The sequence below is a fragment of the Juglans microcarpa x Juglans regia genome, chromosome 6D, assembly GCF_004785595.1.
Source record: "Juglans microcarpa x Juglans regia isolate MS1-56 chromosome 6D, Jm3101_v1.0, whole genome shotgun sequence".
In the NCBI taxonomy this organism is placed as follows: Eukaryota; Viridiplantae; Streptophyta; class Magnoliopsida; order Fagales; family Juglandaceae; genus Juglans; species Juglans microcarpa x Juglans regia.
In genome coordinates this window covers 18724429-18796517 of record NC_054604.1, presented here as the reverse complement: position 1 = coordinate 18796517, position 72089 = coordinate 18724429, and the positions used below count along the sequence as shown (strand labels likewise).

The window sequence follows — 72089 nt, the reverse complement described above, 5'->3', positions numbered from 1 at the left end:
CTCCTCATTCGAGAGAGTCCCAACATCCACCCTTCCAAACCCTACAACTCCTTAAGAAGGGTTTTGACTTGCAATATTATTGAAAACTTTCTTATTCCATTTCTTCAAATCATTCTTTAAAGTTTTAAAGCTTATTTGACAATATAAAACTTGGGGAATGGAAAATTTGATAAGATGACTACCATTGTCACACCAAGTCCACAAATCCATCAACTTGCGATCACATTTTTTCAAACTTAAAGTATATGTGACTCTCATAGATTTCCCCTCAATCCATCAAAATGGAGAAGTGGTCCGAACATACTCTAGGGAGTCTCTTTGACAAAGATCAAGAAATTGCACCGCCCAAGAAGGAGGTACTGCAAATATGTCTAATCAAGGTCAGACCTAGTAGTTGGACCATGTGAATGTGCTCCCAACGAGGGGCAAATCCACAAGATCTATGTAAAAAATAAAGGTTGAAAACTCACCTTTGTCAAACTAAGGCAAAAATCGCCTAATCTCTTGCCTGGATATTGAGAGATGTTGAAATTCCCTTCAATACACCAAATGACATCCTACAAACTACAAACACTAGCAATCTAGTACCATAGAAATCTCCCACATGTGAACGTCCTCGCAAGCTTTTGATAGTACATTTGTCAATAAATCTCAATATGGTTTCTTGCAAACATCTGTCAACCTTCCAAAGTCATAGCATATTTTTAAACGGGCGCACTTGTCAATATCATCCAATCCCCGAAATCCCAAGAGAGGATCCATGGCTTCATAAAGAAAAGTTTGACACCCCCTTGGTCCTATGTCGACTTGCACTCCCATCCTTAACATTATAATTTATTAAGCAAATGAGCCCCTATAATTTCCTTTCTCTTTTGGCAATTGATTTAGATATGTACGGATCGTCCGTAACAATAGCAATGAGTGAAGCCCTAAAGTAATCTTAAAAGCCCTCACACAAGACCCTGACACTCTTTTGGATCTCTTTGACTTTTTCAAGCGCCTGCTCTAGAGTAAAACCAGAAGAGTTCAAACCAGGTGACATAGTACAAAGAGGGATGGGGTCATCCCTAACCTCAACCCTTTCATGCAAACTAGGTGCATTCACTATCCTGAGGGACCAACTACAAACCAATTCCATGTGTGCCTCCACTTCCATAGACATTTGACAGCCCCAACAAGAAGACAACTTTTGAGGTATGCCGTTTGACTCCAAGAGGCCATCAATCGAAAGTTCAGCCAAGGAAGTAGGAGGAGATTCAGTCCCAAACACACGACGTTGAGACACTATAGGAGGGGAAAAGGAGCATATTTTTATTCCGGTAGCTGCAGAATGGTGAGAACCAACATCGACCTCAATAGATCCTCTATAGAAGCACTCTCCCTCTATAGCACCGATGAGGGCACACCAAATTGAGGTTCAAAAAGAGTCAATGAACCTTTAGATGGCAACTTGGGTGGTGACGAAGTTGTCGTCTGCAGGGTAGGAGACACCTCGACCTCGTCAACCTCATGGAGATCCCGACCTTTTTCATTTCCAATTGAATTCATTGGCAAGGGAGCTGTGAGGGAGTAAAAATAAAGATACTGGCCTTGGGCCCAATAGGAGACAAGGGGCAGGGAGGCACGCGGAGAGTTCTAAAAGCAAGGGCTAGGTAACAATAAGGGACAGGAAGGGCATGTCAAGGGGCAAGCGATCAGAAGGGTCATGAGGGACAGCACGCCAAGGGGGTCAGAAGGGTCATGGGGGACAAGGGTGCATGGGATGTCAGGGAGGGGGATGCGCACGGGAAAAGGGATTCAGATAAATAGAGGGAAAGGTTCTCCTTCTCCCAGGGTGTGGTCGCCTTCTTCTTCGTCTTCAGTTCTCCTTCTTCTTCATCGACCTCTCCTTCAACCAGAGAACAGAGAAAGCTCCAGCGAATGCCTTTCTCTAGTAAATTTACATTCAACATCACCATTGTACAGAGAGATATGAGATCATGAGAGACTGTAAACAAGAATATTATAGTAGATTTCTCCTCCTCAAACGCCCGTGGATGTAGGCATTATGCCGAACCACATAAATCTATGTGTTTATCTCTTTATTTCTCTGCACTTATGTTTTTCATTCACCGCCATAGACATACGCATCTCCGCCGTACAGTCGCACCGGAACACTGCCAGGGGCTCCAAACAACACCAAACGAGGTCCAAGTTGTCCAGTGGGCCGGGAATTACTCTTTCTCCCCTTCCGGCTGTTGAGTGATTTTTACAGCATCAATAGTGGCACCATCTGTGGGATCTGATTTCCTCTCTTCGTTGGAGGTGGGAGAATGATGATTTTTTGGCACACTGAATAAATCACCGGACGGACGAATAACACCCACCCAGATGAGTATTCTCAATTTTCTTAACTTTTATATTTATGAAAAATGGAAGTAGAGTGAATAGCACACTGTCCGGGTCGCCCTTCTTCCAACTCTGGGAGTTTAATTTATGCACAGCACCTGAGACACTATACTCGGAGTGGGGCACCCAAAGACAGGAACAATACACGGTGGCACTGCACACTTAAAAGCCCGTCTACTGTGCATGCATGCACAGTAGACCCTCACATCCCCATGCATGGCACTGTTATGCACGGGGTACGTACTGGCTGGGTGCACGTCGTGCACCCAGTGATGCTGTGGCCCACCATGGCACAGCGGGAGGTGGCATCGGCGGCCACCAAAAGGACCGTCGGCCCCGTCTGAGCCGTCCGGGGTGGTCGCCGACCACCCCAGTCCCATTGCATGATTCCACGCGAACCATGCCCCTCGTGCCCTCGATGGTGCCACGGCCCAACTGTGGCACAACCTAGACGCAGCGTCGGCAGCCACCATGATGACCGCCTATGCCGTTTGATTCTTCTGGGCTGGTCTCCGACCGCCTGCTCCCCCACGGCATGGTCCCGCAAGGACTGTGTCCCCCCCCCCCGCTCGCGCGCTGGACCAGAGCACGACCCAACTATGTCACAGACTGAGGGGAGCCGACAAAGACCCCCGTGGTCCGCCGGCGTCCTCTGGCCACCCCAGTGGTGTCCCTGACACCCGCTACTGGCACGCGGTGACCAATGGCCGTGGACCCAAGCGCACGTCGCCATGCATACGACAAAGAGCTCACGGCCTCCAACCGCGAGCACGGGGCCAGGGGCTGCGCCAGCCGTGTCCATGTGAATTGTTGGCATCGTCTGTCCCCTTGGAGATGACCCATGGCCGCCTGTCCAAGGCGGAGGCTTTGCAGAGCCACCGGCAAACGCACCACGACTCAGACACACATCCTCCACCTCGGCTCAGCAGCCATCCCACACAGGCCCCTCACCTGCTCCTTGTCCACGAAAGCCCCTCGGCTCGGCATATACCCCACAGGGTCCTCCTCGGCTAGGCAAATACCCCACTGGGTCCTTCTCCTCCTCGGCTCGGCAAATACCCCATGGGGTCCTCCACTTCCTTGGCTCGGCATATACCCCACAGGGTCCTCCTCCTCTTTGGCTCGACAAACACCCTACCTCCTCTACCTCATTCAGCTCAGGAGCGTAGCTTGTGCTTGGGAGCATTGCACAACATCTCCCTAACCCGGAAGCCATTCAACTCACACTACCGCTTGGCCACTACACGGACACCCAGCTCGGACACAAAGCCCAGACACCATCACCACTCAGACGCCACGGCTCGGACTCCCAACTTGGGGCCATTGGACAGCTCACCGACGACAAGGGACTCGACAGCTCGCCACCACGGAAGCTCTCCTCGGCTTGGGCAGTCCCCCATTGCATGAGACGTGAACATCACTACATGGGACTCGGACACCATGCCCAGCTCGGGAACTCAGACACTGAGCCCTCCTTCACGGTCCACCATCGGAGCCTCAGCTCGGCAGCTCACTTGCGCGGGCCTGGAAGTCACCAACTCCGAAGACACAACTTGAGAAACCAACATGCGTGGACTCCTCGCATGCACGCCTCAAGAAGACTTTGCATGAACGGCTCGGAATTGTCCGCAGCATGCAGGGCTCGGAGACCAGTACATAGCTCGAGAAACCAACATGCATGGACTCCTCAAATGCACTCGGAAGACACAGATCGGGAAACCAACAACAGCATGCACAACTTGGAAAACATTCAACTTGGGAAACAACCGCATGCACAGCTCAGGAAACCAACACCATGCACTACTCAGTTACATGGGACTCGGCAATTCGTCACTTGCACAACTTGGACAACGCCCAGTCTACACAGGGCTCGGCACAATTCGGTTCGGACCAGTGAAAAGACTTGGCATGCTTCCAAAAAATAAAAAAAGAAGGGCAAAGTGACAGACAGGTACGAACAATTTTCGGCCAAGCAAGGACTGACTACAGCAACTAGAAATTTCCTAGTATTATCTCACAAAATTTGTGTGAATTTATTTTTACTAAGGAAATTACTTCTTGTAGCGCGGAACGCAGATAAAGAAAGACGAGTCCCTTGACTCGCTGTGGGGTAAGGTCCGAAGTCTCCGGACTTGGCACCGACTCCCCGTCCAACAAAGTCGAGTCTTTACACTTGCAAGAAGACGGGTCCCTTGACTCGATAAAAGTCAAGTACACTCGCAAGAAGATGGGTCCCTTGACTTGATAAGCTGAGTCCTTACACTCGCAAGAAGACGAGTCTCTTGACTCGCTGCGGGGTAAGGTCTCAAGTACCCAGACTTGGCACCGAGCCCCCGTCCAACAAAGCCGAGTCCTTATACTCGCAAGAAGATGGGTCCCTTGACTCGATAAAAGTCGAGTACACTCGCAAGAAAACGGGTCCCTTGACTCGATAAGCTGAGTCCTTACACTCGTAAGGGCTAGGTAACAATAAGGGACAACAGGAGCATTCCAAGGGGCAAGTAGTCCGAAGGGTCATGGGGGACAGCACACCAAGGGGGTCAGAAGGGTCATGGGGGACAAGGGCGCATGGGATGTCAGGGAGGGGGACACGTGCAGGAAAAGGGATTTAGATAAATAAATGGAAAGGTTCTCCTTCTCCCAGGGTGTGGTCGCCTTCTTCTTCGTCTTCAGTTCTCCTTCTTCTTCATCGACCTCTCCTTCAACCAGAGAATAGAGAGAGCTCCAGCGAATGTATTTCTCCAGTAAATTTGCATTCAACATACCATTGTACAGAGAGATATGAGAGACCATGAGAGACTGTAAACAAGAATATTATAGTAGATTTCTCCTCTTCAAACGCTCGTGGATGTAGGCATTATGCCGAACCACGTAAATCTATGTGTTTATCTCTTTATTCCTCTGCACTTATTCACAGCCATAGACGTACGCACTTCCGCTGTACAGCAGTACCGGAACACTGTCGGGGGCTCCAAACAACACCGAACGGGACCCAAGTCGCCCAGTAGGCTGGGAATGACTCTTTCTTCTCTTCCCTTCTGACCTGTTAAGCGATTTTTATCACATCAACAGAAACCGTGAGTGATACACCTATTGAAGGTCAATGATAGTCATCAACCATAAATGAGTGAAGCTAGAAGTCGAAACAATCTCCAATGTGATTAGAGAAGGGGCTGAGGACAAGCCGGCTACAAAGAAAGATAACGAACCATACATCAGATTGATAGATTTGACCCATCATAATGAAGATGATCAAGTTGGTTTATTTATGTTCGGCCCTGCTAGATCTTTACCTTTCTATAAAATCGGTTCGGTTTGATTCGGTTTTCTTTATAGGGAATCGAGCTGCACGATTAAATTTTAGAATTATTAGAATCGCAATCGACGAGTTCATCAAGGTAATCGATACTTTCAATTTTTTTGATTGGGTTTGGTTTTAAAGGTGTATTCGGTTTCGGCCTTTATATTGGGCTAGTTAGTTTTTGTGACCCAAATGTATATTTTTTTTTTGCCCAAATATAGATTTTTAAAATTAAAAACATTATTTTCAAAAACATCATAAGTATAATTAAATAGAGACCGAAAGCAATTAGCCAAAATACACCAATTAGCGTAACTAGAGCATGCATATAACAACATACCTAAGAGTTAAAACATTCATATAAGCAAATAAAGGCTAAAAACTAAGAGGGTAAGAAAAAATTGAGAAATCGGTGAACCAAACCGAACTGAACATACTTGTTTGGTCCAGTACTGATTTCAATTTCATAAAATCGGTTAAAAATCGATCCAGTTCCAGTTTTGATTTTTAGAACATCGATTCAAACAGAACAGGACCGGTACATAAATATATATTTTTAATTTTTTTTATATTATATATAAAATATTTTTATATGATTTTTCATATTATATTTATTTATATTATATTATATATATTATATGCTAAATTGTTAATTAATATAACATTTCAATTTTAATTTTGTAACATAAAATTTTAATTTTAAACATGAACATTAATACTAAGTTATTAATATAAACCTCCTTTTGATACATATTATATATATATATATATATATATATATATATATTAAGGATTAGTACATTTTATGGCATAGTAAATTACAATATATATTCTTTTTTATAAATACATTTCTACACACTTGATCATACATACTCATATAAATAGTGTATATTCTAACTTATATAGACTATAGTAGTATAGTTAAATTCAATACTATACATGTATGTGTTAATTATTATAAAATAATGTATGTATACTATAATATAAATAAAATAACAGTTTTAGTATATGCAACCATAATATTTTCACTAATATATATAATCAAATATATAAATAAGTGAGACATTAGTATAATAGCATAGAATTAGACACTATAGTATGGAAATAAATTAAACACCACTATACTACTTACTAGTAGTCTAGTATAGAAATAAGTGTATTATAATAAGTTTATCTCACCAATTATACTATACTAAGCTAATCTTACTAATAATTGACAAGTTAATCTCATTAACAAGTTAGATACTAGTATAATTAGACAATAATGGATTAGTAATTATTAATAATAAATACTAAATTCTAATAGATAAATTAGTGTTGAAAAATTATAAAAACCATAAACAAAAAAAACTTACGAATAGAAGCACAAGACAGACTGGAAAAACCGGACCGAAGCATATCGAAAGTTTCAGTTTTGGTGATGAACTGTCCGGTATCGGTTCTCCAATTCTCAAAACTGATATATTCCAGTTTGATTCTAAAATATGTATAAAACCAACCGAACCAGACCGATTACACCCCTACTAAAAACAATTACCCAACATACATAAAAGGTAATAAGAAAAATACAATAAAATAACTTCATATCAACTACTAAAGGTCCAAATTATATATAAAAAAAAAAATTACAAAATAACCACTTACCAACTCCTAAGCTAAAATAAAATAAATTACAACTACATTTTGCTAAATACCAAATAATCCAAGCATGAGCATGCATCTAACAATTGTTCATCACCAAAAGGATCCCCTCAACCTTTTCTTCTGCCACACCACCCTCGAAAGACCAACTATCATCTCTTTTGTGTAGCAAGTGATGACACTTGGAGACACGTGGGATGGCTTGACTGAACTCATTGTTAATCATTCATCCTCCCTTTTGAGAGCCATCAACACCCTTGAGAGTGCTATGCTCTAACCTGCCAAAAGACAAACCGGCTTTGCCAAAACTCCCATATATGACCCCTTCGGCCTAAGAATTCCATAGGAAGGTGGCATAGTTGAAATATGACACCCATTTTGGACCAAAGCATTGCCTCTTGAAGACTCTTTCACTCTTGTATCACCACCCAAAATAGAAGATTTTGAACCAATCACCCCTAGTTGTATCAGCAAAGGATTTCCAGCCCATCCCTCTTAAACTCGTTGGGATGACTATGAGACCGTGTCTAGCTCTATCCACATGCTCCGACAATACCTAAGTACCGCCCAAAAGAGTTAGAAAAACGTTGTACCAGAGAAGAATGGTTATCGACTCGCTATGATTGATAGAACCCAATGCTGCATGTTGACGCAATACAACCATCCCCCGAATTCGCCAATCCACACGCCGACGAGAATCGATAATGATAAGACTTAACCAACCCGAGAACCCAAAAGAAAGAAGAAAACACAACATGAGGAAGAATAAAGAATGGGGAAAAGAAAATGTCAACAAGAAGTAAACGAGATTTTCAATAGGAAGCGTCGAAAATGAATGCAACAGGGTGAACTGTCATTGATTCCTGGAACGTGCCATCCTGAACATGATTAACTTTACCGTTGATGAAGTCATGACTCTTGGCTGATTACATGGGTTTATCCTTAATATATTTATCAAGATATACTAAGGGCTTGTTTGGACACTAAGAATATCTCAGATTATCTGTGAATAGTAATAAAAATGTTTGAATTAAGATATTTTATTAGATTTGTTTCATCAATAAGCTCCCCACATTATTCATGGACACTCGAATATCAATAGACGTTAATGGATGTTTTAACCAATTTTGATCACAAATAAGAGCCTTCACGGTTCTTGAAGCCAATGAACTCCAATAAGGACAAAGCGCACGTTTAAGAGGGATGGGCTAAATGCTAATTCGGATGTAATGGTGGAACAGACATGGCCAACACGTTTTGTGCAATGCCTCAAATATAGAATTGTTAGCCTCATGAAATTTCGATCAAATCAACAAGTCAAATGTAGGGTCCAGGCTTTACAACCATTTGATAAATATTGATTTGCCTCTGTTTTGGCAGTAGTATATCCCAAGATGGAAGATGTTTGATCCCACTTATCATACCATCGTTTCTCGGCATTGCCATCACCTTAATTAATGATTGTAGAGATGGGAGGGGACTTGTGTTGTCGACCAGTCGCAATAGATTTGTGTTAGAAAAACTAGATCAGAGTACACAACGGAAACGATATTACTTTGAGTGGTAAATCTTGGATCTAGTGCGGTTGTTTCACGGATTTTCATCGTTGTTGTAACGCACCGGTCCCGCAGGGGTCGGAGAATTACTCCTTGTCACTTAAACTCACATTCTAACAATATATTCAAAAAATCCAAAATCTCAAAATCATATAAAACATTTTGTTTTAGATTAATTTCCTCAATATAATCAACCTCCTAAAATACCAAGTCATCAGAACACGACAAGATTTCTTAACAAAAAGGCCAATACTCAAAGAAACCTTCTATGTTTAATCCACTATGATTAAAAATCATCTCACCTATGCTCCATAATCTTGATCCTCAGCTAAAATATCCAAACCATCTGACAAATATTGTGGAGATAAGGGGTGAGTTATCAGCAACTCAGTAAGCATATGACATATACTAGCGTGCAAACATGAGCATTTCAAAGTACAGTATGCAAAACAAAATATTTTCTAGAGTTATCATGCAGAACAAAATAGGTTTTCAATCGTAATAGAGCGATGGTTTTAAGACACATAAAACCCAGAGTACGCTGGCATTACATAACCTGAATATCATCATCACATCAAAACAGAGCATCTCACATAGCAGAGATCATGTTTTACCCCCATGGTAGGGTTATGCTATCCCCGATGACCAAACTAGACAGATACAGAGGTGAAATCTTTTTCTTACTCTTCTCAGAGTCCCGAGTGTGCCAACAGGAAAGACCACATAAAACCACTTTGTTTCCAAAGTGGGTGCACTCGAAGACAGAGGAGTTGGTACCAACCCAAACAGAGTAGAGTAGAGCATAACAGAGCAGAGCAGAGACAAAGTCAGATACAAAATCAATACACTATGCCAAAGGATTTTAGATGCCTTATCAAAACAAAACAGAGTATTGAAACATATTCAAATCATTCTCACATACTAAAAACAAAAGTGAAAGCATCCTTCTAATCAATGCACAAATTTTTTAGATTTTCAATATCGTTCCTTTTCACATTTCAGAGACAACATGATAAAATAAAGCTCATGTCTTGTAACGACCCGACCCAATAGTTCTAAAATTTTTCTTTTATTGGGCCTAATTTTTTAATAGGCCAAAAAGCCCAAACCATGAGATCTTATCAGACTCCACATTCTACACGATTCGCGTCCGCTATTTTCCAATGCATGCACGGCTTCATCCGTTTCCTCCGCATGCATGTCATTGTATCTATTTATACACTTCATGCACAGCCTAGCACACACTGCCTTTCATATATTCTAGGGTTTTCAAAACAGAAAAACAAGCCCACACCGCTGCACCATGAGGCAATTGTGTACTCCTCGACACCGCATGGAAAGTGCACTACGAAAGCCGCACGTCTAGCCAATAACCCAACGTAGCCACGACCCCTGCACCTCGGGTTTTGGCAGAAACCCGTGAGTTTATTTTGATGGGCCCTTGGGCCTTAGGCCCTTGTATGCGTGGGATGGACTATTTCTGTCGTTGGACTCATGTAGTAATATTATGTTATGGGCCCGATTGTAGTATTTTACAGAAACTATTATAATTATTTTAAATGGACTTGTACTTTAATTTGTATTTGATTTTATTTTATTTCAACAACAGTTTACTAATTTATTGGGCTTAACATCTTAAAAGTCAATTTTTCTTAAATAAATATATTAATCAAATACTAGTTTTATAAGGATGTTTTGCAAATATTTTGTTAATATTACTTTGTCTATTTAGTAGAATTTAATAAAATTATTATATTAAGAATTTAATAAAATTATGATGTTAAAAATATTTAATAAAGTTTATTAGGTTTCTTATAAGATTTAATAATTATGTTAAGAACTGAAACTTAGTCTAAGAATTTAAGTTTTATAAATTATTTTAAAATAGTTCAAGTATTCTTCTAAATTATAAATTAATATTTTAAGCAATTTAGATATTAGGATTTATTGAAGTGTTTAACACTATTTTTAGATTTGTAGATTTAATTAAGTAAGATATTAGTACTTATGTGATTCCAAACCAATTTAGTGATAGTTATTATTTCATATAGGTCTCAAGTTATGAAGTGTTATTCAAGAAGAAACGTAGCGAGGTAAGTAATTTGATCACAAGATTAGGATTACACAGTTCAGTTTATAGATAATTAGTATTGAAGCCTGTTCATTTCCAGCCATTTATTTATGCACCACTCATGTCATATGCAAACATGTCATCCAGCATAGCATACGATCATGTCATTCCGCATCATGTTTAGATTCAGAAATTATGATTATGTATGTAGTATGTCATGCATCTCAAGTGTATAAGACACGTAAGCCATCTTAAATTCAAGTGAAAGATAAGATCAGATCAGTTAATAAGATGGTCATTCAGATGCATGGTACCAATGCAGTTCAGTTTCAGGGTGGATGTGCAAGCCACGAACTCAGTCGTGGTCCATCATAGTATGCCAGAATACTATCAGCGGCTCTCCTTGGGCCGCGGGATGTGGGGCCGGTGTACAACCTCGCACACAGGGTTAAGTGTGTTGGCCAGTCAGATAAATCAGATCAGTCGAATAAATCAGATCAGTCAGATCAATTAGTTAATTCAGTTAAACAGTCATGCATAGCACAAGCATCAGTATAAATAGTCATGATTTTAAACTCTCAGCATGAAAGTTTTTATAAAAATCTTATATTTAGTATGTTTACGTTGTGATGGATTCCTTGCTGAGTCTTCGACTCATTTTTGTTTATTTTCATGTTTTAAACCACCCAGGTGATGATGATGATTATGAGCAGGCAGGCCAGGAGTAGAAGGAGCATTAAGTTTTTGTTCAGACTTTCTAAAATAAAACATGTTTTTATGACATGAGTTTTGTTCAGTTTATTTCATTTAATATTTTTGGAAGACTTTTTATTAGACCTTTTCTACAAAATAAATTGCTGATTTCATTTATGAAATTTGAGATCTCTTGCCGAATTTTATTTTTATGAAAAGTACATGACACTCCTAGCCTACGGGAAGGGAGTGATACATGTCTATACAATGCATATTAGAAAACATTTTCATTTTTTCATACAGATTTCATGAGTAATGCAAATAAAATATCGAGGTTGTTTTTTCCAAATTCTCATTTCATAACAAAACATACAAAATTTTCATAAAATCAATCTCAGTCTCAATAATTCGTGTAAAACCTAGCATAGGAACCCCGCTTATCTGAACTTCTTAACTTTTTAAAATTTCTCCACAGTAGTACTGAACGAAAATCAATCGTTACCTATAAAATAGTCACGTACTCCCATAAATTTCCAATCGAACACATATATAAAAGCTTAAACTTGAAATACTAAGCAACCTATTTTTCCTTAAAAACAATCTACAACTCTTATAACCCTAAAATATAATAAACTCTCAAATACATCGATTTTCACTTGATATCTTCAAAGCATAAACTCTAAATTCTTTAATCTTGATACCAACTAATATAATTAAAAAGAACCTTCAAGCTTTAGATTGTAACTCAAGGGACAAAAACGTAATATCCTAGATCTAATCTTCCCTAACTTTATGTAAAGAGTAAAACCACCTTAGTTTGCAAGGAAGCATATACACTGGACTCAGATACGTGTATGATGGAAAACTCACCGTGAAAGCAGTTGCGAGGTGGCGGAGACACGGGTGGAGCTGGCGGCTAAGCACTAATGAGAGAGAGGGAGAGAGAGAGCAGTTGCGAGGTGGCAGAGACACGGGTGGAGCTGGCGGCTAAGCACTAATGAGAGAGAGGGAGAGAGAGAGAGAAAGTAACAGTGAGGGAGAAAGAGACGCAAAGAAACTCGAGCCTACCGAGAGAGAATCGTGTGGCAGACTGGGCTAGTGGCAGGCTTTTGGCGTCGCTTCCTGTTGGTGATTCCGGTGGGGTGGTACAACTGGGTGGCTCATGGCTGAGGCGAAGAGAAGTGAGGGTGGCTTGGTGGCTCACGGTCGGCAAAACATTCACTCCATTTCAGTGTATAAAAACAGAGCTCGTCACTTCCCAAGGCTTATCGGTGGCTGGGCATGGAGGTGCAGGGCAACATAATGGTAGCTGCAGAAGTTGCACGGTGGCTTTATGGTGAGGAAAGCGGTGACCTCAATGCTGCATCTGTGCACATTGGAGAGAAATCCTGGAGGCACTAGTTGTGAAACTGTGCTTCTCCTTGTCATGGCCTCGGCTGGGCTATAGCAGTGGTGGGACGTCCCATCTCTCCATCTCCCATGAGTTTGATAGGTACTACGTCCAGATCTGCAGAAGAGAACCCATCTCGAAGTCCAAATCTGCGCCATGGTAATATAATTTTTTGTCCAAAGAATCTTCTATTTCAAATTGTTTCTACAATTTCATTGTGTTTTTTCTGTGTCTGTGTTGGGGTTACAAAAAGGATGTTGTGATTGAGTATTTTGTTCCATTGTTAGTTGGAGATCATCTCAAAAATAAACCGAAAATTATATTTGGTTCTGTCGGGCTATTCTTCCTTAATCCTTGGTGCATTCATAGCCGCGAAGGAATGTAGTAGGTCTGGTCAATGCAAGTCTTTTGTTTCTCTTTGTCGATTTCACTTCTTTGAGTTCGAAGATTCAACTGGAACCCATTTCCTCGCTTTTACAGGTAGGAGAAAAAAGTTAATCTTTTCTTCTATTCCAGTTTCGTAGAGTTCACTAATTTAAATATTTCGATATTTCTTTTGTTCACACTAGGTTTCTCTAACTAAAGACAAACACAAGAATTCAGGTTTTGATTGTAAGAAAATCATGGGTTTACTTTATCTTCTTAGAGAGTTTGAAATAGATAATGGTTGTTGGAAATTGGGTTTTATCTCAAGTTTACGAGATAAGCTAACTCCAATGCTGGTGCATAGCCTTAGAATTAACGATTAGAGCTTGAATTATCTTTCGAAGCTCGATGATTGAAAGCTTCAGTTTTTATACTATGAGAGATACTGTGAAGATCCTTAAAACATTGTTGTAGATTCCTTCATGTCATCTTGAATGGCTTATCAACAATTTCATCTCCAAAAACAATGAATTGGTGGTAGGAGGTTCACTCATTTAGTGTAGAAAGGCAATTCATGCTTTCATCCTTTGATTGGAACCGATGTTTATGTTTCTGGACTATGATTGTCATGTTCAAGAGTTGCTTAAGAAAGAGTGCTCTCATATACATATACCCTCTAGGCATGGCATTATGACATGTAATTAGTTTTCTTATAGTCTGATATATGGTCAGTGCACAAAATCTTGGTCTTCTACAACTTTTGACATAATTATGTGCTGAAGAATGCCAAATTAAAAGATGGATAAAATCACAGGGCAATGAATGATTCCAGCTTTTTCTATGAAATATTAGGTTGCTTTAATTTGGACCTGAAATCAAAGAGAAAAAATTAAAAGAGGATAAAAAGTTGCTTTAATAACCAATCACAAAGTATCATCATGTAGTGTGTACTCAATCACTGAATATCATCATGTACTGTGTAGTTCTCAATCGTATTATTGCAGTCCTCAATTGTAATTAGTGCATTACCTCTGTAACAAAATTTGCAGTGATGAAGCCATGGCAATGACTAGTACCTGAATCTTCTAATTGGTGTATCAAGCCAATTGGTGTATTTAACTATTACAATTGATATAATAATATAGACCAAATAATTTGGTATTTAAATACCAGCCCAAGATGAGTAATAGTATTAACAAATCTGAACTTGTGTTTGATTTGTTAGAATCACGCATGGCATCAACCCAATTATCATCGTTTGTAGTTGATGATTTTGTCATGGAATCACCAATTTGTTGGTGTGGTTCGAAAGCACCACTAAAGACGCCGTGCACGCTGAAAAATCCCTAGAGGGAATTTTTCGTTTGCCCAAAGTATAACACGGTAAAGAAACTTATCATGTTAATTAGCATATTAATTTTGATTTTGCAGGGTCTACTTTATCATGTTAATTAAATGTTCATATAGTGTGCAGAAAGAAGCAAGATGTGAGTTTTCCATTTGAGTGGATATACTTCATTTGCTAGGGGAACATTCGTACAAGAGAGAATGTAGTTTGGAAGAGGTGTGATGATGTTCTGTTATGCGAGTATGAAATTCAGAAAAAGGAAGATAAAGTAAGGGAGAGAGAGAGAGAGGGGCAAATCTTTAGAAGGAAAATCAACCTACATGGTAGAAATTTGGATTTCGATATGTATTATGAGGCCTCATAAATGGCCGATAGTATGGATTTATGGGACCATAATATCCCTGTGTCTATGAAATGGACGTCGAAGGCCTAGGTGACACATTCCATCTTCCTCTTCCCCCATCACGGTATTGAAACTGAGAATGCCAATGAAAGGACTAGTCAACTTAGAATTTGAGCTTCAGGAAATCATTAAAAACTTGATGAAACTTGCAAAAACATGAGTATGAAGACCACTAAAGTTTACTTCTTTAAGAGGAATATAGAGTGCTATCTTAGTTTAAAGTAAACATTTGCTTCTTGAATGAAAAGATACAAAACAAGAAAGTATTTCTGCAATTAAGAGTCTCATGTTATAAATACCCATGGAGCTAGACAAAACACTTGAACTGCTATCTTATATTTCGCTCTCAGAACAATGGTGCCCGCTTCATAAAAAAGGTACAGTATCACTTTTTTGTACCTTTTTTAAGACTTCAACATGTTAATATAAAAGGTGGAATTGCACGAAATCTTGCCTAGCACCATAGTCTGTATATATAACAAATACCTAGTCAAAATTTAAATGGGTACCCCAAAGGCCAGCTTTGTACTTGCCTCAAAATCGACATATGAATGCCTTACACTTGTGAACATGAATGCATAGATCGGTTCATACTTTCTAGCCAAACCAAGACAAAAATGTCCAAGTATACGGTACATATACAGGACAAGTTTTGCAGGAATTTGACAGGGCATATGGACCTGGGTGGCAATGCCTTGTCGGGACAGAACAAATTAACAACATAATGCTCTACAAGAAAACTTCATATTCGACGGAAGGATATGCAATATGGTAATCCAATTACAAGATACCCCACCAAAAAATAAGGAAACAAAGCCCCAGTAGCTTCACCTATTGACAATCTCAAGCGCTTTTTGAGCTTCAAGTAGCCACATATGAAAAGTTAACCTCAAATTCAAGTAACCCAGAAAAGCAAACCATAATCTTTGAAAATTCGCTTTCTTAATGACAACTCGAAGCACTTGTCAGAGCTCCAGAGCAGTAAAAGAGAAACAAACCGAAAGTTTAAAGAAAAGTCAGCATTTTTAAAATTTTTGTCTACATCATAAAATTGTAAAATTTGTTTAGAATACTGAGATTGAGAAATGGAAGGATATAGAGAAACTAACAAAGGAGCACCAATATCGCTAACTAGAACGCAATTGTCCCGGTTTTCTCTATACGAGATAGCCTGAAGCACAATAAAACATAAATCTTTCGACATCAGAGCTTAAACCAAACGAAGCACCACAGTAATACACAGTTGAATGAAGAAATTTGGAACTGCAAAGTTACCTGGAAAGCAGGGCAGAGGGCTGCCCAAACATATATCTACAATGCTTTATCTTTCACGAAGAGGAATAAGACGTTAGAGATCACCATGAGCGCCAACAGGGAGAGACGAAGAGAGGGGAGGGGTGAAAGGGAGAAGGAGAACTTTGGTCGCTGGGCAGAGGGGGGAGGGGCCAAAGGGAGAATGCCCGGTGCTGGGCGAAGGGCGAACGTGGGGGAGGGAGGTTTCTGATTTCGAAATCTCAAATGGGGCTCCCAACGTAAAATGCATGTTTCTTCAGCAATTGAAAAAACAAAAAAGCTAGTTGCACCCAGGATGGGGACACGCTGCGTATCCAAGTTCCAACTCACCATTATTTAAACAGTGCGTTGGCACCCTAAGTTAAATGTATCGTTCTGCTGCTTGGTGTTGTTTCTAAAATCAAGACTTTTGAAATCAAACTGACCCCCAGAACGAAGATGATTAGGATTGAAGAAGCACCTAAACACCCATGGAAGACGATGAAGAACCTCAATCTTCACCTTGCACCGTTCACACCTCCAAGCTTCCCAAGCTTACTACGAAGACCATTCTCTCATGAAGGTACGATGGGTGGCCACAAGCTTCTCCTCAAACAACCTGCCCCACCGATGTGTTGCCAGACGAAACACGAAGGGAGTCACAGGTTGTTCTCATCTTCTTGATCTCATTTTCTTGTTCGCATGCCCTCAAATGAGATGGGTGTTCCCAAAATCACCGAATCGGTATGGATTTAATTTCAAATTTCTGGAAACCCTAACCCTAACCCTAACTCTAACCGCAATGGGAGATTTGAAAACTCTCACTGATTTGAAATAGCATTTGATTTAGAAATATTGAATTTGCACCTGATTTATTTGATTTTTCGAATTTCTGGAAACCCTAACCCTAACCGTAAATGGAAGATTTGGAAACTCTCACTGATTCGAAATAGCATTTATTTTAGATTCAAAATTGCAACTGATTTATTTGATTTAGACAATATCAATTACATTTATCAGGAAATTGCACCTGATTTATTTGATTTGGTAGTGTTTCTTCAACCCATAACATCTCTTTTTGTTTTCTTTGGTTCTTTATTGTTAGTTTTTCTTTTGTTTCTTCTTCTCCTTTCAATTTGAGTAGCAGTAGTAATGATTTATGTACTCATTTACTCGACACCATTTGTATGCATTAATATTGCTCCAACTTCCGGCATTAATATATAGTCTTAAAAAGAAATTTGCATATATGCACGTACAGATATAGCTCTGGTTCATGTTGTTGTTGATTATCTCATCATTAATATAATGAAAAACATTGCAAAAAGGTAGTAGGTATATAAATATACGTACATTAATAATGATGTAGAGTACTCTCAGTCTCTCATGATAGCATGCTTGGCCTTGAATTATGCTGAAGGCTTCAATCAACCTCCATTAATCAAATTAATTGTCTTTTAAATGACACTAGCTATATACGTACTATGTGGTATATTTTATCGATCTCAAGTTAGCTATATTTCTCCAATATTGCATCCATGGTGCTCATGCAGTAAATATTCTATGACAGTTTAAGATAGCAAAAATGGGTATGACAGTTTAATATATGAATTTGCATTTTTTGTATCTACAATAATGGTACATAATACTTGTAAACCTCATGTATAAGAAAAAAATATATGTATGATTCAGGCCTTATTTTCCTATTTCATGAAAGTGAACATTTATGGTAGCAAGCAAATAAAATCCAAGTTGATGAATTATTCACCTGGTTGTTGTATTTTTCTGAAAACTCTTTTGGATTAAATTTAAGAATATGTCATCATCCACCACGGACTCTTCTTCATCTTTTGTTAAACGAACTCTGGGTCAACCATTATGCTTCTGTGAAGTTGAAGCTCAACTGAGATACTCATCTACTGCAAGAAATCCAGGACGACCCTTTTTAGGGTGTCCAAAGTACAACACGAAGGTAACTACATTCATGTTCAATAAATTTTTTTAATATTATGTGCATCTAACAAGTTTTGAAAATATGTTTAAAATGATTAGGGATTACCATATTGTAAGTATTTTAAGTGGATAGAGGGGAATGAATACAGAAAGTACGATCTTCGAGAAACTCACAATGAACTTTTAAGAATCAAGAAAGAGCTGGAGTAGATACTCGACGAGATCGAAAAGAGCAAGATTGATATCCGTAAGAGAGCGGATGAGATCCAGATGAGAGAGATGGTGCTATCCAATAGAAATGAGGAGGTTGTGAGCAAGGAGTTGGCACTTGTTGTTCGCGAAGCTCAAATAAGACGTTCACACAAATTACTCCTGGTGTATTGGGCCTTTGCATTTGTTGTAGTGTGTTACTTGTCTTGCCTATATAAGTGACTTAGGATTAGTGTTAGAAGTTAGTTGCTATGTGTATCTAAATTGTTTATATGTTGGTGATATTAGAACTTAGTCTGAATGTGTAGTTTAAACTACTCCTGGTTATGGATATTTTTTTGTGTTAGTCAGAACTTTATTTTTATTTTTATTTTAAGTTTTTATCAATGTGGAATGGTTCCCATATAAATGGAAGATTTTTCGGTTTGTTATTAGTTTCTTTTTAGTTTTTCAGTCTTTTAGTTTCTTTTTAGTTTTAGTTTTTTCAATTTTTCAGTTGTGGAAGAAACAGGATTTTATGCAATGTGTAAGGCACTACGAGCCTAAAACTAGAAGGTTACAATGATATACAATCATGTTTGTTTAACAACATTGTGATGTATGTGCTGCCTTTGGAATTGGATTCTAGGCATCCCCAGAAACAACTTCACCCATCAACAAACTTGGTCTTTTAATGCATGCTAACAGAAGCCCCCCTTAACAAACCTGAATAAATAAACTTGTTTTGCTAAAAAGCTCAAGAAAGCAAATTGGATATTGAAAACAAGCCATTTGATCAAATTGAGTTATAATAGAAATAAAAGAAAGCAATTTATAAACAAGTCTATGGACCATCCAGATAACAAAAGAAGTCTATCCAGTCTATTACACTTTACAACTTACAAAAAAAATGACTTTAATAAGTGATTACATGCCTCACATGGATCACAACATGATAAACTTACAAAAAATTACTAATGTTTCTTCCAAAAAACAAAAAACGACTAATCCATGCCAATCTAGTGAGCTCTTGAAAATGCTGGACGTTCACTCTTTCATCTCTTTCACCTTCACGTTCAACCCATAAGTTTCCTACATGTGAAGTAAGAACAAAAAATAGAATTAATATAATTGGAGTATATATTTGGAGGAACAAACAGGCTATATATGCTCATAAAAAAAAATGCGGTTGAGACCATTAAATCAGCCATTGAAAGCAGACCAGACCACCCGCATACCAGACCATCATAGACCACAAAATCACTTATTGCTGAGTTATTAAACCCAGGCCAGTCTATTTCTAGAACCAAACCACACCATTGCTATTTCTAGAACTCCATTGCTGAGTTATTAAACCCAGGCCAATCTATTTCTAGAACCAGACCACACCATTGCTATTTCTAAAACTCCATTGTTGAGTTATTAAACCCAGGCCAGTCTAGCTGGCGAAGTAGGCTACGCCATCAAAAGATGCCTAACAATTGGTTGCCATCACTTTGAACTATTAATGGTTGTCCATCATTGCCACTAGAACCAATGTATATTGAATGACCCAAAGTGCCTTGGAGATTTTGGGAGGTCTCGATTCCTGCCTTTTAGATAAGGTTTTGAGGGACAGAGAAAAAAATTGCACAAATTGACTTTAAAAAAGTTTTAAATTAGAATGAAGTCTATCCATGCCTTAAGCTGGGTTGGTGAGTTCAAAAAGTTACAATGGGCCCATTCTTCCAGCACTTTCAATACACAACAAGCTATCTAGTGCAGTATTATACAACCCAATAAAGATCACAAGGACTTCATACCTAATGCAAATAAAATTTCACATCCCTCGTGTTAATGACTATGTCAGTTGCCAACTCAGTTGCGACATATCTGAAAGAAAACATTTCTGATGTTAATTAAACTTGATTTAAATTAATTAAAGTTGATTTAAATTACAGAAAAATGTTTAAATATCCAACTGGTCGATGCAAATATTACGTAAATTAGTTCCCTGGGCCTTCCAATAACAGTTGAACCAGTTGTGATTCATCCAACCCAATTTGCACCAGTTGTGATCCATCCAACTCGAATTGTATATGTAAGGATTAATATGCAAAAATTAGAGTAATGTCAATACTATTAACATCTAAAAAGTGCAAAAATATTACACTTTCTTTACTCCCAACCGCTGTTTCTCCGAGCTGGGTTCCACCAATGACATTAGCTGATTTTTCTTGAACAAGCTGGTGATAAATAAATAAATAAAAAAATCAATACATAAATATAACAATTCAAATATAAATATACCAAAAAAAATATAATTGCACATAACCAACATTAGAAATATCTATCTCTGATGGGCCAAATAAATTCCTGCACTGGTGTATCTCCTCCATCTCTCTAATAAACAAGTAGCATTGACAACAAGTAAGTTTTTGCATTAATAAAATTACCCGCCTAAACATGTATATTTAAAGCTGAAATAATGTGCACCTGTTTATGTTTCCGGTTTACAAGTGTTTTCTTTGTCTTTCCTTTAACTTTCTGCATGTTTTTCTCCACCCTGGATGCTCTCCTCAGAGATGAGGGTTTACCTTTCCCTCTGACAACTAATAGACTGAGTACTTGTTTTGAACTACCCACTGTGGTTGTGTCATTTTGAGTACAAGCAATATTGGAACCAGTGAGGGTCATCGATGGAGGTTCTTGATTCTCACTATATAATTCATCATTGCATGTAACTTATGTGTGGCATCCTCAGTATGTTTTTTTTGAACCCGTTGCATGAGTAATTATTTGATAACATAAGTTCAAACCATCAGGTAACTTAATCTTAGTACAAAATATCAAGTTTCCAAAATAAATCTAAACCAGCTACTTCATGTGCTCTATGGCACAAAGGGAGCATAGAAATATCAAAATAGGAACAAGTCTCCTGTTGACGTCTAGTTCCTCATCAATCCTCTTGATCCACTGCTCTATTGGATCCATCTGCATCTACAACTTCTATCATAATGGATCCACAAAGGGTGAGATTTACTTAAAATCTCAGTAAGTTAGACAAGTAACGTGCACAAAGATAGACTATGCATGAAGAATGATAAACATGAAATGCATGTAATGCAGAAAAACTGTATTTGTCTCTCATTCAGATTTCTCAAGAAAAATAGATTTATGAAGAACATTTTCTTATAGAGAACAAAATTTTACTTCTGTCGTTAAAAACTTAATCTTTATCACATAAAATCATAGAATTAACATAACATACAGTAACATCACAGTTCCCCATATGCACTGTGAGTTCCTGCCGATGACCATAGTATAACTCACGTTGAAACGACGTTGTCTGTAGACTTGTTCTCGATGCATTGGTAACATAACATAACATAACATCATAAAAATCATAACATGTACACCCATCAGCATTAGGTGTCGTAACATATGACTTCGTTCTGACGTTCTTTAAAAAGAACTCATTCAAGCCTATTGACTGTTCTTCATCAACCCAGGGGTTACCACTCCATATTTAATCACTCCAGAGTGGACAGAGAAGTTCTACCAGGATACTTCCCATCCTAGCCTTTGAGGTCATGATAAAAAAATTTTCATGCAAGACTTTTTAGAAATGATTTTCATGATATGCATGTATGTGACACATTTCAAAAATTATAGTTGTATGCAAAATAACAAAAATGGAACATAAGATATGACATTTCATGCTCAAAATGACAGTTATAAAATGAATGCGGTATTTATCAATAAATCATAAATAATCATCAAAGTATAAGTTAGAGGCCAACTTACAAACTGTTGAAGTTGGAAGTGAGGTAGTGATTGTGATAAAAACTGCACTAAGTTAGAATCTATACTAGCTTAAGGAAAAATAAAATTTTCTAGATAAAGGGGAAATTATGAAAATACCCCTAAACTTCCAAATATTGCTACTAATGCAAATGCTCTCAAATCTTAACCAAAATTCATAGTCCTTATATCTTACACATTCTAAAACCATCTATGCCTTAAAACAATCAAAGTGATCTTAGCCTATTCATTCTCGATTTTTGCATGCTTTCTAGTTGATGCATATATGAAATTTTTACTATTGACCCTCATGAATGCATGCATGACAAATTCCTCCAAAAAAAAATGATCACTATAAATCCTCAATGACGAAATAAAAGCTTATCTTGAGAAAGTTCGTCCCAACACTTGATCATGCCTAATAAAATCCTTAAATTCTAGCTGAACCTCAAGTGATGCATGATATGATCATTCTATCAATGACATGCTATAATTAAATCGTGCATTCTTGTTATCCCAATCAGAAGGTTTTCTAAATGCTCATATTTCAAGCCTAAGTAAAATAAGTCAATTTCCTCAAATGAAGCATGATTAAAAAGTCAAACCATACATGCTTTGATGATAAACACAAGATAGAGATTAAAACCTATTATGGCATGTTTCTAATCTCAAACTGAACCTTCAAAAATTATTTCAAGACATACTCGAATCGTAACATGAATTATCAAGGCATGTCATAACTAATATTTTCACCAAAATAATTTAAACAATAATTTATCTACCAACATTTCAGCTTCTAAACATGGTATCTCATGCTATAATCACCCAGAATTAATGCTAACACTTAAAAACACAACTTAACATATAAACTAAGATCTAGAGAGAAAACTTAAAAAGATTTTGTAACCTTTGAAGGTTCCCACTCAAAGCTCACAACTCAAGAACTTATTTAGAACACTTAAGAACTTCAAAGAACTAGAGGATGAGAATACTCAAGAGAATTTGAGGAAGTGAAGTGAGGAAGGAGTGAGGGTGCAATGGAGTTTATATAGGCTCCAAGGGGTGTGTGTGGCGTTGGCAAAGTGGCCTCCCATTGGGGGGTTTGGGCGGTGGTGATGATGCCGCCTAGCCTAGATCTTCTTTGGGTGGTTGGCTCACTTGATGATCATTGCATCTTAGAGTACACTGAAATGGATATGGGGAGAGGGGCTTTGCCATGTGGCAATGTTGAAAGGGTGGTGCAATTAATGTCATGCTTAAGGGTTAATGTCGCCGGGTATGGGGAATTTCACAAGGCAAAACTTTTTTGTCTTATTGATTTGGACTATCCTCTTGGCATTTGTGACTAGTTTAAGGCATACTTGAGTATCCTCTTTAGGTGGTAGACGGTTGGGATTGGGTGATGAAGTGGTGATCAAATAAAATCAAATAAATGGAAAATTTTAGTGGGTGGTTGCCGAAAATTCAAGGGCATTTTCAAATTGGACAAAAATTTGGGGTTTTAGCTAGGGTTTTCAAAAATCAAGCTTGGTAGGAAATTTCATGAATAAATTGAGGGACCAATGACAAAAATGTCCTTGATAAAAATGATATAAAAATATTCGAGCTAGGGGCACATTAGTCAATTGCACACAAAAGTACACATGGGTGCCGATTGGTATAGTTTTAGAGTTTGACATGTCATTACCCTAAATGACATGTGTAAAGGTTTATATAAAATTCTAATATGATCTAAGAGTAATAGAAATGGATAACCAAACAAGAAAATTTTAGAACAAAAGTATAAGAAATGATAAGAATAAAAATCAAGCTTAAAACATGGTTTCAAGATCACTAATCATGCGGTGATCGATCAATGCTCTTAACCAAGATTCTAAACTTAATTTAATTATTTCTAAAGCTCTTAGGGTCGTGGGCTACTCTAATGAGCTAGTTTTCTAAATTCTAATGTTGATCTAAGAGTCAATCTATACGGATAAATAGGCGGGATGTTACACTTTCTCAAGTTCAATTTCAAATTCTGCACTGATGTCATTTGATAGAATTATTTATATGAATTGGAATTTTAACTGGAACATAACAGATATACCTCTTTGCATCTGATAAGTCCAAACCTTTTATTGATACCATAAACTGGGAAATTGTGTATAGCATGTTACTAAAGTGGGGGGATCTGAAAGCAAGAGTCAAAGGGGAGTTACGGTGTAGAGAACTATATGGTCAAAAGCCTTCATGAACTGAAATTTTCTAGTGTGGGTAATCTGTCTTAGATAGCTGGGGTTTTTAATTACCATTCTGTCCCCTACAGATTTATGCAGGGATGAAAAAAGAATGCGTGTTCTTCACTCACGTATTGATAACTTGTTGATTCCCACCCTTGTTTTTTCATTACCAGCATTTAGATGATTATTCAGTTGACTGTTGAATCAGTATATATTTTCTTATCCCATTGGTGATTGATTTCTGTGTTAAGGAATCGGATGAGGGATCTACAGCTATTGTAAGTGCCTCTTGGACATTGCTAGTACCATGAGAGAAGATTATGCTGTAACACGTTTGATCATTGAAGCACACTTACTTTTGTAGTTTCACTTTGGCTCAGAGTTTAAGGCCAAAAGACAGTGTGGACAAAAAATGTAGGAATTTAGCTTTAGCATTACGAAATGCTTTTCCTGTCAAATTTCCAAATATTTGATTTGGTTACAGTTCAAAACATAGTTTGTTTTCATGTTTTCAGATATTAGTCTTTGCTGGCTATGCTTTATCAACCTTTATGCTTTTCTAAGTATGCTAGAACTCTCTCTGCTTTCCAGTTTTCTGCACGTACGAGACAGAGTTGTTCAAAACTTTTGTTTTTTGCAGGATCTCTTTCAATCAGATCACTTGAAGTTGCTACTTGGTGTGAAATTAAATCATTGATGGAAGATTATGCTAATGATTTTGTAATTCATATCTTATAATTTTGTATTTTGTAATGTAATGTATAAATAACAAAATAATTTAATATGTAGTGGATTGCATGCATTTTAGTTTTTCATTTTTATTATTCAGGACTATGTTAGTATTATGCTTTTTAAGTATGACTTCTTAGAAAAAAATTTCACAAAATATAGGCTTTTATAAAAAAAAAAAATTATGATTTTCAACATTTTTTGTTTAATTTCTTTAATAAATATAGGCTTTTACATAAAGAGAATTATGCTTTTCAACAAGAATTTTTCTTGAAAAATCTTCCATAATATAGGTTTCCATTAAAAAAATGCTTTTAAACCTTACTGGAATATGGACTTTTATAAAAAAATAAAAATAAAAATAAAAAAAACTGGGTACAACCCAGTACCCAGATTCACCTAGATACCGGCCGGGTCATAACCAGGTCAACCCGATCAGGGTTTCAACCTGGATTTGATACCCGAGTCATAACCGGATATCCTGATCCGAAACCCAGGTAAACAGTCCTCATTGTTGCTCGTATAAAACTTCTACTTGATATTAGACCCTACATAAACATTAACTACTGCGTCTAATTCTTTGAATCCAGATCATATTCCGTCAAGGGATCTCAATTAGATGGCTAAACCTACCTACCTAACCATCCGAATTGGAAGGTTAAAACTCTTCATTCTTGAGGTTGACAATTGAAGCGGTACATACAACATGAATAAGGTTGGAAAAATAATTCAACAAGGCAGGACACCACGTTTTGATCTTACTGTTTTGATCTGGCTACTTTGGTTAAATTGCTATAAAAAGGGGAAAAAAAAAATCAAGGACTGGAAAACAGAAAAAACACTTTAATTGTGCCACTTTCGCGCTCACCTAATGCTGATAATGATGCATACCGCAATTGTTATTCTAATGCGAGGGGAAACGTCGTTAGGCCGAAAGGCCATTCGCATATAACAAGTGGCCATTCTTTACAAATTGATTCATAGCCAAGTGTTTGCAGCAAAAATAAGTCCACTACCGTTAAAGACAACTTATACGTCACACTAATACCTTTTATAATTGACCTATAATTTTCCTTAGAATGTTATTTCAGAAAATTTGTTACCACATGTAAATAAATAAGTAAAAAAAAGAAAAAGAAAAATTGAATCTGGTTGAAGAAATTCAGTTAAAAATCCTGCCACCTCCCCAGTGCTTCCCCAACTCGAACTCTATCTCCACGCTTGATGCAAAAACTAAACTCCGATGAAGAATCCCCATTTTCAAGTGATTTTGATATGGGAGCCTGGAAGACAAGAACCACTGTTGATCCCATGTTGAAAGCAGCTATCTGAAAAGATTAGAACACAAAAGCATTAAATAAAATGGGGCTGAACTGGCTGGAGTTCATGATTTGTTGAATATGCAGAGACAGGTTTGGATTAAAATAAAAAACTACCAGTTATAGAACTAGTACGAATATGATAATGCAGCCCAGTATGCAGAACTAACTTTATTAGTCCTTGAAAGCAAAAAGTTCAAGAATGCATTCAAGTATCGTATAATCAGTATTGAATATATTTTGGAATTCCATGTTTGAGGCAATGGTTAAATGGCAGAACTAGTTAAAGAACTAGTGCATCTCTAACCTCATCTCCTTTTTTGAGCAACACGCCAACCCCTTCAGGTTCATAAAGATGTTCTTCTGGGGGTTCTGAGTGCAGTAGCCTCTTTCTTGGTCTATTTGTCCGAAGTTCTGGTTCAATGAACAGCTGGCATGTCCAAGTATACACCAAAGTCAAAATAGAGGAATAACAAGGAACTGGTTACTTTCCCAACTGTCAATGTGGAGTGTTTACTTCAATTTAAAACAAACATAATTCTTATAACAAAACTGGAAGCATACATCCGTCTTCTCTCATTCAGAATTTTCACCTATGCCAAAAGGGAATCTCATCAACTACCCTATCTCATTTTCTTTAAGATGCATCAAATGTATATGCCCATAATTACTTGTATAAAAAAAAATGTATATGCCCATAATTGAGCACTTTCTCGGGATAAAGCAGCATGCACTGCTCTCCAGTGGCATGCATTATATTTGGTGGTCTGTAAGGTTGCTGCTCCTACAATTAATTTCTCAATAGAGTCTTGTATCTAATTATTAAACTAACAAGAGGAGAAAAAGATTGTTCTGTGAGCATAAATGGGGCCTTTCTAAAAGAAGGGAGGGGGAAGGGAGTTGGATATTGTATCAATCATCATCTTCAAAAAAGGGACACTTAACCTCAATTGACCCAATATTTGTTGCACCAATTGCAGCAATCGCCATAAACCCTTCCTTCCATAGACCTTCGAGAACAACCTAGTGACATGAGAATTACAGAGAATCTGTCAAATTAAAACGTATCCATGGATATGGAAAAAAGAAGTTGAGCCAAACTTGTTTAAATATTAAAATTTTACTTGACATTATAGAATAACAAAAAACCTCAAAACATTCAGGAATGAGTGGGGGCAAATGGTTGGTAGCATCAAAAAATTATCACGGCAGGAAATTAGTAAATACAGTAGGAATATTAAATCCCATCTCGAAAATGCACGAAAAAGAATAATGGCAGGAAATTAGCAAACACGGTAAGAATATTAAATTGCATCTTGAAAACAAGTCACTGATGCTCGATCAGTATCTCTAAGCAGGCTTTTTTTTCCTTAGCAGTATATAAGCAATTGCTTTACCAAAATTTTTGGATTGAAGGGGAAGGGGAAGGGGAAGGGGAAATTTGATAGCACGTATAACTACAAAATTTGTGTGAAGAGAATATTTAGCATTGTCATGCCATTTTGGATTTAATTTTAGGTTCCATCCCCTTCCTGTACGTAGTTTAATTATTGATGATTAAAATAATGTGACCCATCAAAGTAAAAATCAAACATGCTAATATAAAATTAAAAATAGAAATTAGATTCACCCTTTCATTCTCAACATAAAGGTTTTGGATGGTTCTTGTAGCACGTTCATTCACAGGGAATAGGCGACCTGCAACATTTAATGCATGCAAAGAGAAAAGGCTAAGAAAATCAGATTAACAATATCATTAATGGAACAACAAACTAATTATAAAAAAAATATCAAGTGAAATACAAATGTATATGTGGGAATCTTGGGATGTGCATTTGGAATTTTAATGTTCTCTGTGCTCCAACAGCTACCTATTTCTAAGGTTTTCTATGTGAATCATGTTGTACACATGGTTGCATAAAAGCAGTCTCTTAGACCCACATCAAACAAGGGACGTGTGCAACATGGAACGTGTGAAACAGCATGTCGATGAGTGCATATGGGATGTGTCAATAAAGATAGGCAAAGCCCAAGTACACAAGATGGTATACAAGACATAAGACCTATCTAGGTTGAAGTAAGGGAAACTAGAAAGTCATGAAAATTCAGACCATTAAAATCTAAAGCAATGGCCCGTAAAAATAAAGTACGGAAAAATAGCGTTCTAAGTTCATCCGGAGACCGCTCTTTGTTTTCGAAAGTCCGATCGTTGCGCTCTTGCCATATACACCACATAATACAGATTGGGATCATATTCCACACCGCCTTGATTTGTTGAATTCCTCTCGGAAGTGTGCAGCTGGCCAATAGATCTACCACCGTTGCAGGCATAACAAGGGCTAACTCTATCCGGCTAAATACTTCAACCCACAAGGCTCTAGTAGTCTCGCAATGTAGCAAAAGGTGTTCCACTGTCTCGCCAGATCTCTTGCACATGCAACACCAGTCTAGAATAACTAATCGACACTTTCTCAGATTGTCGGTAGTCAGAATCTTCCCCAACGCTGCTGTCCAAGTAAAGAAGACCGCTTTTAGAGGCGCCTTATTTGTCTAGATTCTCCTCCATGGGAACAGGGTGCTGGCGACTTGGGAAAGGGACTTATAAAAGGATCAAACTGAGAAAATGCTCTTACCCGTAGGAGTCCACCTCAGACTATCAACTTGCTGTCTATTCAGCTTCACAGAATAAAGCAAGCTGAAAAAAGCCCCAAAGATGTCCACTTCCCAGTCTTGCACCGCTCTAATAAATGTGACGTTCCACTGCACTTGGTCCTCTGTTAGAAGCATAAAGTCCTCTATTGAAGCTTCCTGGTTGCATGCCAACTGAAAAATAGCTGGAAATGTATCCTTTAGGGCCTCATTCCCACACCATATATCCCTCCAAAACTTAATGCGACAATCCCTCCCCAACACCAATTTAGAATGGCTACTAAAATCCCCCCAACCCTTCCTAATGTGTTTCCAAACTCCCACACCTCTAGCCCCGTACACCTCTTCAATACACCAACCCCCCCACATGCTTCCATATTTACAGTCAATCACCAACTTCCATAAGGCTTTTGTCTCGTTATTATACCTCCATAACCAATCCCAGCTAACCAGGTGAAATTTGAATTCATCCCCTATACCACCCCATAAGAAATCACGGTACAGTTTATCAATCCGAGCCACTACCCTAGCAGGCAATTGAAACAAAGATAAAAAGTATGTAGGTAAGTTAAAAAGGGTACTCCTGATAAGAGTCAAACCTCCACCTTTCGACAAATACAATCTGTTCCACCCTGCCAATTTCCTTCTTATCTTCTCTATGATTGAATCCCATATGGATGAGGCCCTTGCTGTAGCCCCCAACGGCAATCCCAGATAGGTAATAGGAAGAGAGGCTACCTTGCACCCAAGAATACTAGCTAGCTGCCTAGTATTACTCATGTTCCCCACTGGCACTAACTCTACTTGTCAAAATTCACTTTCAAGTCTGACACTGCTTCAAAGCATAGTAACAAAGCCTTCAATGCCCTCAACTGGTTTTGAAGAATATGAGTGTATCATCTGCAAAAAGTAAATGAGACCAAGTAATAATACCCCTACTGGGATCACCAATCGGAAATCCATTCACAAACCCATGCGTAACCGCTGCCGATGTCATCCTACTCAAAGCCTCCATAATAATAACAAAGAGAAGTGGGGACAAAGGATCTCCTTGCCAAAAGGACAACCATTAATTAATACTAAGAATCTGGCTGTGGAAATGCACCAACTAATCCAATTACGCCACCTAGGCCCAAAGCCACATCTCCCCAACAAATACAAGAGGAAATCCCAATTGACATGGTCGTATGCCTTCTCCATATTTAACTTACAAATAATACATGTGGAGCCAGCCTTTAATTTGCTATCCAGGCCCTTGTTCTCTATAAGGACTGAATCCAAAATTTGTCGCCCCATAACAAATGCATTTTGTGGTTTCGAAATGACTTTGCCCAAAACTGCCCCCAGTCTATTAGCAAGAACCTTGGCTATAATTTTATACACCCCATTCACAAGGCTAATGGGTCAAAAATCCTTAACCTCTACCGCTCCAGTCTTCTTTGGAATCAATGCGATAAAAGTAGCATTTAGGCTTTTCTTAAACTTTCCAACCAAAGATACTTCCTAAAACACATCATAATGTCCACTTTCACCACCTCCCAGCAAGATTGGAAGAAACCTATCGAGAAACCATCTGGGCCTGGAGCTTTATCTTTACTCATGCGTTTGACTACATCATACACTTCCTCCTCAAAATGCCTCTCCAACCAAGAGGCTTCCTGAGGCGCAATAGTGTCAAAAACAAGGCCATCCAACTTTGGCCTCCATCCCACACGTTCTGTTAACAGTTGTTTATAGAAATCCACCACATGGTCACGAATCAAAGGGGCCTCCTTACATTCCATACCATTAATGTTCAGCATTTCAATGGTATTACTTCTTCTATGAGAGTTAGCAACTCTATGGAAGAACTTAGTACTCCGGTCCCCTTCTTTCAACCACAAAGCTCTCGACTTCTGGCGCCAAGAAATCTCCTCTAGGGATAGTATTCTTTCTAATTCCGCGACCAATTCTGACTTGCGCAATAGCTCATCCGGTAAAAGGGCTCTAGCCTCCAATATCTGTTCAAACTGTTGTAACTCCTCCACCATGACTTTTTTCCGTTCCCCAATATCTCCAAAGGATTGTGAATTCCAAAGCTTAACGTCATTTTTCAAAGCTTTTAATTTACAAGCTAGGATGTATAAGGGGTTACCATGGAACTGATAAGAAGACCACCATTGCCTAACCTTATCCACAAAGCCTTCACTTTTCAACCACATGTTTTCAAACTTAAAGTATCGATGCCCACTTCGAATGCCACCACAATCCAACAATATAGGAAAATGGTCCAAGCAAAGACGTGGCAGCCTCTTTTGGCACACTTCCAGAAAGTGCACCTCCCATTCCGGTGAAATTAGAAATCTGTCTAGCAGTGACCATGTCTAATTATTCGACCAAGTGAATGAACCCCCTAGTAGAGAAATATCCAGCAGGTTTAAATCAAAGATACAATCTGAGAACTCTGTCATTGTTGGGCGTAGCCTACTCTCTCCCGATCGTTCACAAGGAAATTTGATTAGATTAAAATCCCCTCCTATACACCAAGGAAGCTCCCACCAGCTATGTAACCCAGCGAGTTCCTCCCATAAGAAACGTTTGTCGTTGTCTACATTTGGACCGTATAAACCTGCAAAAGCCCACACAAAGTTATCTCCCACGCTCTTAAACAAGCATGCCACTGTATACTCCCCCACAAACTCCATTTTCTCAACAACTCTTTTATCCCACATCACTAGGATTCCACTTGAAGCCCCATTCGAAGCTAGAGAAGCCCAATCCGCGTAAGTGCAACTCCAAATGCTTCAAATTAATCTTCTAGAAACACTTTTCAGTTTAGTTTCTTGTAAACATACTATATACACCCTCCATTCTCGCAACAAGTTTTTTATGCGAAGCCATTTATTCGCCTCATTTAATCCGCAAACGTTCCAAGACACAATTTTTGGCTTCATAAAGGATAAGCAAGCCCCTTCCCTTTGGATCTTTCACGGCTTGAGCTTCCCTCATAATTCAAAGACCAAGTTAAGAGCTTGAGCTCCCGCTGTTTTTTTTATCCTGATTTCTTAGACTGTGTATGACCCGCTTCAATTGCAGTAAGTAAAGCCATGAACTGCTCTTCATAGCCCACACATTCCATGCCTATCTAGTGATGCAAATCCTTTATCTTTTGAAACACCCAATCCGAAGCATTCGACTCATCTAGTAGCAAACGGTTTAACGGGATAGGTTCCCCATCACTGGAATCCCACTGCAGATTAGGAGTCGCCCTTTCTTCCTCCACAAAAAAATTCCTGCCCTCCCATGCAACCACAACATTACTAGTGGGAGATTGAGTCTCAAGGACCATCATTACCTCATTTTGATAAAGCCCATCATCAATCACCTCCGCCCCTGCCCCCTCAACCCTTGGAAGAGCTTCAAAGCTGAGACTTCCCACCACTATACGATCTAGGTGATCCTCGGGATGGCCATGGACCTCCTTCTGGAAAGCAGACTCTCCCACCATGTATATCGACGCCTTCTGGCTGGCTGAAGCCACAGCAGCATCGCACATGTGCGAAGACTCCTCTTCCACTATCGGCAGTTTCTGGCTTACTATAAGCCCCCCATCGCAAGCGTCTCTTCACAGGATGAGACCTTACAGCTCCGATCCTCTGCTAACGGTGAAGGCATTACCAGTGTTTCTGTGGCCGTCGCTTTACCGGCAACCGTCGGGGAGCCCTCAAATGGACCCCGAGACCTTTTGTGCACTTCCTTACTCTGTAAATGCTCAAACAAACCGGAATCCGGCACCGTAGCCACCGTCAGAGGTGTCGCCACCTTTGCCGGGGCCACCTAGCTCTTTGCCGGCGACGATGGCTAAGGCCCACCCGTCGAAGAGCCTAAGGCAGACGGTACACGTCTCCTCCAAACAAGCCTCTTCAGTTTCGGTTGAAACTAAGGCCCAACTTCACCAAGGCCCATTTTCCGGTTTCCTCATAAGGCCTACGCGTGATTTTTGGGCCCATTCGGCTGGCCAATTGGCCCTACCATAGGCTGGTGCCTTTCCCCAGGCCCGTGCCCACTCCCACCTCTACATCTCTTTCAACGCACCATTTTATATCAATTAAATTTGCCTTCAATAAAGGTAATGGGTCAGAGCTTGGAGGCTTTCCTTATTTAGACCAACAATATCTCTGTCAGCCCCCTCCAAGCTCTGACCCACTACCTCTACTAAGGCCACAACGTCTCCAGACTGCAGCGGTGCCTCTCCTCTCCGTCTGACAAGTTGATGGGATGGGTCCGAAACCCTTGATGATTTTTATACAGCATCCAGATACGATGTCGGGGATGAGCTTCCGACATCGTAACCACCGTAGGGCCAACTGCGAAGCTGGTCTCCCTCAACACCTCCACCAGTTTTCTCCACCCCCTCCCATCCCTCCCTTCCGGAATGAGGATACTGTTTCTTCGCCCCCCCCCCCCCCCCCCCCCCCCCCCCCCCCCCCACATTCTGAACTCCACCAATGACATGAATGCCCCTTGAGAGTTAACACACCATTGGGCTATGAGGCCCCTGTCCCCATCTCTGTGAGTTGAATAAAACTCCCTCCTTCCCACCTTCAAGCAGTCTTCCAGAGCTTTGGTGAACCACCGTGTCGTGGCTAACTCCGGATGAAGACTTCTCACCAACTTCCACCCCCCCTCTGTGATAGTCACCCATCGCCCTTCTCTAGCAACCTCAAAAATCTTACGATCGATAGAGCAACAGCATTCGGCATGCTTGAATGCGTACTCAGACTTGCAATGAATCACTCACTCAACCTCCCATGAAAAGCATCACCAGCTAAAAAAAAAAAAACACCCCTCTTACTACCACACTCCAAGTTGCCTCAAACACTTCAACAATCCAACTTGAACCCAAACTCCACATAGAGACTCCTATTTGAAAATTCTTTCACAAGTCTTTCCCATGCATGAAGATAAGTGATTCTCATCCCGAAAGGGGAAGCTAACCCACGGCTAAACACTTATGCCACACTCAAAGACTTATTTTTATATAAGTAAACGATTGTATCAATAAGAATAGGCATAGCCCAAGTACACAAGATAATATACAAGAGGTAACATCTATCTAGGAAGAAGAAATGGTAACAAAAAATTCATGAACATTGAGGCCATTGAAATCTACAGCTATGGCCCATAGAAATAAAGTTCTAATAAAAAGAGATTTAAGTTCCTCTAATGAGCACACTCCTTGTCTTCGAATGTCCGGTCACTTCGCTCCTGCCATAAGCATCATAGAATACAAACAGGAGCCATCTTCCACACGGCCATGAGTTGTGGAACACCTCCTAGATTTGTCCCACTAGCCAAAAGCGCAACCATTGTGGCGGGCATAACCCAAGCTAGCTCTAATCTCCAGAACACTTCATCCCATAACGCTCTAGCAATCTCACAATACAGTAGAAGATAATCCATAGTTTCCCCACCTTACTTACACATGCAACATCAATTTACTATGATCGCAAGGGACAGAGCATTACATTACCTATGCAAATCCAGTCATGTCGCAGATGTCATTCCACAATATCTTGGCCACCTCACAATGTAATAGAATTATTGGTAAGGATTTTCCCAAGGGAAGCAATCCAACCATAGAAAGCTACCTTGGGGGCACCATACTCCAAATGCACTTCCAAAAGGGTTATGGACCGTCAAAGCCTTGTACAAGGACCGAACCATGAATCTCCTACTCCTTGCATGAATCCAGATCATCCTATTCGTCACAACATTACCAATCTTTGTAGCAAACAAGAAGCTGAAAAATTCAGAAATGGTTCCTAATTCCAAATCCTAAGCCGCTTTTAGAAACAAGCATTATACTGAAATGGGCTACTAAAGCTATCCATCATATCTGCTACTGAAGCCTCCTTATCACGTGCAATCAGAAGAGTGTGAGAAATATGATCTTGAGGGCCCTATTGCCACAACTACCTCAAATCTAGGGGTATCCCCCCCCCCCCCCCCCAACTTGGAGTCAATAACAACCCTTCTCCACAAAGCCTCCTCAACCTAGTGATACCCCAGCAACGTATACTATCCACTATATGTGAGTTATTCCTTTTACCCAATGTGGGATTGGAATGTTACATGAATTGTGGGTAGTGTGGTAGAATACCCTACTAGAACTATTTCTTTAATCTCTTTTTCAGTTCTTGAACCTCCAACGTGCCCATTGCACTCAATTTCTATAGCATATTATGATATTCATTAGATATACATAATGCACGAAAGCATCCCTATCCATGTTCATGCCATTTGAAGATCTTTGTTGGCAGATAACACTACTAGAGGGATAAGGAAACTTGTGACAATGAACTACACTAAAATACATACATTACACACTCCTAGATATCACCAACAGATATTAATTGTTACTTTTAGAAAAAAAAAAAAAAAAAATCCCAACATTAAGTAGTGGAAAAGGAAAACAAACAATCACATGGGAAGCTAAGCAACCTAAAACAATTTAGACAAACATCTGCATAAAAGAATCATTCTTCAATGAGTTCAAATGTATAAATTCCCTCAAAAAATGGTCACCTGAAAAATGCCGCCGGACAAGGATGCTCCAATCTACTGGAGAGTGTATACGATGATAGTCACCAGGCTTCAAGTAAATTACACAGTAAAAAAGACCTTTCATTGGACTGCAGAGTTTGAATGCATAAAGTACAGTCAAAATCAGATAATTTGGTTGCATATGGGGCATAAAGTCAAATATAAAACAGTTATAAACAGTAAATTCAAAATCACAAACTAAGTACACTTCAGGGTGAACATATAGACTGCTGTACAAAACAAAATGCAGGTATGTAATTTAAAATGCAAGGCAAAGTCATGTGCTAGATCACATTTTAAATTTAAAGTAATCTTAAATTTCATAAATCAAAGAATGACTTGATATGCATGAAACAAATTACACCCTCTTGAACTCAAGCATAAGTGACGAGTAAGTTTTATAAGACAAATTTAATAAACAATCACATTTTCATTCAAGGATTCAAACTGGAGGTAATCGATAGTTACATGCATCATAAAAGTAACAACTAACATGATATCAACTTCCTATAACATGCAAGAGAGATTAAATTTGCATGATGAAATGAACCAAGGAAAGCATTAGCCACGTCTGCGCTATAACCCAAAACGACTAGTCAATTAGAAGCTTCCCTAGAATCATCAATAAAATCCAGTTTCACCTAGTAAGTGGCCAATGTGAGACTTGGCACCCATGACTACCTTTATAACCTACCCACTCTGTAGGTTATTCATATTCCCAGTGTGGGTTTGGGGCATTACACAGAAAGTGAACGGATGTGCATAAGATAATGACATGTTCTTTCAAAAGATTGCACTCAACCTATTTTAATATGCTTGACTCAACGTACAAAGCCCTTCAAGCGAGGAGTGTTTGAAGACAAATCATATTTTAGAGCTTTGTAATCCTATGGTAGATCCCCTTTCCCATGGGAAAAATCTGGATAAGGATCCTTCACAACATATGGCTTATTATGTCAATAATGTTAGCTTTGGAAAACCTAAGGAAGCAGTATGTTTTAATGACCGACAAAAGTTGTATGTTGAAAAAGAGTAAAGAAACGGTCAATCATCTTTTCCTTCATCACGGGCTGCAACGTTATGCGTTCTTTAACAAATGTGGCCTGTATCACATATCCTGTGTACTCCCTGTGTAGTTGGGTAGCACCCCATTGCTTTCTATTAATAAAATTGTTAACTTAAAACACACCTTAATCCTAAGTAAATGAGGTTGATCTCATATTGAATATGGCATGATTACATGTGTCAACTATAATTCTAATAGTCAAGATAGAATCTTAATGGTAAGAAAGGAAGATTTCTCAATCTTGCATGACTTTTAAAATCTGGAGTTTGGAAAAACACAAAATGATATTTAATGAGTCAATTCATTGTGCAAAAGTTCAGATGCTCTCTAGAATTATGACCGAACCAACACAAAGTGCATGGATAACTCAAGAAACAAACTTCAGTCTACATTACTCCATCTTTTAAGTAACTATCAAATCTGTTTCAACATTTTATGGACCTTTTTTTTACAAGAAACATTTTATGCACCTTGATAGCCATTTACGATAATAAATCATCCAAATTATTCTGCCTTCCACCTTTCACCAGAAACTAATGCTCACGACCAATGGGCACAATGTACACAAAACTTCTTTTCAAAAAAGAAAAAGGAAGGAGTTTTCATTTCACATTGTAAAACTAGAATCCTTTTGATTCTGATCCTCTAGCTAGACTACAAGAGAAATATTTACTAGATTGAAAGAAAAGCATAAATAGAGTTCAAATCCTTGGTGTATGAGGAAGCAGCCCAGTGTTAAGCTATGTATAGGACTCTTTTTGGGATGACTGATTGACTGTAATGGGAATGAGTACCCCCTTCATCATTGTGTATGATATCCTTAAGAATTCATATAGTGTCAATAGGGCCATGCCCAAAAGGGGTATAGGGGAAAGTAAAAGGTGTATGAAAAGAAGGTTGCTTTCTCTCATGAATCTGATAGGCTAGTTTGTAGGAATAGTTGCAACCCTCCACTTGCCATGGTGCATAGCTGTTATAAACAAAAGAAATGACAAAAAAGGATAAGATTGAAAGGAACAAACGTGCAACAAAGAAAACAGTTCCTGGTGGGACGCACACTTTCCTGTGCACAACCTAATGCACCAAAGTTCATGAACAAAAAGAGACTAGGTTCTGAGATATTTTCATGGAATCTTAGTCGTAATTTTAAGTCCAAAACTGAAAAAAAATCATCCCATGAAAACTATCTAGGAGAGTGAAAACATGTATCCTATCAGACGCATTTCCAACATACCAGAGATGCAAACGGCAAAATATTCTGATGGAATATAGGGAAAGAAATTCTAAAAGATATGTGCCGGCTGGTGATCAAGAATATATATCTATGATCAAGAACATCCACATTGGCACAATGTTAAAGATCAATGGCAAATAAAATGTCATATATGAAATTTTAATTACCATACTGACACAGGATCCCAAACTTTAGGAGACGCCAATGAAATTTTCCACCATGACTTCTTACTCCTCTCTTTAGAAGTATTTTCCTGTTCACCACTCTCTTCTTGCACACCCGCTTCGGCTATCATGGGAAGGAAAGAGCTTGCACCAAGAAGTGAAGAAACGGAATAGGAACACCCTTTGACTTGCTCAATCATAGCCCCTACTCCTCTCAACTCTCCACATCTCAAAACGATACCATCCACGGGACTAATCTGTGATCAAATAGGAATGCGGTAATAGATGTTTAGTAACAGTTAGTGATGATTTACAGTTAAACAAATTGGACATAGGATGCCCAAGAAGCTGGTTACCAGTTACCAGACATTGTGGATCATGGTCAATGGGCCTGGAACCTTCTTTCAAAGTACGAACAAAGAACTGCCGTAGAGAAGCATATTCATCCACAGGCAGAGCTACTTCATCTAAATCTGTTGATAAACAAAATCATAAGTGCTTCGAATATTGAAAAAAATGGCAGAAAAAATTCAGTAATTTTTTAGTAACAGAATTTTTTTATAAGTAATATAAATTTCATTAAAACGCACAGAAAGCACAATCCAAGTACACAGAAGAGCCACCTATCCAGAGGATGTTCACAGTCTAGACTGTACAAGAAATTCAAGGAAATTAACCCCATTAGAATCTGTAGATGCTTCCGAAGGATGAGAGTTTCGAAACACAAAGTTTTGAGCTCAACCATTGTCCGTTCACAGTCCTCAAAACTTTTCTCTTTCATTTTGTAAATGTAATTTATGTTTGGCTAGGATTAGATGAGTCTGTATTTAATTCGAATTATGGATGAATGTAATTTTAAATAGGACTCTAGGATTGCATCCGATAAGGATGATTATTTATCCAATAAGGATAAGTGTCTGAATTGTAACTCTTATCAACTCTTGTTAATATTAGAAGATAAGAGGCTACAAGAGTCATATATATGTTTCGAGTCTAAGAGTCAATTGAAGAGATAAAGATGCAAGCTTTATTGAAGAAACTGAAGCTGATTTGAACTCGATGCAATCCAGAAGAAGTGATTCAGTCCGATATGTTCACAAATAGTGAGCAACGTATCTAACTGAGATTTTAGATAAACCTGTTAGCAGAATCCTCCAAATCAATCACAGCATTGCCTATTTGTAGAGGAATCAGCTGAGGGTTTCGAGGAGCACTTGAACAGCACATATTCACAAGCATTGAGAGCTTGAAGATGTGGGTAGAACTTCAAGAGATTGTGCAGGAAAAAATTCTTGAGAGAATGATTTTCCAAAAAGTTTAGTCTGTGGGATTGAGTGAGAGCATACTCCAATGGGGAGTTGCCGTGTTCGAGTTCAACCACTGGAGGTTCTAGTAAGAAAGACAAAGATTGGAGAGTGTTAGAGGTTCTAACTACCTACTGCGGTAGAATACAAGCGGGTCACGTGTCTTGGGTAAACCTGTCTAGTTACAAAGGTTTTGTAAACGGTTTACTAAAATACTCTCAATCAATAAAATTGATTTTCATGGATTTAGTTGCCCCGTAAGGGGAGTTCTTCAAAGGGTTTCCCTCCGTAATCAAATTATTGTGCTAATGCTCTTAATAGTTTATATTGGTTACTAATTCGTGCTAATAGCTTTAGTTTAGTATTAACATGCATAATCAGGGGTACTTGGGTAATTTCAATTGACATCAGAGCGTGGTTCACTCAATCTGAGTGTGATCCATTCCCTTAGAAGATCAACTATCATCACCACCACATTTCATTGGTGATAACTATGCCTACTAGAAGGTAAGGATGAGAGCGTTTCTAAAGTCGCTTGATGAGAAAATCTGGCTAACCGTGGAGTCAAGATGGACAACACCCACAACACCTATAGAAGAGTGGACCAAAGAACAATCAAGCATCTATAATTAGAACAACAAAGGTCTAAATGCCATTTTCATGGCAGTTTCTCCTGATAAATTCAAGAGAATTTTCATGTGTGAAACATCCAAGGATACTTGAGATATTTTGGAAACCACACACGAAGGGACCTGAACGGTGAAAAATTTTGAATTACAAATGTTGACCTCAAAGTTTGAGGAGATAAAAATGTTGGAAGATGAGACTTTTAATGAGTTTTATGCTGTTAAAAGTCTCATCTTCCAACATTTTTATCTCCTCAAACTCCGGCGAGAGATACCGCACCGTTTAGTCACAGATAAAGCCGACGGACCCCGGCGACTTCACTGAGGGCCGTCTGGCGTCGGTCCACCCTCCGGCGACCTAGATTTCTCTGTGTCCTCTCTCAGAGTACTCTGGTGACCTCCACTACGGCTCCGTTGGTCTTGCCGTCGACAAAGAACGAGTCGACACTTTCCGGCGAGTCTTCTGGGAGTACTCCAGCGTCAAGTAGTGGTCTTCAACCGTGGTCTGCAGCTGTGGTCTTCAGCCGTGTTCCTGTGTCGCAGAGTTCGTCTCTCTGAGATGACGAATGGTTGTTGAAGGAGGGGAGTTGGTCGGCATGGGTTCTTCTATGGAGTTGGTCATAGAATCTAAATCCTTTACTTTGATGAAGGAGGGGAGCATCTTGGTCATCACTGAAAGGAGTCGAAGGGTGATATCTAAGCTAGTTCTGGGTTTAACAACAATACAGTGGCTGACCAAGGCCATGGAAGCGTGCACAAAAGATGAGAAACAAGATTTTTTCTCTACTATCCGGGAAGGTAGACGCAATTTCACAGCGCATCGTTGCTTGAATGCTCGAGGACGTTATATGGCGGTGGAGGAGTATGGAGGTGGAGGGAGGAGGAATTTTATTTTCATTCCTGAGGAGGGGAGCAGTGGTTGGAGAAGGATGGGGGAGGTGCTGCGTGATTTTTCCTTCGGCAAGAGAGGGAGTGACGGGTTGGAAGAACAAGGTGCTGTAGGACATGGCTCTGTCAGGGAGCCGTGTAGCAGACATGTGGCGAAGCGATCCTATGCAGCAGCTCTAAAGACGGGTCAGGTTTCGGGGGTTCAGAGTGAGGAGGGTCTACAAATTATGCCTCAAGACTAGCTTGTCGAGATGCACAATTCTTTAAAAGAAATGGAAACCCAACTTGGCAAGTTGAAGGCAGCGATAACTATATTGTCTACGAAAATAGACTAGCTTTCAGTTTGAGGCAACAGGGTTGTAAGTAACAAGATAGGCTCAAATCCTTTAAACTCAGAAAAAGAAAAACGGAAGATCGGATTCGGCCTTGTCCCTATAACCAGATCAAGGAGAGTATGGCGGGTCAAAAGGAAATCTAGGTTATTTGAAGCGGGGTCTACAACGGGTATCGGCGTAGAGACATCAGTGGAATGTCATTCGTCTCATGTAACACAGGATAGACCGATAGTCGGTATTACACCCTTGGTCCCCGAAGAAACTATGGCTCCCTCGTCAGAGTTGAGTGTACTGTCGAAGTCTGAAGGAGATGTAAGATCCGCTATCACCCCAGAGGTGAAGGGACTTGCTGCCACCCCAGAATCTCCAATGGAGAGAACCAATAAAGTTGCTGGAGAACCTATGGGTTTGGCATTGGTGCCTTGTGTAGAGTCGGGAGTGCAGTTGGATCCTGTGTCTGGGGATAACGTTGCTCCCCTGGTCTCTCTTCCTCCAATAGCAAACTAGATTTTGCCTAAAGTTAACGAGATTCAACAGTTTGTGGGAATCTCACATGGAGGATGTGAAGATCAATTTAAAGAACTAATCACTACGATTAAGGCAAGCCACGCGCTTGAAACCAAATCAAATTTCAAGAAAAGCAGAGAGTTACAGCGTCTTTCCCGGGCAATCAACTACGACACTAAGAGTGGTAGCTCATCTAGAGGGAAGTCTAAAGGGAGGGCATTGTGAAGACGGGAGGAATGAAGGGGTTGGGGTTGGGTGTTCAGGTAGAGTTTTAGTTCTATGGGAAACAAGGGGTTGGGATCGGGTCTAGTGTATTTTGGGTTGTTTTTCCACGGGCTTTTTGGGTCATTAGGGACTTTTTGGGTCATTTTGAGCAAGGTGTTTTCTTGCATACATTCAGTGTACTTGATTTCTCCTTTTGATATATATAATTTTTTACTTATAAAAGAAAATGAGTTTTATGCTAAACTATATGACATTATTAATTCTAGGTACAATCTCGATGAGAAGGTGGAGGAGGCACGAGTTGTGAGAAAAATCCTGAGATCCCTACCTAAAAGGTTTCGACCAAAGGTGTCAGCCATAGAAAAAAGCAAGGATTTAGACACAATTCGGGTAGAAGAACTGGTAGGTTCTTTGCAAACTTATGAATCTACTCTAAAGAAAGGTAAGTCCATCGCACTCAAAACTACTAAGGAAGAAAATCAGTTTGATGATGAAGATCTGTGTAATGATGACTTAGCTCTTGTGGCTAGAAAATTAAAAAAATTCATGTTTAATAAAAAGAATTTTGGTAAGTTGAAAAAAGGTAAGAATTTCACTAAAAAGAATGAATTTGAAAAGTGGAATAAAGACAAAACCAAGCTTAAAGATAAATTCCAATGTCATGAATGCTTTGGCTTTGGTCACATAAGAATGGAGTGTCCAAATTTTAGAAGAAAGACAAAAGCTTTGAATACTACTCTAAGTGATGATTATGACTCTGAAAATTCAGATACATCATCTGATAATGAAACTACCTTTATTGCTTTCTCAGCCTCTGTTACTGATTGTGCTGACACAAGCAAACAATGTGCTGACAACAGTGTTGTTGTTTGTGATACTGACTCTAATGTTGCCACAGAAGTTGCTGATCATGAATTAAGTATGCATGAAGCATATGAGGACTTACGTGAAGAGTTTGTGAAAATCCAAAAGGTAGATAAAAAGTTGTACAAAAACCTAACCACCATAGAGAATGAGAAGAAAAAATTGGTGGAGGTACTGAAAGTGACGGAACTAGAAGTGACAAAGCTACGCGCACAAAAAGAGGTGCTGGAAAAGAAGTTGGCAGCTTGTGAGGAAGTCAAAGAAAAGACTCCCACTCAAAAACTCAATGAACTACTGAAAGTTCAAAAAGATAGTTCCAATCGCACAAGGTTGGGATACAATACTTTCAAAGATTTACATCATAAAGCATCTGCTGCCTCCACATCCAAAGGTATCACCTTTGTAAGAAAAAGTAATGTAGAAAATATCTCAAAGAAACCTGTGAACAAAGGCAAGTCAATAATGACTTCTCCAGGTAAGTTCAAAGGTATGTTTACCCCTACTTGTCATTATTGTGAAATAATTGGACACACTAGAACAAATTGCTTTAGACTTAGAAAAGAGAAAGAAAAAGGAAATAGAAATCAGTTTTCGAGCAAGGATACGAACCTAGAAATTAAGGTGGACAAATTGAGCAATCAAATAAACACCCTAGGTAAGAAACTTGGTGAATTATCCGAGTTGTGTTTTCCTAAAAATATGAATAAAACGAATATCAAGACCAAGTGGGTAGTAAAAGAAAATGCCGTATGTCTAATAGCACACACAGCACTCAAAGCTATGGACACTAGTTGTGGTATCTGGACAATGCTTGTTCTAGACATATGACAGGAGACAAAGGGTTGTTTAAGAAGATTGAGTCTATCAATGGAGGATCCGTAACTTTCGGTGATGGAAGTACAGCAACAATGGAAGGAAAGGGAAGTGTAGATGTTCCCGGTTTACCTACTCTTCATAATGTTCTTTTTGTTAATGACCTCAAAGCCAATCTGTTAAGTATGAGTCAGTTTTGTGATGATCATCTTTTTGTGCAGTTCTCAAAGAACGAATGCAAAGTCTACAATAGTGATGGAAAATGGATCTTGAAGCATGATAGGAAGTCTTTTTTACATTACTGCTAGTAGACCTGACATTTCTTTTAGTGTAGGTGTTTATGCACGATTTCAGGCTAATCCTAAAGAATCACACCTCACATCAGCAAAAAGAATCTTGAAATACCTGAGTGCTACTATTGACTATGGCATATAGTATTCAAAAGATTCAAATCTGAGTCTGGTTGGCTATTATGATGCTGACTGGGCTGGTAATGCTGACGACAGAAAAAGCACCACAGGTGGTGGTTTTTATATCGGTAGCAATCTGGTAGCATGGATGAGCAAGAAGCAAAACTTCATCTCCTTGTCCACTGCTGAAGCAAAATACATTGCGACTGACAGTTGTTGCACTCAGCTTCTTTGGATGAAAAAGATGCTTGAGGACTATGGGTTCTCTCAAGATACTATGACTGTCTACTGTGACAATTCAAGTGCAATTAGTATCTCGAAGAACCCTATGCAACACTCAAGAACCAAGCACATAGATATAAGACATCACTTCATAAGAGACTTGGTTGAAACAAAGGTAGTGTCTCTGGAACACGTTAACACCGAACACTAACTGGCCGATTTGTTCACTAAACCTTTAGATGGTCTAAGATTTGAATTTCTAAGAAAGGTCATTGGTGTGTGTGACATGCCCTAATTTTTTTTGTTTTAATAATAATAAAAAAATTAAAAAAAAAAAACAAAAAAAGGGAAAGGTTTTTGTTTTGCTTGTTCATTCAAAAACTTCATGTTGCTATCATTCTGCAAGGTACAAGCTTTATGAGTGTACCAGGTCTTTGAGCTTTGTGACTCCAATTCATTTTGTTGGGATCAAGGTAGATCTTGTCTGGTATGTGTTTTTACTTTTGATGCACATCTTTTAAGGAAGACCACACAAGTATTCCATTCTCTGCACTAGGAGGAACTTAAATCTGGCCTCCTAACAATTTGGTGACAACATGTGTATACTCATACAATGCCCAAAGAAAGGGAGAGTCTATGTATTGAATTGACTAAAACTAGTTGAACCTAGTACCAAATCGAAAAAGGTCTCCTCTTGCCATGCATTAAGGTCGATCCTTATAGAAAAAGTCAGGTGTTCAAAATTCATTACGGAAAAAGATGAAAACTCATACATGGATCTAAACTCTAAAAGTCCTTGTAGAAAAAATCGTTGTCTCAATCAATGTGGAAAAAGATGAGCAATACAAAATGGACATATAGAGTGAATATGGTTTTGTGCTTGGAGGGAGTTGCTTTTTCGGGTATCTAGGCCCTAGCAAAAAGTTTGACTTTCAAGAAAAGTTCACCCTTATTGGAGCAAAACAAAAAAATTATAAATGGGGGAGTACAGAAAATAAAGAAAAATAATAATATAAGTATTTTGGAATGATTTTTTTTCCTCACTCGCACACACACGAATTCTTGGCAGGTCATCAATTAAGAAAAATACTCAACTGTGATGACTGACCAATAAGGAATACTTCTCCTAAATAAATGGAAAAGTGTTGAGTGTAACAAAGCTTGGACAAAGAAATTACTCAAAAAGGCTCAAGCTTTGTGAAAAAATACATGATATTTTTGCTTTTTTGGTTCTTTAAAATTATTCTTTGTCAAAAATTTGAAAACAAAAAGGGGGGGGGAGGGGGGGCATGAGTAACTGGAATTGAAGTGGGGTGTTACCTCTAAGACATGTTCTACGTGTTGGGAAAAAGGGGGCCCGCGTGCATGGCACGTTCCCGGCTTTGGGCGGGAAATGAAAAAGCTAACTGCACATCAATCACCCTTAATCACCATTGAGCCTTGATTCTCTCTTCCATTCACTCTGTCTATTATCTCTGATACTCTCTCAGAGAGAAACGCATTATTTTCAGTCCGTGCATGTAACAACCCGACCCAAAAATTAGGATATAAGATAAATTTTATGTATTTTTTCTTATAGTTATAAATATTATTATTATTATTATTATTATTTTATAATATTTTAGAGTTTTGTTTGAATTTTAAATATCATTTCTTCCTATCCCAACCCGTTAGCAACAAACTCACACTCATCCTTATCCCTTAAATTGATAAATTCGAATCCTATTAGGAGACGAACTCGTATGAGAAAACCCTACCATAGTTTTTCCTCTATAAAAGCTCACGAAGCCTCTTATTAAATACACCACAAACCAGATCCACGCACCCAGCCACTACACAGCAACCTCACCGACAGTTCCTCCACGTCGAGACCCCACAGAAAACTGCCATGCATCACGCTGCCATGCACATGCCCCTCATGCACGAAAGCAGCCCTGTTTTGCACCCATCGAACAGAGCATCGTCAGCAACAACCATGAAAGGCCACGACTCGACGACGGAGCCACCGCAGCGACTCCACTACTCAGACCATGCATGACCGCGAGAACCACCAGGGCATGCCGCCAGCCACCACAGAAGACATCGGCAGTGGCTCTTTGGCCGTATACTTCTACTGCCGTCACCAACCACTTCAAGGGACATCGGAGCACCACCCACGGTGACAAAACCGTCCTAGTCCCGTCGCACCCACTCCCTTCCGGGTAGCCTACCGCCGTCCGCCACTCTCACCTCACTCTTTTCCTCTCGGTAAACATCACTCTCTCTCTCTCTCTCTCTCTCTCTCTCTCTCTCTCTCTCTCTCTCTCGGTTGCACTGCCGCATGGTTCACTTCCTTCGGCGTCACACCACCTCAGACTAGCCCCCAGTCGCGCATCCGTGACCCCCGCCAGCAACCCAGAACCACCGCACGTCAGCCTCTCTCTCGGTGAGTCCTCTGCCTCGCACGCGTCTCCCGTTGCCTCTGTTTCTCTACATAACGTATTAGTTGCTTTTTAGGCTTATTTCACTCAGTGCAAGTGTTTAAAGGAGATTACTTTTATACCCTTTGTAACCCCTTCCCATAGTATCTTCAGTGTTTTTAAGTACGATTACATTTATAACTTATTGTTTAAGTGTATGTTAATTTATGAATATTAATATGTCATTGTATTGAAGTTGAGTTTATTTTATTAAATAAATAAATTAGTCATGAGCTCATTTTACAAGAAAGTGTTTAAAGAATTGGAAATATATTTTTAAAGTATACTTTTAAGTCTAATATTTTAGTTAATATTTCCTTTATCAATTTAGTAAGATTTTAATAAAATTATTATGTTAAGAATATTTAATAGAATTTATTAGGTTTCTTATAAGATATAATTATTATGTTAAGAAGTAAAACTTAGTTAAGAATTTAAGTTTTATGAATTATTTTAAAATAGCTCGAGTATTCCACTATATTATAGATTAGTATTTTAGTATTTTAAATATTATGATTTATTGATTAAAGGGTTAAACAAAAGATTTGTTTGACTACCTATTAGATTGTGAATTTGATTTAGTAGGATATTAGTACATATTGTTTCCAAACAGATTTAGTGATAGTTATTATTGCGTATAGGTGTCGAGTTACGAAGTGATATTCAGGAAGAAGCACAGCGAGGTAAGTAATTTGATCATAAATTAGGATCATCACAATTAGGTTATATGTATGTATTATTCAAGTCAGTTCATTGACAGCCATTATTTATAAACCGCTCATATCATATGCAAACATGTCATCCAGCATAGTATACGATCATGTCATTCCGCATCATGTTTCAGATTTAGAAATTATAATTATGTATGTATTATGTCATGCATCTCATGTGTATAAGACACGTAAGCCATCTTAATTTCAAGTGCAAGATAAGATCAGATCAATTAATAAGATGGCCATTCAGATGCATGGTACCAATGCAGTTCAGTTCAGTTCAGGGTGGTGTGCAAGCCATGAACTTAGTCGTGGTCCACCATAGTATGCTAAAATACTATCAGCGGTTCCCCTTGCTGCAGCGGGATGTGGGGCCAGTGCACAACCTTGCACACAGGGTTAAGTGTGTTGGCCAGTCAGATAAATCAGTTAAATCAGATAAATCAGTCAGATCAGTCAGTTAAAACAGTCATACATAGCATAAGCATCAGTATGAACAGTCATGAATTTTAAGCTCAGCATGAAAGTTTTTATGAAAATCTTATGTTTATTACGTTTACGTTGTGATGGATTTCTTGCTGAGTCTTCGACTCATTTTAGTTTGTTTTCATGTTTTTTTAACCACCCAGGTGAAGATGATGATTACGAGCAGGCAAGTCAGGAGTAGAATGAGCATTTATTTTAAGTTCAGACTTTCTAAAATAAAACATGTTTTTATAACATGAATTTATTCAGTTTATTTCATTAATGTTTTGGAAGACAGTTTTATTAGACGTTTTTCCGCTTAATAAATTTCAGTTTTTCAATTATGAAATTATGGGATCTATTGCCGGATTTATTTTATGAAAAACACGTGACACACCTAGCCTACGAGAAGGGGGTGTTACAGTGCATCTCAAGAAATTTTAGTTTATCTTCTACACAAAATCAAGGTAAATCTTCTCTTCAGAATGCACTTTTTAAGTTTTTGTTACTTTAGGACTCTTATTAGGGTTCTCTCAATCTCTAATTCCTTAAAAATCTCTGAAATCATTGAAATTTCAGAAACCTAGTTGACTTGGAACTTGAAAACCTTTTTGAAGGGGTTAAATAAGGCTTTGAAAAGCATTCGGGGTGGGTTTTTGTTGTAGAAGGTAACGAACAAAGACTGCATGTGAGTCTGTTTGGCTATTTTTCTCAATGTTGTCATCTTCCACCCTATGTTGCGTTGGTCCTGTGCTTAGGTCTAGATATTTTCCTCATCTGGTAAAAATCTCTGAACATTTATGTGCTTTCTGCATAATTTCCTAGAAATAAGTGTGATTGGATTAAATCTTTTTTAGGAATTATCTTCACATTCTTGGCCCTGTTACATCGATATTTTAGGAGAAAAGTGAATCTAGTTAGCTTGTTACATTGCGTATTTATCACGCTTAGAAAGAATTTGTTTTTGCAAATGAAATACAAGTCGATTGCAAAGAAAGTGAAGTTTGATAGCAAAGCACCTCCAGTACATTCCTCTAGTGAGGAAGAATCTAACTAATGTGAGAACTCCAAAGAACTCCCCTCAAAAATTCAAAGCGGCAGATAAAGGATCTGTCTCTTCTAAAGGAGTGGGGAGTACATCAAAGACTCCTACCAAAGGATCAAAACCACCAAAGTTTGTAAGTGAGGAAGCAGAGACAGCCTACAAGACTGTGTTCTCGAAGAGGAATGTTCTTGGAGAACAAGAAGCAACTCTAAGTGATGTGAATAACCCTGCGTTTGAATTTATTGCTCACATATTTGCTGACAGAGGATGGGAGAAAATTACTGAGGGAGCCCCTAGGCCCTATATTGAAATTGTGAGCGAATTTTATGCTAACTCTTTACTGAGTGTGGACAATAATTTCATTACATCCACTGTTAAGGGTGTTGACATGATCATAACTCCCGAGATTATTAGAGAGTTCTATGAACTCCCTAGTGTGGAAAGCCCAGGTTTTCCATACAAAGGTATGGGGACCCCATCAAAAGCCCAAATGAAATATTTGTTTGCTGGGTCCAACGCACCAGCATGGCCCCCAAAGATTCGTAGACTCTCTATGAAGTCAATGCCCCGAACATAGATTCCTTGCAAAAGTTGTATTGACAAATTTTTGGCCCATCACTAGGCATACCGAGCTAACAATTGAAAAAACCCAGTTTATATATGCTCTAGTTAAAGGTGTACCTATAGATCTTCCCTCCCATATTATTGATGTTATTTCCAAGGCCAGGGTTGACATGACAGACAAGGAAAATCTGCCATTTGGAGGTCTCATCACTAAGTTGGCCAGAAATGCTAAAGTTCCTTTAAGGAGCACAGAAGAAACAGTAAAGATGTATGGGAAGATCTCTAAAACGGTCACCAAGTCAGAAACTGTGGGTAGTGGAAAGAAAAGAAGTCACGCTGAGGCATCCACATCTTCTCATCCTGCCCCAGGCCAATCCACCAAAGTGCTTGAACAACTTCAGATTTTGCAATCAAAATTTGACTCTTTTGTGGATAAATGGGAAGAAAAAATGGAACAAATGCTAGTAGACCTGCAGGACGAGCCAGAGAAGGTGAATGATAGGCTGCAGCAAGTTGTTCTGGATGTGGATCAGATTCTGAAGACAGTAAATCCACCTGAAGAAGAAGAAAAATCAGATTCTAACTGATGCTGACAACACATAGGGGGAGATGGGATGAATCTGTCAACAAAGAGAGTAGCAGAGCAGTGCAGACAAAATGAGGACACCACCACCACCACCTTTACCACCTTTTATTAATTTTTTTAAAAAAGTTTCTTTTGGTTTGCATATTGAACAATGATTTGCTTTTATTATTTTGATTTCACCTACTACATTAAACTGACATGTGTGTGGTTACGTTAAGACTCATTATAATATTTCAAATATTTTGCCTATGATGTTTTTTTTTCTTTTTTTTTTTTTTTTTTTTTTTTTTTTTTTTTTTTTTTAAGAAGTATTGACTTTCTATATGAGATATTTGCTGGTGGTTTGGTTAGTTGTTTTTGCAGGTTTAAATCACATTCATTCAATATATGTTTTGTCATCAATCGACCAAAGCGGGAGATTGAAATGTAATTTATGTTTGGCTAGGATTAGATGAGTCTGTATTTAATTCGAATTATGGATGAATGTAATTTTAAATAGGACTCTAGGATTGCATCCAATAAAAATGAATATTTATCCGATAAGGATAAATGTTTGAATTGTAACTCTTATCAAATCTTGTTAATATTATAAGATAAGAGGCTACAAGAGTCATATATATGTTTCAAGTCTAAGAGTTAGTTGAAAAGATAAAGATGCAAGCTTTATTGAAGAAACCGAAGCTGATTTGAACTCGATCCAATCCAAAAGAAGCGATCCAGTCTGAGATGTTCACAAATAGTAAGCAACGTATCTGACTGAGATTCTGGATAAACCTGTCAACAAAGTCCTTCTCCAAATCAATCATAGCATTGCTTGTTTGTAGAAGAGTCGGCTGAGGTTTTCAAGGAACACTTGAATAGCACATTCACAAGTATTGAGAGCTTGAAGATCTGGGTAGAACTTCAATAGATCGTGCAGGAGAAAATTCTTGAGAGAATGATTTTCCAAAAAGCTCAGTCCGTGGGATTGAGTGAGAGCATACTCCAAGGGGGAGTTGCCGTGTTCGAGTTCAACCACTAGAGGTTCCAATAGGAAAGACAAAGATTGGAGAGTGTCAGAGGTTCTGACTATCTACTGCGGTAGAAGACAAGCGGGTTGTGTCTTGGGTAAACGTGTCTAGTTACAAAGTTTTTGTAAACGGTTTACTTGTAATACTTTCAATCAATAAAATTGGCTTTTCTGGGTTTGGTTATCACGTAAGGTTTTACCTTTAAGGAGTTATTCAAAGGGTTTCCCTTCGTAATCAAATTATTGTGTTAATGCTCTTAATATTTTATATTGGTTACTAATCCATGCTAATAGCTTTTGCTTAGCATTAACATGCATAATCAGGGATACTTGGATAATTTCACATTTCCCACCAGATACACCATATAAGGCAAGTAAGGATCGTTTTCCATATCGTTGGAATTTGTGGCATAATAACTAATCCTCTCCAAGAGTCAAAAGGTCCACTAATCTCTTAGGCATGGCCCCAGCACACCAACTCGGCTAAAAAAAATACTCCACAATCCACTAGCCACTTCGCAATGGAGTAAAACTGATCTACAAACTCCCCACTTCTCTTACACATACAGCAGAAATCAATTACAACAATATGCCTTTTCCTTATATTATCCATGGCGTTATTAAAAATTTGTGATGACAATTTTTGTTTTGAAAGAATCTCCATTAATCCAAGTCTATCATCAGATCGGACATTCCCTAGAACTCCAACATGTCATCATATATATGAACTGGACTTTTTCCTCTTAACACTCTAACAAAGAGCAAGAGAAATAATTTCACCTTCTCCATTAAATGCAGTTAGAGAATGGATTACATTAAAAACTGAGGAACTGTGATAACCTAATTGCTCAATTCTAAACTTCACAGACTGATAAAGTGCCACAAAGCCTACAAGCAACAACAAGAAAGCAGTAAAAATTATTGCAATGACAAGAAAATAAAAAGGTAAAACAATCATACTTGAGTGGAATGCCCGAGCCCAGGCTCTATAGGTATAAGGACGCAGCCAGACAGGAAGTTCCTAAGAGCATAATTATTTCACCAAGTAAATCCATATCAAAATAACATAATCATAAAAGATCACATGAATGTGGGAGAAATGTGAGCAAAATATCAGAGTAGAAAAGAAAATCTTCTTAAACATGCCAAGTATGTGTCCTAATAGAGCAAGCAACAACCATAACATCATCTGAAGTACCCACATGACACATTTAAACATCAATACAAATATATTGTCAACTAACTATAGCAGAAAGATTTTTTTTACTGATGATGTGGAACCTCGCCAAGGCAGGGCCTCTTGGACCCACCTTGGAGAATAAACTATTATTGGATACTAGATGGATGCCAAACGTGTAGGGCAGAAAACATTTTCAATTGCCATAAGAAAAAAGATGTTGATTTTTTCATCTTACCTTCTAATGTTGTTGCCAAGAACTCCATAAAATAGACCCAAACCGAACTTCAAAGACTGACACCACAGTATCAGATACATATGCATTCCCAAAACCAATTATAACCAATGCTCCCCCATTAAATAACTTCAACAAAACATGATTCTAAGAATTAGCAAATTAGAAGACATCATTTGTATCGTCTCAATAGAATTCACAAACCACATGGTCTATACTCCAAAAGGACTAATCAATGATACAATTGGAGCCCCATTGGGCCCTTATAAAGAGCAGGAACTTCTCCTTCCCAATCAATGTAGGATCTCATACACCACCTACCTTTATCCTTATCATATGAGATATCACATCATCCCAAAAACAAAATTCAGGACATGGCATCAAATGTAAATAATTCTTTCAATAAGAAACAGAGAATGCTCTAACACATAAACTTTTCTGAAGAGAGTCCTCATATATTTCAATCTAAAATTGAACGACCAATAAATTCGACAAAAGAAATAGAAAAACATTGCCTCAGACATTCAATCAAGCACAGTTCTCAGTAATAGAGATTTGACCAAAAAATAAACACGTCACCAACTATGCTTCGCATCACCCATCTAACCAAAAAGAGAGAGAAAAGGTCAACAAGCTAAGCTCCCTTGTCTCTCAACTATGATGCAAAAGCTGCATATATAGATAATTGTATTTATCAATTAGCCGTATTTCTTTCAATAGGTGAGAGAATATTGCAGGAAAAAAAAAATATCTCTACTTTGAAGCTACCTAAAGTTTTAAAAACATCCCTTCAATAGAGTAATTCCAATATAATTCCCCAAAAGCTATCATCATGGTCTACTTTTTGACAACTATTCATAAAATATCAAACTCCATGAAGACATACCTGAGATGGCAGTGAGTTCAAATCCAAGGATTAACTTTAGATTGCAATACTACAGGAACTTCAATTAATTTTACATATTTTTTGACACAACTGAGTTTGTCATCTTATAAAAACAGAAGGATACTCACCAAGTCTGTCAAGAAACCCCAAAATCTAGAGATAGAACGCAGCGGTAGCAGTCCCAAAAATGCTGCCTTAGGTTGGCAAAGACAAAAAATAAATGATGTTGAAGTTAGAGAAGAAGACCACGACATATGTTCAAAGAAACATATCAGCCATAAAATAGTGAAAGCATCATAAAACAAACATATACGGGTGCGTTGATAGAGATATTACTTTTACATCAGGTTGGAACTCTAATTCAATTCCTTTTTCTCGTGCCTCTTCAAGCTATCACCAAGGGGGAAAGAAAAAGATTAAACAAATGAGTGAACGCCAAAAAATTGATAGTAGGACAAGAATAATACGAGACACACTCCACATACACACCCATGCACCAGTTTTGCACAGTTATCTATTAATCTGTATGTGCTTGGTGCTTCAGTCTCACTTCTCAAACATAATTTTTGTCCTCCTCCAGAATTAAATTCTCTGCAGGAAAAATGTAATCATATCCATGTATAGCAGTCATGAATGTGAACGTAGCATTTTCCTTGCAACATTGGGACCAATTGCAACAGAATGGAACTTAATGTAGCCGTGTGTTTCTAAACTAGATGAAACTCGTATATTTAAATACATTTCCAAATCAAAATTAATACCCATTCTAAAACTCCTATTATTATACCTCACACAATGGCAAAGCCATATAAAGACCATGCCAGTAACTCAGTCTCGATAGCCCCTCAAGGGCTTGTCCTGAGCGGTAGAGTGTGAGGGAGGTTGAATATAGTTGAATTTAGGGCCCTTCAACTTTGAATTAAAACTTTTAAAATAAATTATATTTATTTAATTGAGTAAGAAAGACCCCATCATTTTGATATATATACTAGCTCAAATTGATTAGTCATGTACATAATTACTATGACTACAGGGTTAGCATAAGGGAGGTAGTTCAAGTCGAGGGAGGGTAGGATGAAGCCTTCCTCTGTCCTTGTAGGAAGGGGTGGAGTATTCGTTTCAGGTGTAGTATGTAGAATGGTCCTATTTAGCTTCTAAGGGAGTTTTGGGTGGAGTCTTAGTTTTGTGAAAACAAGGGGTTGGGGTAGTTACAGTGATTTGCTTTGCCGTGAGGAGGCACGTTTTGTCCAGATTGGGCTTGGTGTATATTGAAAGGTCTTAGGCCTCGTTTTTTTTCACAGATGAGATAAGATGAGTTGAGATTAAAGTTAAAAGTTGAATAAAATATTGTTAAAATATATTTTTTAATATTATTTCTGTTTTGGGATTTGAAAAAGTTGAATTGTTTATTTTATTTTGTATGGGAATTTGGTAAAGTTATAATGATTAGATGAAATGAGATGAGTTGTGAAAACAAACGAGGCCTTACTGTTCATTAGGGGTTCTCTATTATGGGCTAGGTTCTCTCTTGTACACCCATTGTACTTGATTACGCCTATTAATATTAATAAATTTTTCCTTATCAAAAGAAAACATAAGATTATCTCAAAGTAACCTACAAAATAGTTAAAACTCCCTGTCCCCTCCTATATAATAGCTATGAATTCAAGGTTAACTCAAACTTCTGATTTGCTTTTTCTTTTTTCTTTTTTGGTTCCACTTACAAAGTGCAGAATCAGTCAGGTGTGATTCTTGCCTAAACTTTTCTTATCACTTCAACAGAATCTATGAATCTATAATTCTATAACCATCATCCATGATGAGCACAAAAATGCACTTCTAGTTACATAACCAAAACATTATTAGTATGTGACATAGATATAACCAATATATACCTTCTTTTCATCGTAAAGCCGACGAGCATGGAGAACACCAAGCATCAGTAATGTAGCCACGGTTGCACCAGGAACCAGAAAAGAATCACCTGCATACACCCAATGTGGGACAAACAATTCAGAGTGCTATCTTCTCCCTCAGCCAAGTCCCTGACATCCTCTTCAGAATGTTGCACTATAGCCCTAGAGTCAAGGTTCTAGCGCATCCCTTGAATAGTTACAAATAATATCAGAGCCAACCTAATAAGAGTATGCGTGTGGTGTGAATAGGACCTTGGTGAATGACATGGAAAGAGAAGTATTGGGTTTATAAATGACTCTAGGTAGCTCGAACTGTAATCTTGACTCTGTACTTTTGGAGTATAAACGAAAATTTAGCAAGAACTTCTTAAGTGTGATAGTTCAAGATTCACTAATTTTATGGGTTTAATTCACTCAATTTTCAGCAACAAAATACAAATATCAACGATTCTTCAAAGGAGTTAACAGTTTGCTTCCTAAGGCATCTCACGCCAGTTTGGCATCGATAATACATTTCAATAGTCTTGAGAGAAAAAACCTACCCTCAATAAAGATGAAAACAAAGTAGGTTGCTGTGAACTAAGCAAACGCTGCCAAAAAAAAATTAAGGGCAGACAATGGGAAACTACAAAATTCTTGTTTCAGTGTTTTTGTCTTTCGTTTATCTACGCAGCCAAACAAACAAACGGTAAAATTAAATTTCAGAAGTTCCAAATAGATAAGGAAGCACGCAATAGAAGTGATTGACCTTGAGAACTTCCATGTCCGCCACTGATGGAAGCTCGCGCGGGAGTGGTTGTTTGGAGTTTTTTGAAAAGCGAAGTGAAGCAGCGATGCTGGTTGTAGAGGTAACCGCCGCGTGTGTGGTTAAAGAACATCGGGAGCCTGTACGAAACCCTGAACTTCATACTTCTTAAACTATCCTGTTTTCGCTTTTCAGGGATGGCGGTCTAAACGTATGAAGTTCCCTCTCTCCGTGTCTCTCTCTCCTGTTTCAAGCGAGAGAGACGCGACAGTGAGGTAAATTTTCAGTGATTTTATAGAATTTATTATAACAAAAAAAAAAAAATTAATAGAATTTATTATTTTAAATTAATTATTTAATAAATTTTATATGGCCTAAATCATATATTAGGAATCCAAATCCTAGAATTCTAGCCAGAAAGTCCTACCCGAATGATAATTTAATTTAAAAAGAGAAAAGAAAAAACCATCTCCTCTAGAATTCTAATCAGAAAGTTATAACGAATGGTTACATACATTATCTCATTTCATATCATTTAATAATTACAATTTTTTTAAATTTTTACATAAAATGTAATAAACAATTTAAATTTTTCAAATTCTAAAATAAAAATAATATTTTAATAATATTATATTCAACTTTCATCTCATCTGTGTAACCAAATGAGAGTGAGAAAGTGATCAAAAGAAGGTGAGAAAGTCTTCAAGCCTCTCGAAAATTGTGGAGATTAAAGAATGGCAAACAATCCATCACATATGTGAGAAAAAATTGTGTTAACAAAAGAAGAAAGTGTGACCATTAACATCAACAATTCAGTTTTGAATAAGCAATGAGAAAAGGGAAGAAATGCTTAATAGGAAAGGTTTTTGCCGAAAAAAGCTATAAGGAATGATATTGTATGATCAACTATGAAAAAGAGGAAGTTGGACAGATAACAGTGACCGATAGCAGTGTCCGATCAACGTGGCATGCCACGTCACTATTTGTTATATTAAAAAAATGAAAATGATCTGAGATTTGATACCCCCAATCTACGTAACCCTAACCTAAACCCTCTCCCCTCTCCCTCCTCCCTGCCTCCTACTTTAGTTCCAAAGTTTCTATGTCATAAAAATTACACTGGAATTTGGGAAAGATTTCTGCCCAAACTAGCAATACCCCACCTCAGCCCCCTCTACTCCTGCTTATAAAAGGAGAAGAAGTTTGCATCTCTCTACACATATCACCCCTTGATTACAAGTCTTTCTCTCTATACTCTCTTCAAACCTCTCTAACGCTATCTTGGTCCTTTCAACTTTTCATATTTGCTTTCTTAATTTTAACACCTTAGAACAGAATTGTTCTTTTCCTTACTTTATACTCATTCCTTCCTGAAATCACTCAGTATATAGTGTTCCTTATTTTCCTTTGCAATCAGTCTCAGTACCCTAGTTTAGATGATGGTATCAAATTCAATGCACTCAAAAAGCACAGACTCTTGGAGGGAGGCGAGTGGTGACTAATCCCAAGTTTTGTAACTTTAGGGTTTCAAATGAGGAGAAAATCAGTGAGCCCGAGTTCCATTTCGTGTTTCATTTTGTTTTCAATATAAATTACTAGCGACATGGCATGCTACGTCTATCGATCACTGGCATCGGTCACATATATCGGGCGATATATCATTTTCCTTTCTCTATAACTGAGATTCGGTCCAATGTGTTTATCCTTAGTTTCATGGAGTTGTCAGGTAAGCAAAGGGTCCAAGAGGGACGACCTAGGATTTTTTATAACTTCCTCTTTTTGTTAAAGAACTTTGATGGCAATACGCCATCCCACCTGTTGGTTTTTTACCATGAATGTTTTTGGGTCTAGTTTCATAAACTACCTTTGACATGTGTGCCAAGGACGGTGGGCACCCAAATAGAGGAAATAGTAGGCAAGGTGGTGTATGTGGATGTCCAGGAAAATGAAGTGGGATGGGGTAGTTTGACAAGAGGAAGAACTGTACAACTACAAGGGACAAAGATGTGGATGCCTTTCAAGTATAAAAAATTGCCACAATTCTCTTTTACCTGTGGACTGATAGTGCATGGTGAGGTCGAATGGTTGTTGTTAGAATCTATTTTAGATCAACATAAGTCAAATGTATAGTTAACATTTCCATAACTGATTCGGTTACTCTCGAATAGCCAATCATCTACTCCTTCATTGTATATATAAACATAATTCTCATATTGTGTTAAATTCAATTCAAGGTACAAGAAAATTTCTGCAATCATGGTTCTCTGCTCCCATCTTATTTCCTTTGTTTATCTGATATGGTGTCAAAGCATTAAGCTCAATGCATATGATATTCTTTTATTTTTCTTGCAACTGGCAGTTTCGTCTGCATCTTTTCCTAATCCTTATGAGGATTCTTCTACTCCATATTTTCTTCAAAATGGTGATAACCTAAGCACCATTCTTGTTACACAACCTTTATATGGTGATAATTACCATACATGTAAACAATCCACGCTAATGGCTTTGAATGCTAAGAACAAGCTTGACTTTATCAATGAAACTCTACCTCCACTTATTGAATCTGATCATTTATATTTGTATTGGACACGGTGCAATGATATGGTGTGGGTGGTGAATTCTGTTTCAAAAGAACTTGCATCTAGCATAGTTTTCATCACCAATGCAAAAGCAGTTTGGGATGATTTGAAAGAATGTTTTTCACAAACTAATGGTTCTTGTATCTATCAATTGAAGTTAGAAATAGTTTTGCTTGTTCAAGAACAACAACCTATGAGTGCTTATTACACTTGACTCAAGCGATTATGGGATGAACTAAGCATTTATCAGTTTTCATAAACTTGTACTTGTGGTTGTACTTGTGGTGCTACAAGGAATGTTGCAAAAGCCCATCAACAAGAATAGGTTATGAAATTCATGATGGGGCTTTATGGATCTTTTAGTCATGTGTGTGCCTAGATAATCTTGCCAGATCCTTTACCACATTTAAATAAAATTTTTTGCTTTGGTTACGCAAGAAGAAAGACAAAGGGAAATTCGGCTTGTTGTTGTACCAACAATAGATAATGCAATTTTACATGCTTGATCTAGATCCATTCTTGATCCCAATAATACATCTAGTAAATCAATAAGTAAATATCTATTTGGTACTTAAAGAGATAAACTTGTTTGTACGCATTGTGGTTTGAGTGGGCACACTTTGGATAAGTGTTACAAGTTTCATAATTATATACCTAGGTTCAAATCAAAAGGAGTTAGAGGTCCTACTACAAATCAAGTTGCACATGATCCTTAAAGACAGTCAATGAGTATTCGCAAATTCCTTTTACTTAAGAGAAATGCAAAAAAGTTCTCAATTTGCTTTGCTCTCAGAATGCTAATGAGTGTTTTGCTAACACTAGTTCAGTAGACAATTCACCAAAGTTTCATCAATCTTTTTTTAATCTTTCATGTATATGTTTGTTTGTTGCTCATATCCAAAATTTCTCACATCCTACATTTTCTACACTACTAGATATGGGCAAATTTCTCACATCCTACATTTTCTACACTACTAGATATGGGCACTCATCAGCTCAAGATTAGAGATAAGGATATTCCTAAAACAGCGTTTCGAACTAGATATGGACACTACGAATTTTTGGTCATGTCATTTGGTCTAACTAATGCCCCTGTTGCATTTATGGAGACGATGAACCGAGTGTTCAGACCCTATCTAGATAGCTTTGTAGTTGTATTCATTAACGACATACAGATCTACTCTAAGAGCATCTCCATTTGGCCTTGGAAAGGCTAAAAGAACATAGGTTGTACGCCAAATTTAGTAAGTGTGAATTTTGGCTTAAGAATGTGAAATTTCTAGGGCATGTAATCTCAAGTCAAGGAGTATCAATTGACCCTAACAAGGTGGAAGCTATGGTAGATTGGAAGTATCCGACTAGTGTGCATGAGATCCAAAGTTTCCTAGGATTAGCTGGCTACTATTGACGTTTCGTGAAGTGATTCTCCAAGCAATCAAGATCCCTTACTGCCCTAAGCAAGAAAGGCACTAAGTATATTTGGACAGAGAAGTATGAGCAGAGTATTTTGGAACTCAAGGAAAGACTCACAACCGCACCAGTATTATCTCTACCTGAACCCCATAGGCCTTATGTTGTATTTAGCAATGCGTCCAAATTAGGACTCGAATGCATACTTATGCAAAATGAGCGAGTTGTCGCCTACGCCTCACAACAATTGAAGATTCATGAACAAAATTACCCCACTCATGATTTTGAGCTAGCTGCCATAGTTTTTACTTTGATATTTTAAGGCATTACTTGTATGGTGCAACTTGCGAGATCTACACGGATCACAAGAGTCTCAAATACTTATTTAAGTCAGCAGAATTTAATTATGAGGCAAAGAATGTGGTTGGAAACAATTAGCAACTACCAGTGTGAAATCAAGTATCACCTTGGTAAAGCTAACGTAGTAGCTGATGCGTTAAGTCGAAAGTCACGGAATGACGATCCCAATTTGGAAGAAAGATCACTTCTACACAGCATGAGGAACTTGTTGATTAATGATCTTCATCCAGACGCATCTCTCCCTGCAGTACAAGAGATTGTACCTGTTATGTGGAAAGAAGTAAAGAAGTGGCAGATGGAATATCCCAAATTAGAAGAAGTTAGGCAAAAAGTAGAAAGGAAGGAAGGGCCAAAAGGATTTACCGTTAAGAATGATGGGTTGCTATATTACCAAAATGGGAAGATAATTCCAGCAAATCCAGAGATCAATGATAAAATCGATAGGTTTGGAGAGTGAGATGAGAAAATTTTAGTTTTGGATGAAAGTTTAAAATATTAATTTTAAATATTATTATTGTTTTGAGATTTAAAAAAGTTGAATTGAGAATTGAAAAAATTAAATTGTTTATTATATTTTGTATGAAAATCTGGAAAAGTTGTAATGATGAGATGAGATGAGATAAGATGAGAAATCTCATCTAGTCTTTGCCCCTAAACCTGTCAAAGAAGCACATCAGACCCCATACACGGCTTATCCAGGAAGCACAAGGATGTATCGAGATTTAAAGCAACACTTTTGGTAGGAAGGCTTAAAGAAAGATGTAGCAGAGTATGTTAATAAATGCTCTATTTGTAGAATAGTTAAGGCTGAGCATCAAAAACCCGCTGAAGAATTGCAGCCACTCCCAATCCCAGAATGGAAATGGGAGGATATATCTATGGACTTCGTAGTCGGATTTCCAAGGACCTCGACAGGAAATAATTCTATTTGAGTTATAGTCAATCGCCTAACTAAGAGTGCTCATTTTCTGCCAATAAAGAATACCGACACATTAGAGCGACTAACTCGATTGTTTATATCAGAAATAGTGCGACTACATGGAGTTTCGAAAACGATTGTATTTGATAGGGATAAGTGTTTCACCTCTCATTTCTGGCAAGGCTTTTAGGATGCTCTAGGAACCAAGTTGAAATTTAGTAGTGCCTATCAGCCTCAGACTAATGGGCAAACCAAGCGAACAATTTAAACATGGGAAGACATGCTAAGGGCATGTGTGTTACAAGAAAAGGGCAATTGAGAAAAGCTCTTGCCATTGATAGAGTTTGCGTATAATAACAGCTTTCAGGCTACCATTCAGATGGCACCTTACGAAACTTTATACAGAAGGAAATGCAGATCTCTTTTATACAAGGATGAAGTAGGAGAAGGAAAAATTCTTGGTATTGGAATTCTTTAGGAAATGAAGGATCAAATCTAGTTAATAAAGGAAAGGATGAAGGCTGCCCAAGATAGGCAGAAGAGCTATGCCGAACATCGAAGGAGGAACCTCGAGTTCAAAGTTGGCGATTGGGTTTATCTTAAGGTATTGTCCATGAAAGGAGTATTTCAGTTTGGGAAGAAAGCAAAGTTAAGTCCAAGATACGTAGGAGCTTATGAGATACTACAAAAAGTAGGAGCAGTCGCTTATAGACTAGATCTTCCAGCTGAATTCCAAGGAATTCATAATGTCTTTCACGTATCTTCCCTCAAGAAAAGCTTCGAGAAACAGATACCAACAATTGTAGATACGAGGGATATTTCGCTTGAACCCGACCTAACTTATGAGAAAATTCCTATTCTGATCACGATGTCGAAGAAGCTACTTGGGGAAAGGAAGTCGATATGAGAAACAAACACCCTTATTTGTTTGGCTTGTGAACTTGCATGGCATCATCAAGGCATCTGCATCCATTCATGCACGCATTCCATTTCTATCCTATGACCCAAAACTTCTCTCATCATTTGCAGTTATGTCATGGCTAGAACTGATAGAGTTGCACGACAAGGATATTCGACCCCCAGTTGACTTCATAGACTTATGGCTGAGAGGAGATGTAGACGTCTTGAGCATATAAGGGAGACTCTGGAGAAATTGGAGTACCATAGGACTCACATCCTTGACCACAATGGGAAGGGTAACATTCGTTTGAGGAGAGCTCTACCACACGAGGAGCGTCAGTCACTTGATCCCATTAGGTGGATGGATGAGTCTACAGTGTCTTGGTTTTGAGTCGAGCCAAGCTACTGAGCAACGCCAGGCTGAGTGAAGCTGAGCTGGAGTTGCCTATTCTTGACTCCCCACCTCTCGACTCTTCAGACCTTTCTGACTCCTCGGTGAGTTGTGCATGATTCCGTGAGGAGGGAGATCCTTGGCTGGAGAGTGACGAGATTAGGCAGTGGAGATTTCATAAGGAGCATGTTAATGCTTTTTATGACTTTCATGACGATGAGTACTATTATCATTCTCAGGACGAGGTTTTTGATGAGGATCATGACAGACCCCTATCGAGTCCCACGTCATAGTACAATTGTTGAGTCACACTTGATTTTGTGTTTGTTGCATGTCTTGTTTGCTAGGACCTCGATTTCGAGGACAAAATCTTATTTTAAGGAGGGAGGATGTAACAGCCCGCCTGTTTACCCTTATAGATTAACTCTTAGATCAACATTTGAATTTAGAGGATTAGTTCATTAGAGTAGTCCACGACCCTAAGAGCTTTAGAAAGAATTAAATTAAGTTTAGAATCTTGGTTAAGAACATTGATCGATCACCACACGATTAGTGATCTTGAAACCAAGTTTTAAACTTTATTTTTATTCTTATCATTTCTCACCCTTTTTGTTCTAAAATTTCCTTGTTGATTATCCATTTCTATTACTTATAGATCATATTAGAATTTTCGATAAACCTTTACACATGTCATTTAGGGTAATGACGTGACAAACCCTAAAATCATACCAATCGACACCCATATATACTTTTGTGTGCACGACCTAATGTGCCCCTAGCTCGAATATTTTACACCAATTCTATCAAGGATATTTCAGTCATTGGCCCCTCATTTTTTTTATCCATGAATTTCCTACCAAGCTTGATTTTCGAAAACCTTAGCTAAAATCTCAAAATTTTGTCCAATTTGAAAAGGCCCTTGAAATTTCGACAACCACCCATAAAATTCTCCATTCATTTGAATTTAATTGATCACCACTTCACCACCCAATCCCCACCGTCAAACACCTATGGAGGATACTCAAGTGTGCCTTTAACTAGCCACATATTGCCAAGAAGGTAGTCCAAATGAATAAGACAAAAAAGTTTTACCTTGTGAAATTCCCCATACCTGGCAGCACCAATAGCCCTTAAGCCTTTGCGTTATTTGCACCACCCTTTCACACCTACCACTCAGCAGCCCCTCTCTCCCTATAGCCATTGCAGCCTACTCTAAGGTGCAATGATCACCAAGTGAGCCAACCACCTAAGGAGGATCTAGGCTAGGTGGCATCATCACAACCTCCCAAACCCCCAATGGGAGGCCTCCTTGCCAATGACACTCACATCTCTTGGAGCCTATATAAACTCCACTCCACCCTCACTTCTTCCTCACTTCATTTCCTCAAACTCCCTTGAGTGATCTTGAGAGTTCTCATCCTCTAGTTCTTTGAAGTTCTTAAGTGTTCTAAGTGAGTTCTTGAGTTGTGAGCTTTGAGTGGGAAGCTTCAAATGCTACGAAATCTTTGTAAGTTTTTCTGTCTAGATCTTTTTTTTTTAATAATCGAATGCTTCATATTAATAAAATCAACTAAGGAGGTTGTGAATACAATGAGGGTAATCCTTTACATGAATTGAGTCCTTAGAAAAGTCTAGAGAGCTCTTAGCCAGATAGTGAGTCACTACATTGACCTGTCTAGGGACATGCACTACAGACCAAGATCTGACTTGTGCTAACAACAGCCTAATGTCTTGAGTAATTAAGCCAACTGAGCTCTAGTTATCTTCTATTCCTTTTATAGAATTTACCACGAGCATGGAATCCCCTTCAAGAATGACATTTGTAAGACCAAGCTCTACACCGAATTGGACTGCTCTTAGGGCTGCCAAAGCTTCCCCCAGCAATGGATTAGGGAAGGATGCATAAGAGGATCTTAGGGTGGCAGTGACCTGACCCTCCCAATCCTTGACTGCTACACCAATGCCTACCCTACAATTAACTTTGTCAATGGTTGCGTCCCAGTTCACCTTGTAGCAATTGAGTGGAGGCTTGCTCCATTTGAGAGGGTGTTGGACCTGGGCATTTTTCTTCTGTTGGAGGCCTCTTGACAATTGCAGCTCTGAGATACTTATGGAGACAAGATTAATAACTTGTTGAGGATAGGTGAATTGAGAGTTGAAGACCCATTTATTCCTCCTATGTCAAAGCTGCTTTGTAGTGAATGCCATAACTTTATCTTCCTCCACTGGTAGAGTTTAAATGAGCTACTCCAGAATTACAGTAAAGGGGGCTTCCTCAATGCTACATTTTTGGTGTCTTCTCGAGTTGCAACTCCAAACATCCTGAGCAACTTTACATGACCAGAGGACATGGGAAGTGGTCTCAAGGTGAGTCAGGCAGATTGGACACAATGGTGAGCAATAACCTTCCTCCTATGCAAGTTCACCTTTGTGGGAAGGATGTCCTTGGCAGATCTCCACAGAAAAACTTTGAAAGCATTTGGGAACTGGAGTTTCCATATGTGATGCCACAATCATGTGTTGTTTCCTAGCTCTGTAGCTTGTCCCAAGCTTTCTGTTTTAAGGGGCATTTGAAGGTGGTATGCAGATTTCACAGAGAACTTTCCATTGGCAGTGCATCTCCAAATCAGCTTATCATTGCTATTACAGGGATTGATATGGATTTTCGAGATAGATTTAGCTTTAGCTAGACTGAAAATGTCTTGGATCTAAGGTATATTCCAGTGGTGTGAGTCTTGATCAATGAGTGAGGCAACTGTAGCCTCATGGTGTAGGATCTTAGGGAGAGATTGGATTTTGAAAGAAGATGGAGAAAGGATCCATCTGTCTGACCAAATTTTAATACTATGACCATTCCCTACCTTCCATAGAAGTCCTTCAAGTAGTAGAGGTCTGGCTGCTGTAATGCTCTTCTAAACAAAAGAGTCACCATTCTTGACTTTTACAGTGGAGAAGTCAGCTGAAGGAAAATACTTTGCTTGGAGAACTTGAGCTGTAAGTGAGGAGGGGTTTGTGAGGAGCTTCCAACCTTGTTTTGCCAGGAGAGCTTTGTTGAAGTCCTCAAAGTCCCTAAAACCAAGTCCCCCCCTCCTGTTTTGCTTTCCCATGCCCTGCCAGCTGAGCCAATGCATCTTGGATTTGGTCTCTCAAACCCCACCAAAAGGATTGCATGATCTTGTTTATGTTGCTCAAGATACCCTTAAAAATTAGGAAGATACCCATGCAATATGTCGGTATAGCTTGGATAACTGCCTTTAGTAGAATTTCCTTGCCTGCTGAGAGTAGGTTAGTTTTCCAGCTGATCATTTGAGCTTTGATCCTGTCCAGAATATGGGTGAAGGCCCTTGTTTTGTTCTTGCCTACATAAGAGGGTAGGCCAAAATATTTCTCAAAAGGGCTCGAGATTTGAATCCCTGCAGTAGCCAAGATGGACTGCAGTAGCCAAAATGGACGGTTGGATGTCATAATTCTCTCTAGATCTTAGTTCATATGTTAAGTTATGTTTTTTAGTGTTAGCATTAATTTTGGGTGATTATAGCATGAGATACCATGTTTAGCTAGAAGTCGAATTATTGGTGGATAGGTTTAGTGTTTAAATTATTTTTGGTGAAGCTATTAGTTATGACATGCCTTGATAATTCATGATATGATTTAAGTATCTCCGAGAATAATTTTTGAAGGTTTAGTTTGAGGTTAGAAACATGCCATAATAGGTTTTAATCTCTATCTTGTGTTTATCATCAAATCAAGTATGGTTTGACTTTTAATCATACTTCATTTGAGGAAATTAACTTATTTTAACTAGGCTTGAAATATGAGTATTTAGAAAACCTTCTGATTGGGATAAGAAGAATGAATTATTTAATTCTAGCATGTCATTGATAGAAAGGTCATATCATGCATCACTTGAGGTTTAGTTAGAATTTAAGGATTCTATTAGGCATGACAGGCTTAGTTTGGGTAGCCAACATACCTCAACACTTTCCAAGTATTCTCGTACTATTGGAAATACTCCACATGCCAAACGCAATGAACCATTTTCATACCAAAATCTTTCCAAAAATAACTATAATATTTATCACTATTATATATAAAAAAAAATTAAAATCTATAATATTTATCACAATTAAATATAAATAAAAAAATAAAATCACAATAATATTTATCACTATTATATATAAATAAAAAATAAAATTAGTACAATATTTTTCACTATTATATATAAAAAAATAAAATAAAATCACTATAATATTTATCACTATTAAATATAAATAAAAAATAAAATCACTAAATATTTATCACGATTAAATATAAATAAAAAATAAAATCACTAAATATTTATCACTATTATATATAAAAAAAAATAAAATAAAATCACTATAATATTTATCACTATTAAATATAAATAAAAAATAAAATCATTATAATATTTATCACTATTATATATAAATAAAAAATAAAATCACTATAATATTTTATCACTATTATATATAAATAAAAATAAAATCACTATAATATTTATCACTATTAAATGTAAATAAAAACTAAAATCACTATAATATTTATTACTATTATATATAAAATAAAATAAAATCACTATAATATTTATCACTATTAAATATAAATAAAAAATAAATCACTATAATATTTATCACTATTATATATAAATAAAAATAAAATCACTATAATATTTGTCACTATTAAATATAAATAAAAAATAAAATCAGTATAATATTTAGTACTATTATATATAAAATAAACTAAAATCACTATAATATTTATCACTATTAAATATAAATAAAAAATAAAATCACTATAATATTTATCACTATTAAATATAAATAAAAAATAAAACCACTATAATATTTATTACTATTATATATAAATAAAAAATAAATATAAATAAAAAATGAACTCACTAAAATATTTATTACTATTATATATAAAATAAAATAAAATCACTATAATATTTATCACTATTAAATATAAATAAAAAATAAAATCACTATAATATTTATTACTATTATATATAAAATAAAATAAAATCACTATAATATTTATCACTATTAAATATAAATAAAAAATAAAATCACTATAATATTTATCACTATTAAATATAAATAAAAAATAAAATCACTATAATATTTATTACTATTATATATAAATAAAAAATGCAATCACTATAATATTTATTACTATTATATATAAATAAAAATAAAATCACTATAATATTTATCACTATTAAATATAAATAAAAAATAAAATCACTATAATGTTTATTACTATATATAGAAAATAAAATAAAATCACTATAATATTTATCACTATTAAATTAAAATAAAAAATAAGATCACTATAATATTTATCACTTTAAATATAAATAAAAAATAAGATCACTATAATATTTATTACTATTATATATAAATAAAAAATGAAATCACTATAATATTTATTACTATTATATATAAAATAAAATAAAATCACTATAATATTTATCACTATTAAATATAAATAAAAAATAAAATCAGTATAATATTTATTACTATTATATATAAATAAAAAAATAAAATCACTATAATATTTATCACTATTATATATAAATAAAATCATATTTAAAAAAAAATCAATCATTGATGGGACCCACGCCTTTTTCAATTATCTATTCAAAAGTCAACAACTCAACATACTTCATACATCCAAACATCTAAAAATACTCTCAATGGGACCCACAAACCCACTTCAATCTCTACTCATAACTATTCACAAACATTCTCAACACTTCTCAGGTATTCTCACTACCAAAATGTAGCCCAAGTGTTGGGATGAACTTTCTCAAAGTTAAGCTTTTATTTTGTCACTGAGGATTCATAGTGATCATCTTTTTATTGGAGGGATTTGTCAAGCATGCATTCCTAATGATCAATAGTCAAAATTTCATATAGGCATCAGCTAAAGAGCATGCCACGAATTGAGAATGAATAGGCTAAGATCCCTTTTGATTTTTTTTTTTAAGGCATAGATGGTCTTAGAATGTGCAAGATATGATGACTATGAATTCTGGTTAAGTTTGGAGAACATATGCATTAGTAGCAGTATTTGGAAGTTAGGAGTATTTTCTTAATTTCCACTTTATCTAGAAAGTTTTATTTTTCCTTAAGATAATATAGATTCTAACTTAGTGCAATTTTTCTCATAGCCACTACATCACTTCCAACTTCAATAGTTAGTAAGTTGGCCTCTAACTTATACTTTGATGATTATTTATGAATTATTGATAAATGCTGCATTCATTTTATAACTATCATTTTGAGCATGAAATGTCACATCTTATGTTCCATTTTTGTCATTTTGCATACAACTATCGGTTTTTGAAATGTTCCACATACACGCATATCATGAAAATCATTCTTTAAAAATATTGCATGAAAAATTATTTTATCACCATCCCAAATGCTAAGATGGGAAAGTATCCAGGTGGAACTCCCATGTCTACTCTAGAATGATTAAATATGGAGCAGTAACTCCTAAATTGATGAAGAACAGTCAACAGGTTTCGAATGGGTTCATTTTAAAGAACGTCGGAGTGAAGTTATATGTTATGAACCACATGTTATGATTTTTACGATGTTATGTTATATTACCGATGCATTGAGAACTAGTTTATAGACAACATAGTTTCAATGCGAGTTGTACAAAGGTCACCGACAGGTACTTATAGTGCATATGGGGAATTGTGATGTTAACATACGTTATGTTAATTCTATGATTTTATGAAAGACTAGGTTTTAAGCTACAGAAGTAAAATTATGCTCTCTTTATGAAAATGTGCATCAAAATCTATCTTCTTGATAAATCTGAATGGGAGACAAATAATATATTTTCTGCATTGCATGCATTTTATGTTTATCATTTTTCACGCATAGTTTATATTTGTGCACATTGGTTGTCTAACTTACTAGAATTTCAAGTAAATCCCACCCTTTGTGGACCTACTATTTGAAATGATAGAAGTTGTAAATGCAAATGGACCAAATGGACTAGTGGATCAAGAGGATTGAAAAGGAACCAAACATGGACATGACACTTGATCTTATTTTGATATTTCTAGGCCTGAACCTTCGTGCCATAGAGCTCATGAAGTAGCTGGTTTAGATTTTTTTTGGAAACTCGGTATTTTATACTAAGATTAAACTACCTGATGATTTGAACTTATGGTTTAATCAATATCATTAGGATGATTTTAGTTATTCTGGTATAAGTTCATTTTCACCCTTACTTTCAGTTACGATTATTGTATACTGGTGGCTGCATTTCTAGGATGCATTGCATATTAATTGTCACGTACGAGGGTATGTAACCTTGTGTTGCATGTCCTGATGCTCTATGTCTCCGTTACATCCCAAGTGAAGGTTAGAGGCATCACAGGGTGGTATCAGAGCATTTACGTCTCTAGGTAAACCCATGTGTCCTTAGGTATATGCCAGAATATAGGTTTTGATCTTTAGATCAGGTAAGCTTGAATCATGAAGTGAAGATTTGCATCTGATGCACGTACCTGACAGGATGGCATGTGAAAGAAGGGAAAGGAACCTCGAAGGGCCCAATACTTGTCATGAGTAAGATCATTGTTTGGATGGAGGGCGCAAGTTGGCAGACGCAATTCGTCAGATGACAGAAACCATGAAGCAGCAACAGGAGATCTCAATAGGACCTTCATGATCAGTGGCTGTACGGAAGAGCAAAAAGAACAGTACTCAGAGCATTTGCTTCAAGGGGAAGCTAGCATCTAGTGGGACACCACGATACTGATGAGGGAATTGGGTCATATCACTACTTTGACCTGGTATAGGCTCAAAGATGAGTTTGATATTTGGTTCTTCCTTGAATCAATGAAGACCCAAAAGGCCCAAAAGTTTGCCACTTTGGTAGAAGTCAATCTCATTATCGAGCAGTATGCCGCAAAATTTATGGTATTAGAAAGGTTTGCTCCCACTTGATTGCTACGGAAAAGATGCAAGCCTAGAAATCTCAAGGAGGACTGCAATCTCAAATTCGTAGTTACGTGGCCGGATTTTGTATCAATAGTTTCCAAGATTTAGTTAACATGGCCGTGATAACTGAAGCAGAGCAGCAAAACATGATGGCTTAGATTAAGTTAGAAAGAAAAATGGCTTCTTTTTCCTCTGTAGGAGAAAATTACACTAAGAAAATGACTATTCAAAATACCAACAAGAGCAAAGGTGTTATGACGGTGCCACCTTCCACTTATAAGAAATGTGGAAGGAATCACGGTGGAGAATGCCAAGTAGGATTAGGAGTATGTTACCAATGCGATCAATCTGTGCATATTATACGTGATGCCTTTAGAACATGCAAGGTGGAAACGCACCTGGCAACTGGCCCAATCAGAGGCCACCTGCTCAAGTTTGTGTGTACATTATTACCCCTAGAGAGATTAACAAGGAAATTCCCGATGATGAAGAAACGAGAGTCATCATTGGTATTTTTCCTTAAGTACCCCTCTTTAGTAAATAATTTATTTGTTATAATTGCTAAGTAGTTGGTAGTGTTCACGCATTAGGTAAACTCGTGCTATGCGAGTATATGATCTGCGCTTTGTTTGACTCATGTGCTATGAGGTCTTTTATGCCCGCGGCATTTGAACGCACATGTAACCTGTCGACCCAGACGTTACCTCAAGCTATAGTAGTGTCGTTTCCCGATGGACACTCGACCACCTGTAATCGCGTAATGAGAAGCTGCCCATTGAACTTAGGAGGAGTACTGATGGAAGTGGACTTAATCATCTTCGACTTATTAGGATTCGACATTATTTTAGGAATGGATTGGTTGTCTAAGAATTTCGCTAGGATAGATTGTAGAAATTCGACTTTGTAAGCAAGAAAGTGCATTGCTGATGGAGCCACTGCTTATTTAACTCTCGTACACGAAGAAAGTAGTAATAGTAAGGAGATTCAAGGGATACCTATAGTTGAAGAATATCTGGAGGTCTTCACGGACGATTTACCCCTGATAGAGAAATAGAATTCGTTATAGAATTAGAAATTGCTACTACCCCTGTCCATAAGGCACCTTATCGTATGACCCCTTTAGAATTGAAGGAGCTGAAGGAGCAAATAGAATAACTACTGGAGAAGGGATTCATTCGGCCTAGTTCATTACCTTGGGGTGAGCCAGTTCTGTTTGTAAAGAA

At 37.7% G+C, this 72089-nt stretch overlaps 2 protein-coding genes across 4 annotated transcripts; one reads left to right on the top strand and one right to left on the bottom strand.

Annotated features, from left to right (window-relative positions):
- Positions 1–26438: 26438 nt before the first annotated feature.
- LOC121234861 (phosphatidylserine decarboxylase proenzyme 1, mitochondrial) lies at positions 26439–71549 on the bottom strand. 3 transcript variants are annotated; one of them, XM_041130989.1, is made up of 13 exons: positions 71545–71549; positions 56320–56494; positions 55551–55639; positions 53992–54045; positions 53784–53849; positions 52318–52378; positions 38686–38795; positions 38326–38579; positions 35841–35947; positions 28255–28322; positions 27570–27647; positions 26932–27054; positions 26439–26633 (listed from the first exon to the last, which is right to left on the bottom strand). In XM_041130989.1, the coding sequence occupies exons 2-13, from the start codon at positions 56477–56479 to the stop codon at positions 26472–26474; spliced, it is 1332 nt and encodes a 443-aa protein (XP_040986923.1). In that variant the 5' UTR covers positions 56480–56494; positions 71545–71549; the 3' UTR covers positions 26439–26471. The 3 variants fall into 3 exon arrangements, with proteins under 3 accessions (XP_040986923.1, XP_040986922.1, XP_040986924.1); XM_041130988.1 differs by lacking the exon at positions 71545–71549 and having other exon boundaries at positions 56320–56533; XM_041130990.1 differs by lacking the exon at positions 71545–71549 and having other exon boundaries at positions 26439–26588; positions 56320–56533.
- Positions 62099–62491, top strand: LOC121235440. Its single transcript, XM_041131786.1, has one exon. The coding sequence runs from the start codon at positions 62099–62101 to the stop codon at positions 62489–62491; it is 393 nt and encodes a 130-aa protein (XP_040987720.1).
- Positions 71550–72089: the final 540 nt, after the last annotated feature.

Bases quoted from the DNA above. Each gene is read 5' to 3' on its own strand.
- LOC121234861 (XM_041130989.1), bottom strand. From the start codon at position 56,479: ATGAAGTTCAGGGTTTCGTACAGGCTCCCGATGTTCTTTAACCACACA. The intron at 52,379-53,783 runs GTGAGTATCCTT...TTATGCTCTTAG, and splicing joins GGGGTTTCTTGACAGACTTG to GAACTTCCTGTCTGGCTGCG. The intron at 35,948-38,325 runs GTAATTAAAATT...CAAACTCTGCAG, and splicing joins TGGGATCCTGTGTCAGTATG to TCCAATGAAAGGTCTTTTTT.
- LOC121235440 (XM_041131786.1), top strand. From the start codon at position 62,099: ATGAAGGCTGCCCAAGATAGGCAGAAGAGCTATGCCGAACATCGAAGG.